Genomic DNA, 56211 nt, shown 5'->3' with positions numbered 1-56211 from the left:
CAACATCAAACCATAACATTTTTGATTATCATTTTTCCAGTATTTTTTTCAATACTGGAAAAGCCAGGAATGCTTCTATTTTGTGTAATAGTAAAAATTTTTTAAAAATATTTGAAAAATTTCATTCTAAGTTGTGTATATTCCTTTTTTTGTATTATAAGTTAATAAAGTTCTTTCCTTTATTTCTAAACTAAAACCTATTTTACTTCTAACCACAACAAACATTTAAAAAATATTTTTTCATAAAAACACTAACATTACACCAACATCAAACCATAACATTTTTGGTTATTAATTTTCCAGTATTTTTTCCAATACTGGAAAAGCCAGGAATGCTTCTATTTTGTGTAATAGTAAATTTTTTTTAATATTTTAAAAATTTCATTCTAAGTTGTGTATATTCCTTTTTTCGTATTATAAGTTAATAAAGTTCTTTCCTTTATTTCTAAACTAAAACCTATTTTACTTCTAACCACAACAAACATTAAAAAAATATTTTTTCATAAAAACACTAACATTACACCAACATCAAACCATAACATTTTTGGCTATTAATTTTCCAGTATTTTTTTCCAATACTGGAAAAGCCAGGAATGCCCCTTGCTGCCACTCTTGCTCACACAGCCCTGCTTCACTCTGCGGTTTTGTGCTTCACTCTGGGGTTTTGTGCTTCTTCCCCTGCTGTGTACACATCCACATCCCCTGGAAAGCCAGCAGGGTCCCAGGAGTGCACCAAGAGCTCCAATCCCACTGAGCTTGCAGAGCTCTGGCACAGGGGGAAGGATTCCAGCCCTGCAGCACCAAGCCCCTCCCTGCAGGCTCCTCACCCAAAAACCCCAGCGAGATGCTCCAGTTGTGCACCAGGCAAGGACCTGGTCACATCTGCAGATGCAAAGTTGCTGGGGCATTGCAGGATTTCTTATGTGTGCCTGTGAGTTGGTTCAGTAAAGGAGCTTAAAATATTTATAATGCAGCAAAATCCCATTGACTCAGGCCACTCGTGACTGCCGAGTGGGAAGGTGCCTGTCAAGTGCTTTGCCATATTTACCATATGCTGCTGGGAAGGTCGGTCTGGGGCTTTTGTTTTGTTTTTTTAATAGAATTTCCTGAAATCGATTGCACAACTTTTCCCATTCTCACCCAACATGCCATTTCCTGGTTATTTTCCCTGAGGATTAGTAAGTTTTGTAATTGTTTGGCCATGAACAAGTGTCAAGTGCTGCTCTTGGTAGAATAATCACCTTCTGACTAGAAAGGAAGAGCTGGTTTTAAGAGCTGTGTTCCTGGAAACACTGCACTCAGTTCTGCCAGATCATTATCTTTATGAATCAAAGCAAAAGGTCCATTAGCAAAACAGAGAGGAAATTTTTAACTTGACCAGGTCAGACAGATGTCACCAACTCTGTGTTTTCATAAGCACTGCAATTCTCAGGCTTGCACTGAGCAGTCACTGGAGGCTCATTCCTGCTTGAAAGGAAAATGTAAAGTGTTTCTGGCATTTGCTGATCCATGGAAGAGCTTTGAAGTGCAACTTCATCACAACTGAAAACCTCAAGCAAGATACAGGTGTTCCCAAGGGCTTTGGGGAGTTGGGAGGGATTAAGCTCAACTTTGCAGTCCAGGGATTTTGTAACAAAACACTCGGCACAAAACCAGCTGTATCCACCTCCATTTGTACCAGGGATGCAAAAACTCTGCCCTTGGAGTGTCCTTGTGCTGAAAGCAGCGTGGTGCTCAGCTCCCACACACACTTGGTACAATGCTGGTGTCTCCTCCTCGGTTCTGTAAAATTCCTTCACGGCTGCATCCCTCTCCTCACCCTCAATGAGCTTCTTGCTGCCTTACACCCTCAGCTGCAGCACAGCACGAGGCTGAACTTTGCTGTGTTTATTGTTTTTTCTCTAAGCAGCTCCCCTGTAAGAATCCCCCCTACACACACAGTGACAGCTGGGCACAGAGGGAATTTGAGCCTGCTGACAAATCTCACTTTGCAGAAAAACAAAGCATGACTTCAGGTGATGGGATAGCTCAGCTGCTTTTAATCTGTGTATCAGCTTTTCCAAAGATGCTTTACTGCTTACACTGGCAGATTAGTGAATAAAAGCACCCATGTCATGCTGAGGCTATGGAAATATCAAGCACAGCTCTACAGAAACCATCTGCTCCCAGGAAGGGGTGGATAGAGAACAGGGATGGGATCACACCACAGGTACACAAGGCTTGCAGAAAGAAGCACAGAGGTTTCATAAAGAACAAACCCACAGCCATCACTGCCCCTTTCCAGCCCTTGGAGAATTTCTGGGGCAGGGGAAGGTGCAGTGGGGGGGACACAGCTGCATGGAGCAGGAATCTGGGTGCCAGCGTGGCCATTGCAACACAAGCTTTGTTTTAATATTAATAGTTATTCAAGAGAACTGAAGATTAACCAAGCTTAAAACTATTTCCTGCACTGTTCATTTTATGGCAAACAGTGGTAAAAATAGCTGATTTCTTGACACACCACTTCCTTGTTCACACATACCAGCAGGGCTACTCATTTGCTATTTTTTCCATTCTCTGCCATATATGACAGTGCTGCATTATAGCACCATCATTCTATTTCTTTATTAACTAAAAGTGTACAGTTAAGCTGGAGTCAATCAGAATTCCTTCAGGGCACAGGTTTGGGTGTCTAGAGGCAGGAAGGCATCAGGCCAGGGACAGGGATGAAACTCTCACCATGAAGCCTGGAGCAGCACAGCCTCACCAAGGCCCAGCTTCCAGCCAGGTGTCCCCCCAGAGCCACTGACACTCACTTATTCTGCCTTGGTTTGCATTGCCCATGACAAGGGCTGAGATCTGCAGAGACCTCCCTCCTTCCTTGGAGGACACAGCAGGGAGGAGATGGTTCCATTGCTCTGTCACCAGGGAAAGTTTCTGAGTTGCATGCTAGTGACAAACACAGAGGTTGGCATTGCTGCAGGGCAGGTCTGCCCAGAGCCCCCCACCTCACCCCAGTGTCCCAGCAGTGACAAGTCCATCCAGCAATGACTGTGTGGGCTCAGTTTAGGCAAACATATCCACTTTAGGGCTCTTCTTTTGCATCCCTCACCAGTAGGGCAGTCAGATGGCAGAGTGCAAAGCACCACTGCCAGCTACAGCTGTGTCACCTCCATCTGGGGGTGGAATGGCCCAGAGCAGGAGGCCCTGTGCCCACCCTGGGACACCTCAGACCTCCACACAAGATCAGCAGAGAAGCTCAGAGGCACCAGCTCAGCTGTGGGGTGAGCTCAAAGACAGCTCAGGCTCTCTCAGAGAGCTCAGCCCTCAAAGCCAGCTCAGCAAGGCTGCAGTGGTTTGGACATGATGGGGCATTTACAGCACCTCCAGAACCCAGCTGGACACAGGAGCTCAGGCTGCTGCCAGGATACACAACTTACCCACACATTTACCCTGTGCCAAAGCCAAATCTGCATCTCATAGTCTCAGTCACTCACCAATCTCCCTACACAAACAAGGTCTAGAACTGGAAGCAGGAAAGAAAAACAAATAAGAGACTGCATATCTTATTTATGCAAATTATAACTCTTATTAAAAATAAGAAAAGAGTTTATCTAACCTATGGGTCACAACTAACTTGGTCAGAGTCAAATTATCTGCCATGACAGTTCAACAAGATTAAATTGCTTCTTGTCAAAACTGCTTTGAGCATCTCAGTTTTAACAAAACAATTTTTTTGTTGTTTCTCATAAATTCTTTGGCTTCAGTCCTGGTTCACACATCCCGTAAAAACAGCCTTAAATTGGCACCTGGGACAAGACAGCATCTTCCAAATTCCCTATAAAACCCTGTTCCCCTAGCAAGAAACTGCTCTGCACTTTGTCCCAGGCACTGGAGGTCCAGCCTTAACCATTTGCTCAGCCTTTTTCCTAAATTCCAGTGCAACCCCCCTCTCACACACTTACTTAAGGACTGTGTGCCTTTAATGTATCTTTGGTAAATCAAAAAATAATCAAGTAGGATAATGTCTGTGAAGATACCCATGGATAAAACAGGCAGCTGAGAGGGGAGACAGATTCTCAATTCATGAAAATGATTTATAGCTTCCTTGATGGGAGGACACTTCAGTGCCTTATCCCAGTTAAAGATCAGCTTCCGTTTTTTGGGAGTATTTTATGTGGTAATGCAGCCATCTGGCTTTTCTGAATGGGTGTGGAACACTCAGCTGAGCAGGAGAAAACTAAGGAAGTTCCCTCTCTGTATACTTGTTAAAATTAGTGTTTATGTAATACTTCAGGCACCAGAAATAACAGTGATTTTGTAATATACAAACTACACACTGAGCCTGCAATTCTGTTTTCCTATTTTAATGCTGCTGGATATACCTGAAACTGGCTTTTAATGAAATACAGCCTACTTTCACACATATTAGTCATTTTTATTTTCTTTTGGGAAATGAAATGAGTGCTGCAAATGCTGGTATCACTTCCACCATAATTCCACCTGCCTTTCATTTGTCTTTAACTCCCAGAGAAAGCCTCAGCCATTCCCCATTTTGACAAGTCATATTTCTAGACCTGAAACGACCCAGGGCATTTCAGTGTGGCATTCACATTCTCTGATAAAATCCCTTCACCCAGGATTTCTCTCCTGGGAAGCTGAGAGGCCTCAGAGAAAAGGAAAACAATTCTGATCTCATTTGCTTCCCATGCTGTGCTGATGTGGAATGTGCTTGGAGATTGGTTACCCACAGGTGATTGTTCCATTGGATTCTGCTGGGAGTTGTTTTCACTCTTTGCCCAATCAGGGCCAAGCTGTGCTGGGGCTCTGGAAAGAGTCAGGAGTTTTCATTATTATCTTTTTAGCATTCTGTAAGTGTCCTTCCTCTATTCTTTAGTATAATGTAAAATTCTTTAATATAATATAGTATCATAAAATAATAAATGAGCCTTCTGAGAACATAGAGTCAGTCAGCTGCATCATTCCTGCCTTCGTTGGGACATTCCCAGCAAATACAATAATTCAGCATCACCAGAGTGGTACAAGGCAAGCACCCATGGAGGGCTCTGTGTGAACTGCTGGGGGTTGGAACAGGAGATAACCCCAGCAGAGCTGTCCTGGAGCAGGATTAGCAAAGTTTGGCAGATTTAATCCCCTTGTTACAAGGACCCTTTTGTTTGTCACAGGTTAGAACCAGTGCTGGCCATGGAAGCACCTCGCTGTTGTTTTTGTAAAGGATGCCAGGGCCAGGCAGGAAAAGTGCCGTGAGGTATTTGCAGGAATGGAAATAAAGACATTCCAAGTTGGTTTTGTTCCCATAGGCACAGCTTTCCATGCACACTGACATCCAAAACCAGCAGCACACTCAGACCTGGATGGAAACAGCAAGCCAAGCTCACTGGGGTTTGGGAAGTGTCTGTTTCTGCTCCAAGAGATCCAACTTCTGCCAGAAGTCACTCACTCCAAACCACTTTCAGTCCACTCCCTCTGCTCCTGCCCTTCTCTGGCTTTAAGAGACTTCTTTGGAACAAACTGCATTAAACAAACACTTTTTCAAACTATCTCTCATGCCTGATTTTCCCTGCTCATCTTCCATTCTGCTTTTGCAAACATCCATGTATCTTCCTAAAACATATCTTGAACTGAGGAGTTTTTCATTTTTTCAAATACTCATTGCTTAATTTTTCTCCCTAATTTTTTCTCCCTAAATCAGTCTTCTTCATTGTACACCAAACACAAGTTAGTGGTAGAGCACTAAGCTTCACATCCAGCTGGCTGTCAAAAGATGCAATTTAAATTAACTGCTCCCTTTAGCACACATGAAGCTACAAGCTAACTGTAACCAAATGAACACACAGATGCAAACCCTTGCAAAACTTGGAGACAAATCCCTGCAGAGGTGACATCCTGGAGGATGAGGAGCAGCAGGAGCCACCTACCTACAGAGGGAAGGATTTCCCTACAGAGGGAAGGATTTCCCTACAGAGGGAAGGATTTCACAGGACCCGGGTGGAAGATGAGAGGTGCCAAGGCTGGCCCCTGGAAGGGCTCCTTCCCCTCTCAGTGGAAGGGAGGAGGGTGCTATGTTAGCAACCTTCTAGAACAATCCCCTGAAGGAAGCCTTGCACACCACTGCCACAACAGCCCAGAAGTTGTGCATGACAGGATCTGAGCATTAGACAGCAGATCCCCTCCAGTGCTCCTGTGCATTGAGGCCACTTTCCAGAGCTTTCACAAGGCAAGGCTGTTTAGCAGCTCACTGAGCTTAGGTCCAAAGGAGAAGCAGCAGTTTGCTTAGAGCTGAGAGAGACACACTTTCACCTTCATCTGCACTTCCAAAACCAAGCTAGAATTAAGCACATCCTCTTCCTTTCAAGTTCTGTCTTCAGAAAGGATCTGTAGCTCCTTCTGGAGTGGGGCACAGTAACAGTTGCCTCCTCAAGCCAGGTCTCATAAACTCTTGGAGGTCCATTACTCACCCAAGATAGCTACCTTTGGAGGCATAAAATCAGCAGGATGGCTTCTACTGCAGTGTTGGAAACAAAAAGGTTTAATAAAAGGCAGAATAACAAACTCTTTGCAGGCAAAAACTAATCCAGGTGTAAGAGGTTCTTTCTCCTGGTAATACACCTCACAAAAGCCATTAGTTTCTTTGTTCTCTTCTTTTCTAGTAAATTGCTTAGGCAGGACTTTTTGGCTCCTGTCCAATTGACCATCCTTAAGTTTGAGGTGAAGTCCCCCAGGTCCTATGAGGTGTCTTTTTACCCTTGAGAGAGAAACTTCTGGGCTTCTCTCCTTTTTAAGGGGACAAAGGCCAATTTTATCACTCCCTCCACAGGGGCCGCATTCCTATAGGGCACAAACTCAGCTGGGTCTCAGCATTTCCCAGGGAGCTCAGAAGCTGCAGGGGATGCCCTGCTGAACCAGGTAACCCCACAAACTCCAACTTTCACCTCTCCTATCAATGCACAGGGAGAGGAACAAGGTATGCACACCAATTATCTGCTCCAAAGTGAAGCCTGATGCTTCCATACCGTGCTTTGTGTCATCACCTGCTGCAAGTGCTGCAGATTCCCTACCAGGCTGGTACAATTCACAAGTGAAATCAGACACCCACAGCTCTGGGCAGGAGTGCCAGACTTCACAGAGAGGAGGAGGATGAGCCATCGTGCCTGTGCCCACACCTTCAGCTGCCTGCAAGCACAGGAACAAAGGCTGGGGCAGCTCCTGTTTCTTTTCAGGGAGTGCCACCATGTATCTCTTTAACCATCACTGCTGATTTACTGTGGGTTGTCAGATTTTCCCACTCACCCACTCCATTCTTCTCAGGGCACCTAGGATGGGTGTGTTGACTCAGGTGCATACAGTTTGAATTTCTGGGACTTTTCTCCTCTTTTCTTCAGTGAAAGCAAACCACAAAAACCCACAGGCAGCTTTGTCAGCCCAGACAATGAAAAATCTTCAATGACAACCAAGTCCAGTGTTCCCCTGCCAGTAACATCCTGTCATTCCTTCCACATCACCCAAACACTTCCTCCATGTCCAGCCATGAACTGCTGACAGTGGCACTCACCTCCTCTGGCCAGATAATCTCTTCCCACCCATGTCCCTGGCTCTCTAAAAAAGCAAAGCCAAAGAGGAGTAAATGGAAATGTTTTCCAGCTTTCCCATACAGTTACAGAGCATCCTTCCCAGTCCTTAGTCCTTCAGTGGCTAACAGTGTTGCCCTTTCCCCCTTTCTACATGGACAGAAAGCTGTTCACTCTGGAAGTGGTGAAGACTGCAGGAGGACAAGACTTTTGTTACCATCTAGCTGTTACTGCCCACTAAACTATAACTGGCTCTTTTAAATACCAGATTTGTCATCACTTGCACTTTATACTAGATTTCAATCTAGGCAAACAAAAAAAAAGGGAAAAAAGAGGGTTATCACTGGCTTATTTTATGCTCTGTCATAATTCCTGTAAAACTCTGTTTAGACTGTAAATGAATCAAATGGAATGTTGGATGTAGCTAAAACTGTTAGCATAACATTTGAAATTCCATGCTCAGTGCAAGACTATTGGCCCTAAGTAACTGAGGGTTGTGAGAGATCTGGGGAATCTGTTGGACATTTTGTCTCCTTGCAGGAGCCCTGCAGGGGAGCAGGTGGGTTTGGGAGCCCAGGTGAGCAGCAGGCAGACTGTGCTTCCATCCATCCATTACACAGCCTGAGCCAGGGAGGGTGCCTGGGCTGGTCTGCACAGTGGGGGAGTTGGGGGAAAATAATATTGTGAGAATTAACAGATGAAACAGCCTAGGAAAAAAGTCAGAAGCTATTTGAATCTCAACTAAACACACAGTAAGAAGGCAAATTGTTGTGGCAGATACCTCCTTGATGTAAGGAACAGAGAGGTAGGGCTGTCAAAACCCAAGAGTGGAGATGGGAGAGGATTACTGTGGCTCTCCCAAGCAACCCCTCAGGGCTTTTCCTCTGTAAGCTCCCTCTGCCCCTGGCAGTGCAAAGGAATGGTTTCCAAGCTGCCTTCCTTGCATTCCATAGTGGAATGTGGTGCTCCTGAGCAGTGGTGCAAGGACCTGGACCTTTGTACCTGTATGAAGTTTGTGAACACTGCCAAGAGATGGGTGTGCAGAAAGGCAGCCCCGAGCTGGAGGAGCAGCAGGGCTGAATGGGCAGGGAGGAGCTGTGCCTGCACTGGCACAAATCCCCAGGACCATGGGACATTTAACACTCACCAAAACCAGGCCAATGACTTCACAGGATTTATTCAAAACAGGAGAAAGCTTTCTTGACAGACCTGATGAAACACACGAGTACAGAAGACAGGAAGGTGTTCTCACCAACACCCTGAGATTGCAGAGCTTTCCCTTCCACCTTGCTCCACAGGAGTCCCTGGAGCAGAAGCAGCTGCCCTTCTCAGCTCTGCCTGTGTTTCAGCATGAGAAGCAGAGCATGCTCTCCCTCCCCACCACTCCCAGAAGCATGGAAGTGGCAAACCTGCTCCCCACCTATGCAGAAAAGCACACAGCAGTCAAGACATCCCCTGTGTTGGCCTGCAGAGGGCTGGAACTCATCTAGCAGCAGCTCTGTGGTGTTTGTATTAATGGGTACAGCAAGTAATTCAACAATTGCAAAGGTAGAGAGCAGAGAGCTGGAAAAAGGCACCGACTTCCAGTGTGTTCTCCCATTTGTGCCTTGGAGCATCTTCCCAAAACCTTTCTGATCATAAGGGTTCTTCTGTACCAAGCCCAGCACTGTACTGGAAAAGTAAATGATTACTAAAATTTATTTTAAATTATTAAAAAAGAAGAATAAAAAGTCTTGCAAGATTCACTGAATTATGAATTGCTTTCCTCTTCCTTTGCCAAAAATGTCACCTGAGTGGTTTCAGAAGTCTTACAATTTGCAAGGAAGTTCACAGACTGTTTATAAAATCAAATATTTTAGATTAGAAGTGTCACTTATCATTACACAGCTTGACAGCATTTCCATAAATCATCCCTAATCTGAAGAGCCCCTGACTATGGGAACAAATATTAAACAATTTTTCATGTTTCCCAATGGCCCAGGTTTTTGGCTGTCACAATCCCTTTGAAGCAAACCGAACTATGTTCACTGTATGATCCTGACTTGTGCAATCTCTGCTTAGAAAGCCTCTCCTGTGCCTCCCCTACCCTGTCATCAGCTGAGATGAAGCCAGAGGTGTCCACGTGCTGCAAGAGCCTGGCTCCACTGAGAGTCCATTTATTGCAGTGACTCATGCAGCTCAGTGGCTGTACCACAAAGAGCCTTACAGCTCAGAGCTGGTCAACAAAGTCCTAAGAGCAAGCCTTGCTACGTGGAAGAGCTGTCAAAACACACCAGTGCTTAGACCTAACAAATCTGACAACCCTGATTTAAAAAGTGCTTTGAAAGTCAAGGAAAACTAAACCCAGTAAAACCAATCTGTCAGCACTGCACTTTGCGGAAGCCAGGCAGGGTGACTTTGCCATGAGTGTAGATGTCCTCATCCGTGCCCTGGTTCATGTGCTTCACCAGGTTCTTCTCAAACAGGAGGGGGTGGTAGGCTCCCATGGTGCAGGCGTGGTCGTGGAACTTCTGGTAGTAGTGGCAGATGTCTGTCTGCCGCTTGGAAGGGAGGAACTCGTACACGTCCACCTGGTCACACAGCGTCATCATGAGCACAATGCCTGGGGGGACAGAGAGCAGCACCCCATCACACCTGAGACAGCAAGAAACACTCCAGAGGGACAGGCAGCTCCAAGGGGAAGGGTGTCTGTTATTAACCCCAGTCACACCAGAGACAGCATGAAACACTCCAGAGGGACAGGCAGCTCCAAGGGGAAGGGTTTCTGTTATTAACCCCAGTTACACCAGAGACAGCATGAAACACACCAGAGGGACAGGCAGCTCCAAGGGGAAGGGTGTCTGTTATTAACCCCAGTCACCCAAGCAGGGAGCAGGCAGCTCCAAGGGGAAGGGTGTCTGTTATTAACCCCAGTCACACCAGAGACAGCATGAAACACTCCAGAGGGACAGGCAGCTCCAAGAGTGTCCTAGGTTGACTATATGATGATTTTATCCCCAGTTGTCTGTTCTGTTTATGCTGAATAATAAGTTTTGCACCTTTAGGACTTGCTCCAGAGAGTGAAGAGAGGAGAGAAGCAGAAGTTTGTTTTCAGACACTGCACTCACTCCTCCACACTCCTGCTCCTGGACTGTGCTGTCTGTGGATGGACAGACAGCGGGACAGAGCTGTCCTTTGCTTTAGTTAGTTGTAGCTAGCTGAGGCAAAGAAGTTCCCTGGACTGTGGGGTTTTTTTCCCTTTTCTTTGGAGCTGTTCAAACCTGCTCTGGACTGAACACCCAGCAGAGCACAGGCAGCTCCACCTGTGGCCACCGGGCTGGGCCTGGCCTGTGACATTTCCAGCACTGAGGGACTGATCAGAGACTGAGTGAGCTCAGCTGCAACCTGGGGAGGGACTTCCTCAGTTTGTCATCTCTTTTGGAGCAACAAGGGGTTTTATTGTTTGATATTGTTTAGGTTTTATTGTTTAATAAACAGGTTTTTTCCACTTTTCTCCAAGGAGGTATTTTCTCCCAAACTGGTTGGTGGGAAGGGCCAATTGAATCTGCTTTCCTAGAGGAGCCCCTTTGGGGGTTCTCTGCAAAATTTGTTCTGAACCAGGACGAAGGGGAAGGGTTTCCATTATTAACATTCAGAGCACAGGGGCAGGGAACAAGTCTGGCCAGACAGGGCTCTTTTCTGAAGCCCTCCCTTGCCAAGTGTATGATCAAGATGATTTCAGCTGATTGTTTACACTGACAGCCATGCCAAAAGGACAATTTTTAAGAGTGCTACCATTATCTGTGACCTTCATGGAAACCTGGGTGTCTGCCAAGCGTGCACTGCAATTAGCTGATCCGAACAGCCCATCTCAAACCTGCCTGGATAAGCAGAGATGAGACCTTCACATTTGTCCCAGCTGCCTCTCGTGAGTGCAGGGAACATGGAAGGGCCTGTGCTGGGAGATGCTCAGAGACTGAGCAGCCTCTGCTCTTCAGGCTCCTGGAGCAGAGCAGTGCTGCCCTCCTGTGTCTTGTCACCCGAGGACATCACACCAGGCAGTGCTGGGCACAGCCAGATCGGATGGAAGCCACAGTTACCAGCTACTTTTCTTCTAAGTGCAAGAAATAGCAAGAATACAGCAGAGAAACTGAATCAGTGTGTAACATCACAGAAAATTCATGCAGTATCTGAGACAGCAGGGACCGTGAGGAACTGTAAGACATTAAAAGAACCTAAAGTAGATTTTGAACGTGTCTTCATCCACCTTTTCAAATGAAAAATTTCCATCACACTCAGGACTTCCAGGGAACACAGAGGTGGAAACTGGAACTCATCTATGCCCTTGAATTTGGCAAGGTGATTTGCTTTACAAAGCAAAAAGCAAGAGGATTTGGCCCAAAGCTAAGCCCTGGAGGAACTGCTGTTTACATATGTGTCTTCAAGCCCATAACTCCAGTTAACAATTCTGCTGCTGAAGTCACTGACTGTGCTGTTACACAGCTGCTCTACACACATCCAAGCCATGATGCAGTGATTTAATAGGTGCTGGGCCTGGCAAAATCATGAAGCAGCTCTGTTTACACAGAGACAGAAAATGCCTCTGCCCCAGCAGTGATGAACAGAGGTGGGAGCAGACAAAGGGTGGAAAGCACAGCAGTTGGACAGTCTGTGGCAAACAAGACTCTACATCTATGCTGTGATTTCAAATACATGGCAGCTTCCCCAGAGGTTCACTCCTTTTCATTCAGCTGGTCATGAGAGCTGCTCTCCACCAAGCAGGAAAATGTTTGCAACAGCAGAATGTAAAAAGGAGTTGCTTTGCTGAGGAGAGCATATCACTGACCTTTTCAGGGCAACTATTCAGTCTGACCTTCCACAGACCCCCAGTAAGTCTTTATACACATACACACATGTATATTTATATATAAATAATATATGGAAAAGAAACAGGCACACCCTTAGAATTAATTTACAGTAATCAGATTTATTTGCCTGAGCAGATCTGAGCCTGCAGGAAACACATCCTTCCTCTTGCACCCTGTGGGAAGTGCTCTGGCACTAGAAGCTACAAATCCTAGAGACTGTCCCAGTGTTGCAGCCTGCTCTCCTGTTTCCACCTGGAACTGGGCCATGTTTGTGACTGCTGTTTCAGAGGGGTGCTGAAACCACTTACTTTAACACAACTGAGCTGCTGCTCTCAAGACAGGAAGCTTAAATTTTGGCACAGGACAAATACTGTAAAAACAACTCTGATAAGCACCATAAATTTGCAGGCAGGAACTCTCCAAGAAGGCATCTTGGAGAGTTCCTGCCTGCAAACTGAACCAGAAGTTTAGAGGGCAATTATCTTACCAAGCATTCCTGATGATGGTGGATTAGGCTGAATATGCTCCAGGGAATTCTCCTGCAGGATGTCCCAGAGTTGCCACTGCATTTTGGGATTCAGGATGTAGAAGGGCTGCTCTGGATGTGCTCTACGATACGCCTTATAGCTTTCAAAAAAGTTGTAATCTGGTTTTCTGTACCACTGCAAAACAGAAACAGGAGGTCAGATTCTTTATTTCTGGCCCACTCTACTGTAAGCAACAGGAAACAAGGATGAGTGAACCTGCTGCTGCTGGGGAAGAAGATCCTGCCACACCCTCAACTCACTGTCCCCCTGGGTCACTGTGGTGAGCTGACTCAGTAAACAGAGCAGGGAAACCCCAAATCTCAATGAATGGTAATTCAATTTTGTAATTTCATTTTGCACTCCCCAACAGCAGACAATGTTGAAAACTCTGCCTTAAATGTTCCAGACCCAGACCCTTCTCCACATTGCAATACCAAGCAGCATATTCTGCAGGTAAGTGCTCCCAGCTCAGCTTCTTGAACCAGGCTGAGCTGATTTGCACCCTTAAATTTCCCCTTTCAGTAAAAACTAGGAATGGTTTACATTTTCCTAAAGTCATTCTGAGATTTTTTTTTCCCAATGTTAGAAATAGCCCATCCTGGTTTTACTGACTCTTAAACATGCTGTCCATAGCCCCTTATGCCTCCTGGAGCTGTGGGACCAGGCACAGAAATAAATATCAGTAAGGAAATATGAAATGGAGACCAAAGAAAGAATGCAAAGACCTCTCAGTTACAGCCAGAATTTAAAATAAAAGTAAAGAATGGACTATTCACTCCTACCTGCTTTCACTGTGAGCCTCCAGAGCTCATCACATATCAAACAATGCTTTTTTGTACTCAAAATCAAAAGTGAATTGCCAAGGGGATTGCACACCCACAGGTGAAAGCTGACACAGACCTTCAGAGGGTTTCCCAATCCATTCATAATGCATCAAGTATATCCCATGGCTGACTGCTGCTTGAAATATCCAAGCATCAACCACCAGCAAATCTTAGATTAACTGTCAGAGAGAGGAAATCATCCTGTAATGAGACACCTGCTGCAGCCAGCAGTGACCTCCTCCCTGTGCCATCAGCCCATGGGAAAGTAAAGGTGGTGACCCATTATTCTTGGCCTGAGGCCCTTCACAGGGATCAGAAGCAGGCAAGAGTTTTCTTAGGAGCACTCAGCCATGGGGTGCTCACAAAAGTACACACAGATATATCCATAAAACAAAAAGGCAAACAAGAAAGGCCTTGGAATGAGTGATTGCACATTAGGAGGAAGTGGTTTAACAGAAGCACTTCAAAGCATGTGAATCTGATTTTATTTACAAAAAACCTCAGCCTTACCTCATGAATTTCTGCATGATATGGTGCTGGATCCCAGACAATTAAGATTCCAGTGTTATATAATGGTTCTCTCAGGAACTGCTGTTCTTCAACAGTTACAAGCTTGGAAAACAACAACAGATACAATGATATGCAGTATACTATCAGAATTAGCAGGCAGCCAAGCAATAAAACACCTGAAAATGGCCAGAGCCACCCCACTGCTGGTCACTGAGCATGGCTCCCTGTGTGCAGCAAGGACACAGCCCCAGCAATGCCCTTCCAACACCCAAGCCAGTCCTGCCTAGCAGCAAAGGACTTGGTGGAGAGTCACAGGAGAAGCTGCCATAATGCTTCCCAAGGTTTCCCATCCATCCATCCATCCATCCATCCATCCATCCATCCATCCATCCATCCATCCATCCATCCATCCATCCATCCATCCATCCATCCATCCATCCATCCATCTCCAGTAACACACCAAGGACAGGAGCTGCAGAGTGACCCAGGCTGTGTGAGGATCCCAGCACAACAGCAGCTGCTGCCAGTCCAGGCAGAGCCTAATGCAAATCCACTGTTGGATCCATCAAGAGCCTTCATTTCACCCAAAAAAGGCCTGCAGGTGGGTGGTTTCCCCCAGCAACAGGAACCCTGGCAGCCAGTGCTCAGCCTGCTGAGACCATCAGTGCAAGAGATGAGAGACTACAGCATCCCCAGCCAATCCTGCCTCATGCCAAGCCCTTCATTGCCTCTGTAGAGCAGGGAGGGGATGGCTCAGGCAGGGGAGGTTGGAATCTCTTGAGAGCAGCAATGAGAAGGAAAGCTTCAAACAGAGTTCTCTCTATACATAGAGAGACATAACCACCACTGCTTGGGACACCCAAGGGCAACCCAGGTTTGCAGCAGAAAGAAAACAATCCTAATCAAACAATTCATCTCCTGTCCTCCCCCACCCACCCAAAGCCATAACCTGTATGGGCACAGCTCATAAACACTGAAATCATAAATCATACAAATGAGCTTCCATTTGTCCTGATTTTCTCCACAGATCTAATTATGAGCTAGCCAATTAGTCCTTGAGCATCCTGGCTGCCTCAGCAGCTGGCTGCCTGCATGGCTGTCCCCAATAACCAGAGTACAAGGATGCTGCAGCCAGCCCAGATGGGAATTATTCCAAAAGCAAAAAGTTTCCTCACATCTGTTTTTAACTCTATAGGATTAGGCCTTGGCCTTGACCACATGCACTGCCTGGTTTAATTTCCTTACAGTAGCTAAGCTATCTAGGTCACTGACAGCTGGAGTGTGCAGTGCTGCAGGTGTGGACACCAGGGGCAAAAAGGGGCACAGCAGCTGGCACCAGCCATCCCCTCAGCTGGCCACAGGTGGGATGGAGCACGTGCACTTTATTTTCATTGTTTCCTTAGCCATGCGTGTTGGCAAAGGTACTCGAACCCTGAGAGAGCTGTGACAGGCACAAAAGCAAAGGGACAAGAAACCAGGTGGGCAGCACCTCCACAGCCACTGTTGGCTGTGTGCTCCCACACACTGGAGCTGGCTCTGGGCACTCCCTGCTAGCTATCAGTCACTGAACCTGTCTGCTGAAGGGATCTGGCTCCCCCTTTACCCTCAGTGTCCATTTGGTGTTGAATAGTGATTCTTTCTAAGTAGTAAAATTCATTTAAATTACTACATGTCTTGCCCAGATTTTTGATCCTAATTAATCAAGTGATCTACTGGTTTTCTGGTTCCTTCTTTAGCCAGCTCCCTGTGTAACAGGATCTTGGTAATACAGTCCCTATCCTCTTAGTACATTTACTGGCCACATCACAATGATTTCCTTCTTTCCTGCTAGCAGCAGTCAACGTCCTGCAATGTAAACATGCTCTCCTTTCCCACCACAGCCTTCCTCCATTCCACTGATGTGCTATCTCCTTTCTCTTCCTCCCTGCAGACTGTCAGTGCCAATAACAGCAAAGGCAGCCAAAGCAGAGAGTGCTCTCTGTGACAGCAAGAAGCCAGCCCAGGAGAACTAGAAACAAGGGCTGGGAAGAACAAGGTGCTGTGGCCCTTGGTCAGCTCTGCAGAAAGGAGCTGTGTCCTCCAGCATGACATTGGCACCCCCTCACATGTACTTCTGCCCTTGTTTTTGCAAGATGTGACTGCTTTCCCAGGGCAAATCAATGCTTTGTGTCAGACTGCAGGAAAACATGCCATTCAAAAAGCAGCAGTACTGATGAACCAGTCAAGGCCTGAGAAAATAAATGAGGCAATATTAAATAAATTCTTTATTTAGAACAACTATGAAGCTTGTGGGCCTGCAAGCATATTCTCAGATCTGGAGTTCCCAAATTTCTTGCCTTCCTGTCAGTACCAATCCATTAATCTTTCCCTGTGCACACAGATGTACAAGATACTCCACTCTACTCTTAAAACACTGCCCCCATGTATGCCCTAGAGACTGGCCAGAAAATTAGAGAAAATTATCTTAAAATAATTATTAAGAAACTCAGGGCCATTGGCTATGGGTGCCAAAGGGATATTACTCAATACAGACCAGCTTTGACAGATCAGATTTAGGAGATCCCATTTCCTTCACTTTGGCAGCAGACTGAGGTTGATCAGCAGTGAGAGCCAAAATAAAAGCAGCCAAGCCCCAAACCCATCCCTTTTCTCAGTTACAACACAAGAAAAGCCAGCCCAGAACAAGAACAAATTAGAGCTTGTCCAGTACCTGATGTTTGTAAGAGCTCTGGGCAAGGCAAGATAAGGCACAGCTCCTGCAGAAAGCTAAAAGGATAATGTGATCAGGCCACCCCACTAACAAGAAGGTTTAACTGATGTCACCAAGACTGAAAACAGCACTGAACCATTCAAAGTGCAAATAAAAACATGTAAAAACCCAGGCTTCCAATCCAATGGTGTCTGAAGTTAAAGTGCAGTCAGAGCTGCTCATTTCAGAAACCCCAGATGAGAGACTCCTGCACTACACACATGGAAAACATCTTTTTCCCTGGTCAGCAGCCAGATCAATGCTGCCTTTTGAGTCAACTTCAGCCTCTAAAAACTGCAGCAATATTGTTCTCCCTGCAAGTGAAGTTCCCTGAGCTGGGGTCTCCACTCAGAGGGAACATCAGCCATGACTGCAGGCTGATCTCATGGAGAACAGAAGCACTGGAATGACATGGCTGTAACTCCACTTGGTCCAAAGCAGGAGAATCCACATGGAGAGTCCTATCATAGCTGTACAAGCACACAGTTACCCTCCTCCCTGAGCAGATAACACTGACAGCACATAGGTCATGCACTGTAAGCTTGGCCATGAGCACATCCTCCAAAGAAAGTTTACTTAAGTGATAACACCTATCTGACATCAGAAAAATACACAGAGACAGGAAAGATAAAAAAAAAAAAAAGAAAAATGTCAAACAGGGCACAGGATTCAGCAGCCAGATCTGTCTGCTCAAACCAGACTGGTTCAGAAAGGACAAACTGTCACCCTTCTGACTGGGGGTTTAATGCACAGGAACTGAGATTCAGCAAGCAACAGCAAGAGCACAGCAGCAAGTGAAGAGTGGCCCAAGAGCTGAAAGAGGTAGCAAAAACATTCACACAAGAAGCAAGAATATCTTTTAAAAGACACACAAAATGAAGGAGGCAAGCTGGTTACACATTAGCTCTGTCTTCTTGCCTTTGAAGAGGATGGACAACCTCCTGCTGCTGTTTTGAGAAACTTCAAACCTTGTTACACAGCAGCATCCATGCACTCCTCACACAGAGGCAGGTGAGAAAACTCCAGGCCTACAAATCTTACCTTTGGGGTAAGGAAAAGGAACTGCCTTTTTGGTTCAGGCTTACAAAAGCTACACTTCAGCCACTCATCTCTCCCTCACTCAGTTCCCTCAGCCTTCATGTGCCTACAACCTCCTCCTCCTCTTCCTCTCGTGGGGTGAGGAGATGCTTGTACTCAGTGCTGCACCAGGTCCTTTAACCAAGTGACTCCTGGCCTGTTCAGTCCTCCTCCATTCTCTCACCAGCACATCCTACTGTGATTTCCTCTTTTCTCTGCATGTCTACACTTGAAGATTCCTCCCCTCAGAAAGGACAACCATGAAGGGTGACAGGTCTGTGGAGGAAAGGTGCAAACACTCTGAGATGTGCCTACAAGAGCAAGGTCTCACTCTGTTGCTGGACAAGTGGCAGACTGACTCTGCTAATGCACTGTGGCACAGGGCTCTAACCCTAGAGAGTTTGGCCAAAGAAAATCAGCAAAGGGACACCTTGGTACCTACATGGAGCTCTCAAAGGCAGGGAAGATGTACCTCTGTGAGCAAGGCCTTGCATTAAAGGCACTTTTTGCCATGCTCTGCAATGAGGTCCTGGACCCACCAGAGCCCATCCCTCTCCTGGCTGTACACAGGCTACAGATTTACAGGTGGGTCTTTTGTAAAGTGCCTTCAGCCATGTAGCAACCCTGGTTAATGTGTTACCTACAGAGTCTGCAGCCTTTCTGGGCAGTGAAGAAACACTGTTCTTTTATTCAAAGCCACATCAACGTTCTTCATACCCATCTCTGGGGCAGGCACACCTCTCCTTGCTGACCTGCATTGGCAGAGCTGTTCCTGCCTCTCAATCCAAAGACACAGCAACAGCATGGAGCTGGCCTTCTTGTGCCTACACAGAGCCTTTGAGCAAAGACAAAACACAGATTACCTTGGGCCTGCTGGAAATCACAAGTGCCAGTAGCCAGTGCCACTGCAGTCACCTCAGATTTACCAACTGTCCCCATTCCAAGGAGAGCCATCCCCATCCTACAGCCATGTGCTAGAATCAGATGGACAGCCCTGTTCTTCCCAGCTCCCAGACAGTGCAGCTACACAGCTCTGCCATGCTTGGCCTGCTTGGGGCGCCCTCCTCAGACCTACCTGGGAATTGACAAGTCGAATTGTTGTCTTCTGGCCAACATCATCCTGGAAGCCCCGGACAGGAGCCCCGTTGAAGCGCAGGACGGCGTCGTGGCTGTCTGAAAGCCAAACACAGGGAAAAGCTGGGAGCCAGCAACTGGCTTAGAGTGATAGCACAAACAAGTGCCATTATTCACCTGCACTTCTAATACAGGCTGGTTAATCCCTGGCTTTCAACCTAACATCCAGAAGTAGCAAGTCAGACTCTTTGGAGGAAGGTGGGGTCAAAGTTTATGATCAATACACTTTTAAAAATCTACTTTTTTAAACTACAACCAACTGCCAGGTTGAGAGCACAACCCTAGCATTTGTTCTCCCTCTTCCTCCTTCCAAACACTTTACCAGGAGATAGACCAACACACAATTAGTTTACCACATGGCTGACTGCAAACCAAGAAACTAGGAAGCAGTAGCAAGCCAGCATCCTCTCTTTCAGCCTGGAGCTTGACCAGCCCCAGAAACATGTACAGCAACCACAGTGGAAAGCCAAGCTGTCCTCAGCCTGCCAGCATGCCTCCCACTGCTGTGCCTTCAAGAGACACAGCTTCTTACATGCCTTGGGATTCACTGCATTTTCCTCTGCTGGCATCATCTCTTAAGATAGCACAGCACTCCTCCAGCACCCTCCTCTGCCTTGGCACAGCCAGCCAGGCCACTGTAACATCCTGGAGTCAGGCTGCTGCTGTGACACCAAGGGAGGCTGTGCTTGTCAGCCTGGCTCCTCTCTGCCTTGTGGCTGCATTTGGGTAGGAAAGGTTCCCTATGATCAGAGGGGCTGAGGTAAGGAAGCAGGATGAACTTTCCTGCATTCACACTGAGCCCACATGACTGCAACACACAGCACCTGCAGCAGGGTCTGCAAGTGGGAACTGCCAAGCTCCAGGGCAGAAGGACCCACCTGGTCCAAACTGGGTCTTTTTGAGATCATTTTCTTGAAAATGGGAGTGTTCTAACAGGCAATGCTGGAGGATCAGTAATCCCTGGCAGCAAAGACTGATTTCTCAATTTTATTCTCCTGGACAAGTGGGACTTCTTAAGAGCCCTTCCAAAGCACCATCCAAAAACCAAGGAAGGTGATGTTTCTGGAAAAAAGTGTCTCCATGCTGAGAAGTGGCTCTGTGGTTTCCACTACAGACCCTTAGCTCCATATCCTGCCTTGCACTAAGGCAATCCAGGGTTATGATTGCCCCATCTATAACTTCAGCCAGACACCAAGCATTCCTATGCCCCAAGTTTGAACATTAAAGGGTGTTTAGTGACTGCTCAGGCAGAGTAGCTGGCTCTCTGTCCCCAGGTGCTTGTGCTATACTCAGTATCTCTCACATCAGATTTTTCAGTGGCAATTTATATCCTTCAGTAATACCAAGAGCCCAGTAAAAGGTGGTTGTTTACAACCCTGTGCTGCTCTGCCAACCTCCTTTGCTTTACCTAATTGCTCATTTGCTATCTTAACATGATTAGACAGAACAAATATTTCATGGAGTTATTACTCAGCAATCAGTTGTGCTCATTTACACAAATACTTCATTTGAAGCTTCATTTAGTACCTTTTAGACAACTTCCTCCAACACCACCATAACATTTCCTACATGGAAAAAGCAGGGAAAACTGTACAGAAGTACACTGAATGCTCCTAAATTCTTAATACTCCCCCTGCCTAGCTCAAGGCTGCAAGTGCTCAAACTTGGCAGAGGCACCAGCAGAGTTAACTGCTTGAGCAGAAGGGTGAAAGTTTGTGACCCAGACACAAGAAACACAGGGCAGGGACAGCAGCAGGGGTTAATGGCATTTGCCTCGGGCACACTACACAGTGACCTGCCCAGCATCCATCCCTTGTGATCTGGAACAAACCAGTGCTTCAGTGTGGGGAGGGCTCAGAGAGTGGCTGTGGGAACAATGACAGGGCTTTGCCTGTCTGACATCTGTGCCAAAGCACATCCCACTTGGCTGCTCCCATACCCAATGCAGAGGTGCAGGGACTGCATTCCATCCCTCCAGAACATCAGCTCCCAGTCCTGTGAGGGTCTCCTTCCAGAGGAACAAGCACTGGCAGCAATGCTGGAGCCCAACACAGGCAGCCCTGGGCACAAGGCCCCTGAGCTGGGGAGGCTGTTCAACAGAAGGTCGCTTCTGTGCAAACCTGCAGCTCTGAGCTCCAAGAGGCCCCCAAACAACCTAGACAGGTGCTTGGAGGAAAAGGAAGAACTGCTTTCCCAAGTCTAGACCCAGCTCACTTCAAACACTCCTAAGAGGCAGAAACAATTACACCAACCAACTCCTACCTGCAATTTGTACCAGGAGGCAATGCTGTTCTTCACTGCTTATTTCATAGCCTTTTAAGACACTTCCAACTGCTAAACCTCACTCTAGCTCCTGCTCATCTGCCTGTGGACACAGAGGAGGCTGGGGGAGAACTTCTGAGCAAGTACTCAACACTGTCTCCCATGAGGGACTATGATTCTGACAGCTTTGCCAAAGTTGTCCATGAATGATGCATTAAAATCTATCCATCTACCTGTTTCAGAAGATGAAGGCTACTTACAGCTTAGTGCAGGCCAAAGGGATCTGAGCCAACAAACAACTTATGAATACACCAAAGCCTGCAAACAATTTCCACTTGAGAGAAAACTCCCAGACCTTCAAAGTTCTCCTTCAGTGAAGCTACAGTTCAGCAAAGTGTGAACCTTAACTGAGCTCCAAACACCAAAAAATGAAGCAAGCTGAGGGAGCTGCAGGCTCTGGAGAATTTTCTGCCTGGTACAAAATCCTGAGTTAACTGAAGAGTTTCCCAAGCAGGCTGCTTTTGTAAAGACACAAAACACTTTAGCATCAAAACATGTTTCTTTATAATTCACAGTAAAAGATCAAAGCTTCAGCAGTTATTAATAATGCTTTAATTCAGGTAAGTATGGTCAGATGAGACTGCAAAGCATCACCAAACTTTGTCCTAAGAGATAAATCCCTGTAAAGCCTTTTCATGGTCTTCTGGGTCACTCAAATTCAGCCAGCTGCCTTATGGCTCAGAATGAAGCAGTACCACTTTTGGAAAGCCCTGAGCAAGAACTACAGAATCACTGAGGCTGGAAGGGACCTCTGAAGATTGTCTGTGCCCAGCCCTCAGCTCAACACACACTGCTCAAGGCTATGTCCAAAGGGTTTTTCCCCTTTACCATTTTCTTCTCTGAAAATATCTTCCAATGTGAATTTTTTCTAACTGTGCCATAAGCATTACACAACCCACCCCAAGCCCTCTCAAGAAACAAACACCTGAGAAACCAAGACTGCTCTCTGGTATTCAATATTCATGTGACCCTCCAGTGATGCCAACGGGATCACAAAAATCAAAAGGACTTGCTAGAATAGAGCTACCTATTACTCCCATCTCCAGCTAGGCTGAAATATTCACTGACTTTAGAAGTTTAACATTTCCACTTGTTTTAAACACCCTTTGTTTTAAACACCTATTCCATTCTAGGTTTTCTAAAAAAGAGATTTATCAGTAAGAGCATGACAGCAGGTTACTTCTACTCAGCCCAAGTTATAAACAATGCTATTTGCCTTCATGCAAACTGGAAGATACCAACCTATCTCTTGTCCCAAGCGAGATGATTTCAGAGAGCCTGCTGAGGACACCACAGCACAGCGACCCAGCTGTCCCACTGCTTCACTGAGGCTCTTCCCTGGCAGGTACTGCAGCCACTCAGAGGTACCAAAAGGCCCATCTGACCTCTGGATCATGGTCACATTGACTCTGTCCCGCAGCTGGCACAGCAGCTTCTCTGGGCTGAGCTTAGCATTCCTCTTCCCACTGTAAGTCACATTGTACTTGTTCATGGCCAGGTAGTTTTTCCTGACCTTCTGCAGCCTGGGTATGAGATTTCTGGATGAGCTGTCCTTATCCCATACCTTCCCAAAGGCTGCTTTCTTGGACTTTTCAGCTGTTTCAGAGGTGCTGCCTTTTGCTTTGTTTTGGGTACCAAGCCACATTTTGGATACCTGCCCCAGTTCACTGGCTGCTTCATGGAAAAGGCCTTGTGATTTAACAGTGTTCCATTTCTCCAAGCTCCTGTGCCCCTGCAAATCATCATTCCTGGTCTTCAAAGGATCATAGTAGCTTCTTCTGGTTTCTCTCCACAGGCAAACTGTCAGTGCTACCAGGACCACCACAAGGACACACATGAACTTTTTCAACACATTGATGTGAACCATAGTGCACGGTGCATCCCCAGATGGGACACTGGAAGCTGGCCCTGGGAAAAGGAAACAGCTCAGTCAGGGCTGCAGGCACAGGTAAAATCATGGAGATCTGTATGCAGTGGAGGGGAGAGAGACAACATCAGGGTAATGCTAAAATTTCAGGCTGTTCAAAGATCTCATTTCAAAGTCTACCACCTCAAACACCAAAAAAAAGACCTGAGCTGGCAATCAGCCATCACATGCTATGTAATGGTGACCTGAGGCCACTGCCACTCAAACCTTTTTTCTACTCCCTTCCACAAGGGACAGCCAAATTTAACACTGCCAGTATCATACCAGCAAGCAGGGTAAGTCTCTGCATTGCTTTGCTTCATCTCCCATCCCTGACAGTCAACATCCAAATGCCAACAAATGCACTTCCAGAAGTGAGTTTTTGCTTGACCACAGGCTTTACCACTAATGAAGAACATGATAAAGCATAGAACTGGAAAGAAAAAAAAAAAAAAAAAAAGCTCTGAGTTCATGAGCACCAGGAGCTTCCCCAGCCTGGTACTTTGGAGACTTTGCAGGGAACTGCTGCAAGTCTGCAGTGGGCTGAGTGCACTGTCAACATCAAACCTCACTGAATACCTGTGGGAAGCCAATTAAGCCCCAGTACTTTTGGGACATATAATTTGGGACATGTTTGGGCTCATAAATGCACTTGGATGAACATTACTCCGGGTAAGTTACCTCTGGAGAAAGCAAAGCCAGATGCAGTTGTACAGCACTGCCTGTCCTCCTCTGCACTGCCTCACACTAGCAGATACCTCCAGCTCCCATCATGTCAGAAAAGTGGGAATCCAATAGGATGACTGCCCAAAAAGCAGCTCAAACTAGGCTGATTTATTGGAGGAGGAGGGGGCTGGTGTATAAAATATACCCTGATGCATAAACCCCTCACAAGCAGCACACAGGACAGCAGCTGCTCATTTCCCTACATGGCTGCTCCAGACATGTCCAAAAGCACAGGAATAGTAAGGAGGCTGCAGCTGTCCTCAGGAGACAAACACATGCAGGTCACAGCTGTTCCCAGAGAGGCACAAGCAGCAACTTCCTCCCTGAGTAACCTGCAGAAAGCAAACCCTGCAATGCTGGGCTGCTGAGAGGTTACTGAGCTGCAAACACTACCTGGGGATAAAGCAGCAGCTCTCCAACTCAAGTCATTTTTGGCTGTTGGCAGATTTTCCTCCGAGGGCTTAAGCAGGATATCCCAAAACAACAGTTCTGTGATGTGCTGAAGAGTTCAAGAAATACCTGCAAAAAAGAAGGGGAAAAAAAGAAAAATATATTAAGGAAAACCTGAAAGTTCTAGAGATGAGCAAGTATTGCCTCAGATAAACCCTATGGTCCCAAAGAAGCTGTTACCAAGGGCTGGAAGGACAGCAGCAAACACATCAAACACCTCATAAGCATTTTAAATGTCTACATGCCCACCCAAAATAGACATCTTTGTCTGAAATCTGCTCCCAGCCAGAGCAGACTCACAGGCTGCCTGCTCTCTGGTCCCAACAGAGCAACCAGATCCACCCTGAGCACTGGATACACCCAAAATACAGCGAGGAAATGCCCTGATGCTGGTAGTTCACACAACCAACAGGGGAAAAGAAAAAGCTGCTTTTCCCAGGGAACTATCTCACTGCCTATCCTTGAGTAATTCAGGCACTCCTGCAGAGAAGACTCCCTGCTCTTTTGGAACAAGATACGTGGAAAGCTGATTTAAAAAACATATCTTAATCCATAAGTCTTCAGAAAATAGATAAATGTGGTTTAGACTTTACAGTTTCACTCTGCCAAGGAAATGCAGCAAGAGAAAGGGAGATTTGACAGTAGTAGCTGAGAAATCAAGAAAGCAGCTTGCTTTTACAGGAAGTCTAATACAATGACACATGACTTAATTACAAATGCTTTCCTTTACAAGACTAAATACTAAATTATTAAAGCATCCTAATGCTGAAAACTTAGATTTTAACTTTATTAAGGAACAAAATTATTTTTCATAGAGCACTCCACAATGAAAAAGCAAATATTGCTGTGTTCCAGTTCTTAAACAACAGCAACAAAAAGATCTAAGAAACACAAGTAGTTCCAGCTTTTCTTGAAGTCATTTGCTCTGCCTTGACAGACTGTATAAATTTTCCTTTCCTTAAGTACAAATGCACTAGAAGGGCACACTGAAGTGTTTTTGACCCAGCAGAAGTCCAGCAGTCTGTAGAGGTGGGGCAGCAGGAGGGGATGCAGAGCACCCCATGCTCTGTTCTGTGAGGAGTAAAGCTCCCCATGCTGTTCACGGCCCCTGTCCTGCTGTGGCCTCTCAGCCTCTCCCTGCTGCCTCCTGCCACCCCCTCTGCAGCTGGGACCACACAGGGACAGCGCACCCGGGGCCTGTCACAGAGAGCAAAGGCACCATGTGGAGGCAGCTGCCTGCACAGCCATGTGTGATGGGGAAAGCAGGGCTGAGTGCCTCCACACCGCCAGGCTCTGCTGGCAGGGCACACACAGCGAACTTCACTCGGGAGAGCACGGCCCTGTTCGGCACAGCCCAGCAGCTCCCAGCCACAGCTCGTGAGAGATTTCAGCTCTAGTGATTAGCAGCTCATTAGGTGATTTCAGCTCTTGGCTCGCTAAGTGCCTTTGGCAGACGCAGGGGGAGAGAGGAGAAGCCTGTGTGAGGTTCCACAGAGGTGTCCTTGACTGGTCTTCTGCGAAGGTCTCAGGGACAGCATCTTCTAACAAACTGGGCAAAAGTAGCTCGTTACACAGGGCACAGGGGTTTTAGGGACTGTCCTATAGTAAGGGTCAAAGGAAAGGGACCTATAGTCTTACAGAGAGATAAGCAAGGGTCCAATGGCAGGGAGAGGGGCTTCTAAGGTCCAGTCATCATGACTTGGCATTTCCTATCTTAAGCTGCTGAGCGCCATGGTGGCCTTGCAGGCCCTCTGTGCCTGCTAACACACACAGCAAAGCTTTCCCAACCCAGAGGAACACCAAAGCAGAGCTCTCCAGTGTCAGCTTAGTGCCAAACTGAGACACCTCCCTGTGAGCTTCACACAGCCCCAGCCTGACTTTATCCACGCTGGATCCCTTTACAAGCGGCAAGGATCTGACTTCCAGAAACTTCTTCCCCCTTTCTGTGCAGGGGGGACAGAGGCTCAGCACTGCTGGGAGTGCCCAGCAGCCTTCCAGCTCTGCAGAGCAGAGCTCCTTGCTCCAGGCCTGAAGGACTCTGCCCTGCTTTTGACTTGAAAAACATCTCCTGAGGAGCTCCCAGGTGGAGGTGACAGCAGGCACATCTCAGTAACCATCAGCTTTTGCTTCTCACACTTGAATCATCTAGAAGGGTGGCAGGTTCATTACAGTGGAACAACTTTACAGCTCTCTGCAAGCTCCTGCTGAGACACTCCCTGTGGTGGTGCACAGCTCAGGATGCCCAGCAAGTCACAACAACTCCTCTCCTTCCCAGGCCACTCAAGGGCACCTGGAGAGCTCATCTTCTGCACAAATGATCCCCACCTCTGACTGCACACGCCACTGCAATGTGAACAGTTAGTTTGCTTTGATTTTATAGCTGGCAAAATAGGCTCTGCAAACATGTTTTAGCAGAGCCGCAACATTTCAAGATACCTTCTGTTCCCCATGGATACTTTGCAATTCAGCTTAATCATTACTACAACTTCACATGATAGGATTTTATTTTATTTGTGCAAGCAGTGGCCTAAGAAGGGGTCCCTCTCAAGCATTCTGATACCAAACCTCTGTTGTGGAGAAGAGAAGAATCTGCTCTTCCTGGCAAAGTAGGATAGCCCACAAGTGGCTGCTTGTGTGCACTTCTGTCTGGCAGTGGTCAGTACAAAGGTACTTTTCCAAAGGTGTTGGAAGCTTGCCACATACACAAAACACAAGGTATGAGGAAAGAAAGGTCAAAAACAAAATAAATCCCCCAAACCTAGAAAAATACAAATAAAACTAATTAAACAAATAGCTGCCTCCTTGAAACCCAGAACCTGACACAGCTGAGACTTAAACAAATAGCTGCCACCCTGAAATCCAGAACCTGTGACAGCTGTAGTGTACAGCACTGGCTGGCATGTTAAGCCCACACAGCAAGTCCTCTGAGGATAAATTAATCCTGTGCAGAGAACAAGTGAGGGACGTGATATCTTCAAGGCAGTCACATTCTGTCCACACACTCTTAAACTTTATTGTCCAATTATCTCACTGCTCTCAGGCCTTAAACCAGCAAAGTACACAAGGGTGTGAAAATCCTGCTTCTCTGGTGTCCCAGAGGCTGCTGTCTGCCTAGGGAGCGACAGCCAACAATGGCACAGCAGAGAACATCCAGCAATCCTGATTTCCACATCCCACAGCAGATTTACCCTAAAAATGAGGTGAGGATACTTGTTAGCAAACAGCCCATACCTGTTTCCTATTGCGCCCAACAGCCGGTACACAGACAAACCACACGAGTATGGACAAAGGTATGAATATGTTTCTTCCAGGAAATGCACACAGCTTCCCCAAAGTTGTGTCATCAGCTGTACCGATGCCCATCCTCTGCACATTTGTTAAATTGGCTCTTGAAACCGCTCACATTTCCCTAAGAGCCTGAGGCAATGAACTCTGCATGCAGCTGCACACAGGCACAGACAACCCCGCCTCTCTCGCTTTTCCAGCCTCTGTCCCACTCGTTCCAGCTCCTCCTTGCTCAGCACCTTTTCCACCCCTCAGATGCTCTTGGTCAGGCTCCCAGCGCCATCAGCAGGGCGTGACCGTCCCTCGGGGCAGGCACCCCCGCTGAACACGCTCCCGCCACATGGCCCAGCAGCAACACAACAATGGGGCTGATTTGTTCTCCTTGTGAAACTTCCTTCCTTTATTTCCCCTCCTGACCACTTCTGAGCCCTGATCTCTACGCAATCTGCAATGCCCTTCAGGTTATTTTGCAAGCTGCTCCTGGAGCAGGAATAAACCCACCTGAAAGAGCATTCTCTTCCCACTGCTAGCAGAAGCTTCCCTTGCCCCTGTGCTGCCCCAGGGTCAGCAGAGCCCTCTGCAGCTGCTCAGGGCTTCCCCTGCTTCCAGCAGCCCCTCTGGTGACAAAGGCAGCCAAGCTCAGAACTCAGCCCCTTCCTCCTCTCCTCTGCAGATCCCTTATCAGATTCACCAGTAGGGATCCCAGAAAATCCCTGAGAGCCTTCTGTGATGCTGTGAAACCTGACCTCTTGCTTTCCTACCTCCTAGGCAGCACTAACCCAGGACAGGAACCCTCTCAGCCCACGACAGCTTAGGGTGGCCTTTTCTGAGGTTTGGTGAGCAATCTCACCAAAACCTTGAAAATTCAAGGTTTCCCTCTCTCCATGTTCACAACCTTCTGAAAATGACAGAAGAGTGTAACCATGTTCACAGGGGTGTGAGGATGAGGGAAGAGACGAGGATCTGACTCCATGTTTCAGAAGGCTGATTTATTATTTTATGATATATATTACATTAAAACTATACTAAAAGAATAGAAGAAAGGATTTCATCGGAAGGCTGGCTAAGAATAGCAAAAGAAGGAATGATAACAAAAGCTTGTGTCTGGACAGAGTCTGAGCCAGCTGACTGTGACTGGCCATTAATTAGAAACAACCCCATGAGCCCAATCCCAGCTGCACCTGTTGCATTCCACAGCAGCAGATAACCATTGGTTACATTTTGTTCCTGAGGCCTTTCAGCTTCTCAGGAGGAAACATCCTAAGGAAAGGATTTTTCATAAAAGATGCCTGTGACAGAAGAGGAAATATGTAGATAGATTTGAAATGTGACCCTTCTGCAAAAACATGATGATCATTAGGTCTTACATATTCTACAGGTGTCATTTTAATTACATTTACTGGTCTGAAGCAATGGATCCTACCACAGTCCCTCAAACATAACCATGGTAAATAAAACCTCTAATTTAATTTCAATCCCTTGGGGATTATAGGATATGCAGGAATCACATCCACCTGGTCTACCACGCTTCTCCTTGATCCTGCCATTCATACATCAACATAATTCAGCTGCAGTTTTCTTCTCTCTGATGGATGCACAAAAGCTTTTCACTTTGGCAAGTTGTTCCTCAATCTTTTTTTTTAGATAATGTGATAAGTATTTCAAATTTAAACTCAGAGCATTTACATTTCTTTCCAGATTTCCTTCATTTTGGCATATCCATCTGCAGCCACAATTGTGCTGTGCCTGCCCATAAAGTAGGAAAGCTTTGTTACCAACTTTTGCTGAGGTATTCTTGAATGTTTTTATGCTGCCCTATATGAAGGTTTTATATTTAACTTCACCTTCCTATTCTTTTTTTGATACATTCTCAGTGTTAACCCTTTCCTCCACCCAACACCCACTGTAAAGCATCTCTGAAAACAGCAGTGGCTGGTACCAGAGGGTGAATGAGTTCCCATGTGTGTAGAAAAGAAGAAAGACATGGAAATGTATGGCTTGAATTCTTCTGTTCAAAACAGCATACTTAAGGAAGCCTAAGATGAGAAAAAAATGTGGATTCAAAAAGTAACCTCAAAACTGTATCTGCTCTTAAAATCCCCTATTCCTGTCCTGAGGAAAAAAGTATTTATCAGGACCCTAAATAGTAATAAACAAACTATGCTCATGCCATTTTGCAAATGAAGAAGCTACACTTTCCACGTGCTGGATACAGCAGGGGAAAGGTGATAAAACACTTTCCAAGCTCAAGGTCTGTCCCTCTGGAGCCAAGTATAGTCCAGCCTGGTAATTCAACTGTGTGTATCATGATTTTGTAAATACATAAACAGGGAAGGTTTGCTTCTAGCAATTCTTGGTTTTTTTCCAAAATATCACTGTGCTGTGAAAATAAAACATCTGTTGAGCCATACATTTAGGCGTTTCCAATGCCACCAAACAGAACAAAACAGAAAGGAAAATGAGGAAACTTTACATAGAGATGTGAAGGAAAAAAAAGCATTTTACATGAGAAACAAGGTTAAATTTTAGGTGACACATTGAGGAGCTATACAGGTCACTTGTAATGAAATAAATCATTTAGTTAGCCCTGCCTGCATTAAAAACCTCTGTGTGTGCCACTGAAAATATGCTGCTGTCACAGCTGAAAAAAAATCCTCCCAAGAGAACAGGAGAGGCAGATTCTGGGGGGAGGCACAGGGGTAAGTTCAAGTATGTGCTTCATTTCAGTTTTACATGTCAACAAACATTGGGATTTAATAGTAGTCAGAAGCCTTTATTTCTGACTGTGTCAGCCCTTTATTCTTGCTCTTTTCTACATGCCATGTTGGTTTTGGAGGGTGCTGTGCCTAGCACTCTGCCTCCCCTTCAGCCCTCATTAAAAGGCAGCAGCTTTTTTAGATATAATAATTATATACTAAGTATTTTATATCGCTCTAGTACCTTAACCATGGTATACATATATTCGAGTTTTACCATAAAAGTATTTTAAATAATAATAATAATAAATAATAAAAATTAATAAAAAATAATAAAAATTAATAAAAATTAATAAAAATAATAAAAATATTAGTATTAAATAATAATAATAATAATAATAATAATAATAATAATAATAATAATAATAATAATAATAATAATAATAATAATAATAATAATAATAATAATAATAATAATAATAATAATAAAAACTGCTTTCTGAGCCACAGGACACCACTTAAATCCAGGATACCAGATTTACAGCACTTCATCTAATTAAAGGTTTATGTTTTAGTCTTGCTATAGAGGGTGCTTTTAGTGGCTAATAAATGGATTCCAGTTATGAAATATACTGAGCCAAATAAAGAGTGAATGTAGTGGACCATGCTTAGCATCCTCTTTGCTGGGTTACTCACCCATGCCCATGGGGGTCTCACTCAGCAAGATACCTGGAGACCTCTCTTAGCAACAAACCTTTTCCATTTCTAAAACTGCAATTTCACCTTCAGTTGGAGAGAAAAGTACATGCATGAACAGCACCAACTCCTGAAAATGCTGCTTTTTCTTCTGCACCCAGAGCCCCAGTGTCAGGGCTTTACAAGTGAGGATTTCATCAGTAGGCAGCTTTATCACAGCCATTCCCATATTGAAGCTAACAGCAAAAATCCCTCTACCCTGCCCAGCTTTAAAGAGCAGGATGCAATTGCTGATTTGTGGCTATTTACTTTACATGGAACATTACACCTTCAATCCTTCCCCCCAAGCACGTGTTCCTCTATGACATTCATCCTTCAGAATGAACAGGGATGCTCTTTTATTTGAAATTAATAGTGTGTGGCAGGTCAGCACTAACACCTCTGCAAACATCACTGCGTGCCAAGACATGAAACTGCTGTTCCATGGCACCAGGACAATAAACTCCCTGTGTGCCAGCTGCAGACACTACCCCTGAGGATAACACATCTGACACCAGCCCTTTGCAGGTGGGGACATCTTTATGAGTCAAGGACAATGCAGGAACTCTTTACAACTTGCTCAAAGAAGTCTAATTCAATCTAACTTCAGACCCAGGCTTTTCACTAAGTGAAATCAACTTGCTCAAGTCTGGCTCTACCAATGCTGGTTTTCAGTCCAATAGCACTACCAAGATTTATTCTTCTCTACACATCCAGAGTTCATTCCTGCTGGGGAAGGCAGGGCTGGCACTTAACAAACAGCAGTGTTCTACCACACCAACTTCACTGGAAGAAGGAAGCAGTGTGAGTTCTCACCATTGACTTCAGAAAGCCCTAGTCAAACTATTTTATGTGAAGCAAAACACTTCCTGTGTTACATTTAAAATAAATTGGTTTTCACTAAGAAATCTGCATTTTAGAATGCAAAGACACCTACAGCTGTGAAGACTGTTTATCAAAAAGTATCAGGTGGTAAAAAAAAAAAGGCAGGACCTGAGAGAGGCAACTAGAGGCAATTAAAAGAGCATTTGAAAGGACACCTACTAGAACCTAGTAAAGGAAATAACTACCAGAGAATTTGTAAAAACAAACATGTAACAAGCAGGTCAATTATTTATCCAGCAAAAATCAAAGCAGCTACTTTCCATGCAAGGAACTTGAGGCATGGGGGGACAAATGGAAACTTCAAAATTAGAGGTAATTATTTGTCTCTGATAAGAAAAGAGGCAGGAAAAAAACCCATGTTTTTCCACAAATCAAAATCTATTTGTTTTAGTCTCCATAACCACAGCAATTGGAAAGCTTAATTGATACCACTTCTGCCTCACATCACCATTTCCACTGGTTCAAGTGAGACTGAAAGAACCAGAGGAAAGCCAGGTGTAACTCCACTCAAGTTGTTGAGCAAGCCCAGGTCCAAGCTCAGAGTCAGGCTGCAGCAGAGCAGCCAAGGCAGCAGACACACAGCAATCAGTGTACCCCACGATCCTGGGAGCCATTTGTTGTTGAAGCAGCAGCCAGGCTCTCAAAAGTCAGAGAACCTGCAGCAGCAGATGTCAAATATCTCCTGCCAAAGCACATCAAGTCATCCTCCTCACACAGGAGCTCTTGGCGTGGCTGAACTTCAGTAATACCAGCAAGTGCTGCCCTGTTTTTCAAACACATTTGTCTGGGAACACTGTGCCCCTGTATCAGCTTTTCAAATATATCTACTGTCATTAAGCCCACAAAAATATTGCCAGGGAAGCAACCTTGCCTAAATACAATTCAATTTTATAAATCATAGGCAATACAAATGCATAGCACAAAATTAGATGCCTAGACATATTCAAAGACATTTAAAGAGTTTAAGACACTCCTCCACCCTCAAAGTTTCATGTACCTATTTAGAAGAACAGGAAACATTAATGCAACCTTCCTGAGAAAGCCTGCATTTGAAACCTCTTTGCTATTTTCTTCCCGCAGCATCCTCCCAGATGCTTAGGAAAGAAAAGCAGGTTCAGCAGTACCTCCTACCCAAACCCAAGATTATGGCCTCCACTTAAGGATCCAGCATGGAGAACACTTAGCAGGAACAAACAGGTGCCTCTCTGATGTGCAATCCCCACTCTTTGGTGGGATGGAGGACTGGCAAAGCCTAGCACCACCTGCAGCTGTAAGCACCCAAAAAGAGCATGCCACCCATCTGGCAGCTCCATGGTGCACACACATCACAGCCAAAGAATTCCCTTTTTTCTTCCCCACTTACATACCCTGACAGCATCCCAGTGACAGATCAGTGCTGCTATGGGCATGGCATGAATTGGTCTGAAACATAACAAGTCTACACAGTTGCTGGAGGGAGGCAAACACCATGCTTGAAACACATGTAAAGCTTACTGGGGTTCTGAGAGGCCAGGAAGGCAATGAAGGCCATTTTAATGTCTTTTATCACCTCCTCCCAGTGTTTCTAGCCTGCTTTCTTCTCCACCAGAAAACCAGGTGTGAAGCCTGGAAAGCACTACCCAGCTCCTGCTCCCAAACACATCACCCACTTCCTACAGTCAGCACTTCAGAACCAAGTCTGGCAGCAGAGCTTGCAGATGACAAGTGGATGGATGGACCCACCAAGGATCTGAACCACTCCCCCAGTCCCCTGAAGGAGGCAGCTTTCTGCCCTCTGGTATTTAAGTCATTTTATGTACGTGGGACTCAGAGATCCAGACAGATAACTCCAACAAAAACAGAAGTTACTCCCGAAAGCAGTAAAGGAGGCAGCAGATAACTGGCTCTCATACTGCCTTTAGTACAACACATTTCTGTGGTCTCAGCAATAGGCTGCAAGACTTAAAAAAGCCCTCTGAGCCTCCCAGAGCAATGAAAGGCCCTGATCTTCTCCTACAACCAGGCAGCCCTTTGCTGGAAGGATGGATGTGATATGCAAGGAAGGAGGGATGGGAGGAGGATGTTGCTGCCAAGGGCTGGACTCCTGCCCACCAGCCAGTTCCTTCTGGCCACCCAGTGCCACCTGGCCACAGAGACACCAGACTTCCTCCTTGAGAAAGGGAACTCTCTCCAGACACAGAAGTCAGGCATCTGTCATGCCTGGAATGGATGCACCCCAGTGCAGACCAGGAGGCTGCAGAAACCCAGCAGAGGTTTTCCACGTGCTGGTGGCGGCTGCCAGCTGCTGGGGTGACTCCCAGGACGCTCTGGGGAGACACCATGCCTAACAGCTTTAGAGCAGGAGCTGCTGGGTGTTTCCAACAGCAGTGATCTCACTCAGGGCCACAACATCCCACAGTGTTCCAGACCGGGAGAGGATCTGATGGCATCTCTTGCACAAGGCCATTTCTCCTTGCTGCTGAACATCCAATCCAAGCTCAAACTGGAAAAGTACTGGGCATAAAGTTCACTGAACATTAAACAGTTTGATCTGGCTCAACCAAGTTTCGGGTTAGAAGTTATTCATTAATTTTATTTAAACAAATCCTGCTAAGAGACAAGTTTTTAGGCACTTCAGATGGGAAGCTCATGGGAGCTGATCTCAGGTAACCCTTCATCTTCCCTTTCCTTCCTCTTCCTGCCAAAAGGATCCTTCAGAGCAAAGTACCTCACTCTCCTCTCCACAAACTCCCCTCCAGGTTAACAGGATGGGAACTTGCCTGCTACCATACTGCGTTTTAAGCTTACACAGGTATCTGAAGTCCTGGATGAAAAAATCCTGGATATCTCCTGACAAGAGGCATACAATTTTTTCCCCCTCCTCATGCTGTCATGCTGTATCCCCTGAGGCTAAACTGACAGAGAATCCTCAAGCCCTGGGTATGCTGGTTAGAATAACTCCTCGTGTAAGGAGAACCACAGCACTTTAATATTAAAGCAAAGAAAAACAGCAGAGCAGCCTGGCAAAGTTGTCATAAACTATTTTAGGACTTTTAATTTGCATTTCACTGGTCTTCTTATGGTTTTGGTTTTTTTTTTTTTTTTTTGGTTTGGGGCTTTTTTCTAATTATTTTTGAAGAATCAGGCCAATTCAGCTAAAGTGGTTCTATGCCAGTGAAACATATACTCTCTCTTGGATTTGGAATGAATATATGTTATACTTATATATTTATATATTTACATATATAGCCTTCTCTATTTTTGAGTTAAGAAATAATGCATTCATAATACAGTGACATTTCAGAAATAAAAGCTTTTCCATAAGCTGTCCAACACACATATAGGCCAGAGTTGTGTGTTGTCAAGGGAAATTACTTTCACATGGCATTAGCTCTGAATTTTTCTTCCTCACTCTGAAGTAACAAATATAGAAATCACTAGTTAAAATGCATCAGCCTGATGAATATTTTCTGAAGTCTGCTAGAAGAGCAATTTAAGGGTATTTTCTCCAAAGTACAAGGCTAAAAATTGTAAACCAGCCCTAGTTCATAGGTTCTTTATCTTGTCTGGATCTCTGTACAGCATTATCTGGAGGCATCTCAAACAGGGGAAGCATCAGTGCTTGCAGCAAACCTCCCATGCTATTTTTGGGACGTCTTTAAAAGCTGACTGAACATCAGAGCTCTTTCAGAGATCTCGGCAGATTACGGTCTAAAGAGGTGAAAAATCATTTGCGTGAGAGCGGGGGAGCAGAGCAGAAATTCCCCACACACTCATCTGGAGGCGCCGGCTCCTCCAGAGCCTTGGACGTGGCCACGGCGCTGCTGCTGCTGCTGCCGGGGCAGATGAAAGCCCCGGGCTCTGCTCGGCCCCGGGCCCCGCTCCCCGCCCGGCCCCCGGCCCCGCTCCCCGCCCGGCCCCCGGCCCCGGGCCCCGCTCCCCGCCCGGCCCCGGGCCCCGCTCCCCGCTCCCCGCCCGGCCCCGGGCCCCGCTCCCCGCTCCCCGCCCGGCCCCGGGCCCCGCTCCCCGCCCGGCCCCGGGCCCCGCTCCCCGGAGGCGCTAGCCACGAGAAACTGGGTGCTTTCCTACTGTCTGCATCTCCAGGACTCTCTTCTTCCTCCTGGGAAATCTTCTCCTAAGGCCCCCTCACATCCCTTCCAGCATCCACACAGCACAAGGGGATGCCCTAATTTCTGTGCCTTTCCCCACAGTGCAGCCAGAATCTGCCTTCCTGCCTTGGTGAGATCCTATCTCCACCCTCCACTAACCTTCCTTCTTGGAAGTCCCTCTCCCTTTTCTTCAGTTTTGGTCAGTTTTTCTCCCACCTCTCCCAGATCCACTGCATGCAGTGCCTGTTCTGGGCTCACAGCCTCTGCTCACCAATGCATTTCAGAGCTCGTGCACAAGTCCCACACAATGCTTCAAGTGCAGAGTGTCTGAGATGAGTGTCACCTGCCACAGCACTGACCTCAGAGACAGGACAGGTCATGAGTACACAGAAAGAGAGTGAACACCAGTGTGGAGAGAGGTCCCAGAGCCACATACACCAACACCCAGCTCCTGACAGAGCTGCCCAAAACTGGAGGGACTCCTCTAAAGCACACATGAAACTGCAGTCAAACCAAGCAGATGGGCTCTCAGTGCACTTCAGCACAAGTGGAATTAACTGTGCTGTTAATCTTACCCAATACCATTCCATGTGCATCATCCCATTATCCTGAAGGGAAACTATTTCAGTGCTTGGTCAAATGCTTTGTTGCTGGTGTCCACTTGCCTGGAACCCACCTTGGAAAGCCACTCCTAAAGCTGGACACAACACACCAAAGCACATCCCATCCTCTCCTCTGCCCATCTGTGTCCAACACACAACAAACCCTCTGCTCCAACAGGCAGGCTCTGCCCCTTTCTAAAGCAGGAGGGGGTCAGAGGCTCCCACACAGCCACAGGGAGCACTGGGACATGAAGGGGGGTGTGTGCCTATTTTTCGTTTTACTTCCCTATTTCAAAGGAAAGTCCCTTTTCCACTTCAGATATTAACATATAAAACAATGTAACTGCTGAGAAGAGGCTGGACAGAGACACAGATTATTACAGACCAAATATATCAATTTGCTGGTTTTCAAATATCCATCTCCTCCAGCAGCCTTGCCATCTTGCAAGCCAGGCCTAACCAGGCCTCTCTAGTCTGAAATCAGACTTAGTAACAGCTGGGTTTGACTGTTTGACAAGGAAGACTTTTGAGCATTTCAAAAGGGGCTCAAGATTTAGTTCTGGCCCAAACAGAAGGTGACTCCTGAGTGCTACCAGTGCTCATTAAGAGAAGGAATATCTCCACACAAAAAGTGTGCCTGAGCTTGAAAAGTCAGCATGGCCTTGGGTTTCAGCCATCCCAACAGCAGGCACCCAATCCAGGCCAGCAGTCCCAGTCCCTGCTCCCTCTATCTGAGCATGCAAACGCACATGGAACGTGCCCTGTGCTGCCACAGGCTCACAGAGGATTGCTGCCATGCTCCCATGAGACCCAACCACCTCACCAGCTCACCTGGCACCACATCTCAAGTCATATCTTTCCAGCGAGCAGACTTCCACAGAGGAACAAGGAACAAAACCAGAACTAAAGAACTCTCTGTTTCTGTACAACAACCAAAACGAGAAGTTTTGCAGTGGAGGATTGGCTGACCTACTTCTTTAATCCTGTATTGTCCACCCAAATCCCACCTAACCAGAAATCAAGCTGTCTCCAGCTTAGTTTTCTTCTTTCCCCATGAAAAGAACAGCTGCCAGAGATACCCAAGACAAAGGGCTATGCTTTTTCTTTTCTACTCACCTACCTCCAGCAGAGCATTCCCACTCCTGCCAATGCTCCCCAGGCTCCACACTGCTCTGTCTTGACCTCTGTGCAGATTTTGGCTGCTCTCTGCCCTCTTTGGGATGAGAAGTCCAGCAGGCCCTAGGCAAGCAGCCTGCTGGAACTCCACCACCCTTGCCCAAGTGTTACGGTTTGCAATGCTAAAGGTAACACAACACTGGGACAGAAAAGTGTTGCTCAGCCAGAAAGTAAGAAAGGGTGGTGCATTTTCCATATTGAAGATCAGGTTTTAAGTGGAGGAGAGGGCATTAGCATGTTTCCAGCAGAGGAGGAGGTAAGGAGGAACAGCTGGCACTCTTGATGCCAGCAAGTTAAATATTTAGAGAAGCAGCTATACAATGAGGTCCTCCCAAACCTTCTTCACATATGAAAAGAGCCATAAACCCAATACTTACATTTGCAGCTGCTTCTAAAAGTGTTTCCTATCAAGTTAGTTTTTCCATGCACGAGAGAAAAAGGGAGGTCCCAGCATCAGCAACAGTCACTGCAATGGCTCACATGATGCTCATCATCCTCGAGGGCAGGAGCCAAAGGACTGCAGTGCTGTGATAAGGAGCAGGCCAGTGGGGTACAGTGATAGGAGAACTACTGGCACCACCAGCAGCAGCACTTCAGGCACGATCAGCAGAGGTCAGCTGTGTAAGTAGGCAGCTAATTACTCTACCCTAGAGCCAAAGGCCAAAATGTCAATGTCCCCAAAGGGCTTCCAGGGAAAGCTTTACCAAAATGAGCCCCAGTACACATCTCATTCATTTTATGCAAGTCAGAATAAACACTGGCTATCAGACTCCTATCTCTCTGGCACGCTACCAATACGTGGCAGCTTCTACAAGGGCTCCCACAAGAAGCAGAATAAATGTCTTATTTTGCTTTAAAAGAGAGATATAGGATAGTTGCTAAGGGAGTATCAGGGAACCCTCCCTGTTTTCTTTATCTATCTTTCTTTTACTATCCCTCCAGATAGTTACATGAGATAGCCCCAGTGCAAACAGCTGTGCCTCAATGTATGTGGCCTTGTCACGCTGACAGCAGCCCTGCTCTTGCTGCAGACATGTGGAAATGATAAAAGGGGTAGGGAAAAAAAGATTGGTCATCACCTTCATCTCCAGGTTGCTTTGCTATCCACAGAGGTTCCTGTCAACCCCTTCCAGGCAGCAGCAGATTGCCAGGTAAGAGCTCTAGGAGATGCCACCACGGGCAGCACATCTGTGCTCTCCGTGCAACTCTTCATGCTCCCATGTCCCTTTTCATTGAGTTCTCTAGCCTAGGAAAGAAATTAGGGTGAAGATGTTAGACAACCACATCAGACTGATCAGAAACCACTGGACAGGAGACTACAACTACCAGCCAAGACCACACAGCAAATCAGCAGTGGCACAGAAACACCCAGAGCATGCAGATAGTGCTGTGTCCACACCATGTGTCCTGGATAAGGCCAACAGTCGAGCTGCTGACACCTTGGAACATTACTTGAGTAAAACACCCAGAGCCTTGTTTTGAAGGCAAAATCTTCTGGTGAACACCTGCTGGCTGCAGAACTCACCAGAATCTAATGGCAGGAGCCAGGGCAAGCTGGTAATGCTGACATCAGGGAAGAAGAACTCGCCCTTAGTGCTGGAGCTACAGGTCCCTAAGGAGATCTTAAGAATGCAGCCTGTACAAAAACATGGGCAAAGCTCTTCAAGGATCCCTCTCCCATTGAACCCTCCACAGCAAAACCTACTGCTACTCTGACACAACAGAGCAGGGATGCACTGCAATTACCTGGTGACCCTTGCTGAAAACACAAAAGAGCCTTTACAGAGTTTATATTCCTAACCTCTCCCCTACTTCTGAAAGAAACTCTGTGTAACTGCAGCACATGTCCTAAAATCCTCTTAACTAAGATATTAATCACAAGACTGTTTAGCAAGCAAGAGCACACGGTCCACTTGATGAAACACTGCCTCCCATAATTATCCTGCCCTGGGCATGTTTCCAGTGTATGGGCATGGCCTGGCATATGCTCCACTGAGAGTCCAGCAGCTCAGCTTTCTGCTCTCAGTAGGGACCCCAAGCACTCACAGCTTAGTAAGAGGTTCCAATATGTCCATATCCCAAATTCCTGCCAGCTGGAACCATCCAAGGGACCCTAACCCACAGCAGCACACCATGGCAGGGAAAGCAAAGCAGTGGGGAAAAGGCAAGCTTAGGCTTTACACATTTTGCGTGGTGAAGAAAAGGAGGAAGATGGGGAAAAGAGAGGTAAAAAGCAAGAAAGGAGGAATATATTAAAAAGAGGGGTGCTGCCCATGCAAAGAGACATTGGCACACAATGCCTCACCTCAAACACTGAGGTCCCACCAGCACAGGCTGGTGAAGTTTCCCACCAAGTGAGAGAGAGTGAAGCGAGAATGATACTTGAGGGTCAAGTCAAAAGGGAAAAACCAGAAACAGCTACGTGCTAGACTGAAAAATAACATTCTAACCTTCTTGGTGTCTGCCAGCCTGCAGCTGGTGGGACCTGAGCAGTACCTCAGCATAGCTGCATCTTGGAGAAGCACTTCACTGAGCAAGAAGTGAGGGAATTTGCACAGGCAGACCCCCAGGACAGCTGTGAGGCAGCCCAGGAAGGCTGGATGAGTAATGGTGAGCCAGAGCCCCAGCACTTTCACATGCCAGGCTAGGGAGTCCCCAGTCTGCAAGCTCAGCAGGACCCCCTTGCTGCAGGCTGTGTTCACACCAGCCTTTGTGGCCGGCAGAAAGGGTGCATTTAAGTGAGGAAAATGATGCAAAGGGGAGATAAAAGGGATGGAGAGAAGCACAGACAACTGAACAAGGCCAGCACACTGGTTATCCAGCCAGGCAGCAGTTCTTCAGGGGCAGCAGTTTTCAAAATACAACAATCAACCCTGGCTACCTGCTCCCTGCTGAAGTTCTGCCTTTATAGATGAATGGAAAGTGAGCCCAGAGATGCCACCAGAGGCAATGCAACTTCTGCTGTGGCAGAGTCTGGGCAGCCACAGAGCTGTAAGAGGAAGCACAGCAGCCAGGCTGGGGCCACGGGAGCTTCCCAGCCATCCACCCACTCCTTCCTGCTAACAGGGCAAAATGCTCAAAAATATTCACCAGCATCTCTGGGAGGCAAAAGGATCAAGGGGACACGTGCCCCTGAGCAAAGCAGGACAGCCAGAGTGCCAGCTCAGGAGCACCTCTGAGAGCCCAGCACCTGCCAGATGTGCACAGAGCCTGTGCTGGGTGCTGAGAGCCACCAGCTGCAGCGTGGGCAGTGTCCCTTGGCAGAGCTTGAGTTCTCAGCACGAGTTCTGAAAGCCATGAGCACGAGAGGGATCAGATCTCCTTGCCTTCTGGTCAAAAGAGAATTTGAGGAATTCATCAACGCAACATTTCTATGTGGCAAGTTTAACCATCATGAATACAAGCAGATAATTACTAAAAGAGGCAAAAGCTTGAAAGATTACAAGGTAAAGTAGGGGCCTAAAATTACCCCCAGATTCAGAACAATGTAAAAGTCTTCATTAATTAATCATTAATTCTTCTTCCCTCCTAAGACAGAGGATCTATATGGAATGATCCTGGAGAGTGCTGTAAATTAAGTACCAGCCCAGAGTTTGTCTGCCTGAAGGCATTTCATACACTCTAGTAACATCCAGGCTCCAATGTGACAGGTCTGTGCACTAACAGCCAGTAATCACCAGACTGTGGGACCAGGAGGAGGAGGAGGCAACAGCCTCCTCTGTCATTCAGCATCCCTCCCACTGGCAGTCAACAGAGACTTATGACTTATCTTTTTTCTAGGAGTGAGGAATTATTCCTCCTTCCCACCTTCCCAGCTACAGCTTAAGCAATAGCCTGATGGATGCTTTGGCAGAGGAAAACATCCTGCTGTCTGTCGTCTTGTAAAAGAAATTGTGTTTGTTTACTGCTCCTTGTTAATGCTGATTCATCCAAAGCTAGGAAAAAAAAAAGAGTTGCCACCACAACTCTTGCAGAATGCAATAAGCAAAGCCCTGCCTGTCAGGTTAATCACAGTCAAATGGAAAATCATTAAAGCCTCTGCAGAGCAGAGCACCAGCCAGGAATGCCCCCAAGCCCCACAGCACAGAGGCTCAGATGGGGGCCAGCATGGCTGGGGGGGACACAAACAATGCCACCACTGGCAGGGACAGCAGTACCCTCTGGTCACATCGGTCAGAGGAGAAAACGTGAGGAGCCAGGACGGAGCAGGGCTACCAGATACAGGGGAGCAGGATGTGAAACCAGACAACATCACAGAGCAGAGGTGGAATGGGATGCTGAGGAGCTTCACACCAGGACTGGTCCATGAAGACCACCAAGGCAAGGACTGGAAGGCAGGCTGGGAACAAGCCTGAAGCACTGACTGGAGCAAATAAATACCTAAATACCTGCTCTCAGGTCACTGACAGAGCCCATGGCTCCTTGCCCTGGTGGCTGGTGTCTGACACCCAGCCAACAAATCCTGTCTGCAATCCCTAGCCTCCCACCAAGGCTCCACAGGGAGGAGGACAATGTTCCATTGTCCATGTTTCATCCCTATGTCTGGGATGATTCAGGCAGGATAAGCCTGTGTGGTGGACAGCCCAGCTCCCTCCCCTCTCCATAAAATACACAAAAAAGACCTAATCCTGCCCCTCATTTTGTCACAGTATACTCCTCTCACTCAGCAGAAGCACTCACTGAATGACAGTGCTGAAATAATGTTTTACCTGGGTGGCTTTTTCCAGCAGATTTTTTTAAGGTGTAGTAAATAAGGTACAAAAGCCAGATAAAGTCTCAGGAAAGGCAAACCATAGTTGACACAAAGTGATTCCTGCTTTGCTTCTTTTACAGCTGCTATGAAATGAAACAAACCTTAAAATAAATTTCTCACATCCTTAGTTGCCAGACCCTGGCAGAAGGACAGAGCCATGATCAGCTCTGCACATGGGCTGAGCTCTCAGCCACAGAACTGCACTTCATGGACATCAGAAATTGAGGGAATTCCTGACAGCTTCCCCAAAGAGCACCCAGAACTGGCTGAGCACCCTGTGCGTGCCTCAGCGCCCCTTTTACAGAGCTGCTTTGCCACAAGCACACCGTGAACTGCAGCTGCTCACAGATTTATTGGACAGCTCATGTTTCTGTTCCTGGGGCAGGGCTGAAGCACACAAGTAAAGCACAACCTCAGAGCTGCAAAAAGGAAAATGAAACCCCACCTAACAAGTACAAATACAGATCAATGATGCTTGGTGAGCAAGGCAGCCTCAAGCCAAGCAGCAGCTGTGGAACCATGCAATCAGAACCTGCAGTGCACAGAGGTCAGATTTGGGCTCTGTAACTTCAATAGTGTCCTGCCTTCTGAGAGCCTGCCTTTGCAACCCCTTCTGTATGTCCAGAGAAAACACAGAAGTCCTTCCACTTTCATTAAAGACCTATTCTCTTTTATTAAAGCAAGTTCTAGGACAAGTCAAGGGCTACTGCACAGCACTGGCAGTTAATTCTGTAAGTTGGCAGTTTGTGCTTAAACAGAAGAATGATTATCATCTCAGAGGAATTGGCTCTGTGCAAACACTGTCACTTCAGCAGCACCACAGAAGAGCAAGACACCCCAAACCATCCCTTCTGCAGAAGAGAGGCTTGGGAACCAAGAACACAGAGAGCAGCAAAGGCACTCGGGCAGCGCCTTAGTCAGGGATCTGAGACTGATGTGATCACTGCTGCCAGACCTCAGCCTCTGCTACCCAGAACAGGGGCAGGAATTGAAAACCCAGTTACTGATTGCTAGGCTGGCCACAGGCCTGGGGAAACACAGAGCCAATTACCAGGACATTACTGGGATACCCTAGAGAGGAAATCCCTCGCAGCTGCACTTTGCTCCCAGGAACAGAGAACCTCACCTGCTGCCAGGCAAGCTGAAGCAGGACTTGGTGTTCCCCATGCCTCCAGGACAAGATGCAGCACAAGGGACACTGCCAAGCCCCACAGCCACAGCTGAAGCAGGAGCCATGCCATGGCCATGGAGAAAGATGACCTGTGCAAGTTATGGCTGAGCCAAGCTCTCACCCAGCCACAGCCTCATGCCAGCAATGCCCCAGCAGGATCCTTTCCCCACACCTACCAACCCTCTCACTGCTTTCCCCAGGTACTGCAGTACCAACATTTCCATTTCAAACCCATCTTGCTCAAGATGAACTGGACTTCCTTGAGCCTCCTCCCCAAACCAGAGACAAAGAATCTCTTTCTCCAGTGAGCAACACCAACTTAGCTTCTCCACAGGCCTTTTCTAAGGGGGTAGTTTTTGCAGCTCATTTGCTCTGAACCATTACACCTACTTTTTGACACAAACACACAGCTTGTAGTCTCCTGGTAACTGGCTATAAAAAAAATTCATTAGAGCTACTGATAACACCAACAGCTAAATTCAGTTTTGTGAAAAATAATACGTGCAACTACAGAGAAAAGAGGCAGAATGTATTTGGACATTTGGAGAGTGGGTAGGGGTTTTCACAGTGGTATTTTTGGTTTTGGCTTGGGATTTTTTTTTTTTTTTAGAAGAGTTTGTTTTCATGAAACCTAAGAGAAAAAACCAAGGATGTGGGAGAGCTAAAAGATGCTCAAGAACCAGAGAGACCAAAAGCTAAGAGATGGCTGCTTAGGAATCTGGCAGGAGCTGAAGGGGGCTACAAGGAGCAATACCAGAAGGATAAGAAGGCTTCTAGGAGCATGTGGTTAGCCAGGAATTTGGCCACAGGAAATGCTCCAAAACTACTTCAAGATTGTAAGACACAGCATTAAAACACTCCTCTGGGGCAATCTCAGAGGAGGGGAAGCAGGATATGAACACCTTCTCACACAGCCTGAGTTCTTCACTTCAGAAAAACAGCCAGTGCTGGAAAAAGCAAGCCACAAACACAGCCTGTGGTTACTGAAACCCTGGCAGGTGGGCTTAGGGCAGCCACGGTGGTTCACACTCTCCAAAAGTCACCACCACCATCCTGCAGTCTCCAGCACCGGCTGGCCGAGAACAGCACAAGCACTCGGGGGAACGTGGGGGGGCTGGCAACACACCCACAGCTGCTCCCCCCACTTACTGGGAGCCCTGCCTGGCGTTTGTTTTCCTCCCGATGAGGGAGCTGCAGCAACCAGGGGAAATCCACGCGGGTAGAATGCGGGAAGGAAGAGCAGAGATGTTCTGGTTCTGCCAGCAGCGAGGCTGGAGGAGCTCAGCCCCGATCCGCTCCCGGCCGAGGTGCTGAGCTGGGCTCTCCCACACGGGCGGCCGGAGGCTCGGCTGAGCAGGGACACGCAGCGGGGACACGCAGCCGGGGACACGCAGCCGGGGACACGCAGCCGGGGACACGCAGCCGGGGACACGCAGCCGGGGACACGCAGCCGGGGACACGCAGCCGGGACACGCAGCCGGGACACGCAGCGGGGACACGCAGCCGGGACACGCAGCCGGGGACACGCAGCCGGGACACGCAGCCGGGACACGCAGCGGGGACACGCAGCCGGGACACGCAGCCGGGGACACGCAGCCGGGACACGCAGCCGGGACACGCAGCCGGGACACGCAGCGGGGACACGCAGCCGGGACACGCAGCCGGGGACACGCAGCCGGGGACACGCAGCCGGGACACGCAGCCGGGACACGCAGCCGGGACACGCAGCCGGGACACGCAGCGGGGACACGCAGCCGGGACACGCAGCGGGGACACGCAGCGGGGACACGCAGCCGGGGACACGCAGCCGGGACACGCAGCCGGGACACGCAGCCGGGGACACGCAGCCGGGGACACGCAGCCGGGGACACGCAGCCGGGACACGCAGCCGGGGACACGCAGCCGGGACACGCAGCCGGGACACGCAGCCGGGACACGCAGCCGGGACACGCAGCCCGGACACGCAGCCCGGACACGCAGCCGGCCCCCTCCTGCCCCCAGCCCCGGAGGCAGACTCCCCACTCGGGAGGGTGTTTCTGCCCTTGGTTCCCACCCACGTGCGGCAGGACACGACCTTCACGTCTCAGGCCTCACAGATGTGAGGGTGCACAGATGTTTAGGTGCCCCATTAAGCATCTGCAGCATCACCTGCAGGGTTTGACTTGCCGAGCTCACCCAGCATAAAACCTCAGCTCAGCGGTCACAAAGGAGAAGCAGGGGGGAAAAAAGGCATTTCTGCAATACCTCAAATAAGCAAGGCTACCAGAGTGTTGTATGCATGAAGACAGATGGGAAAAATCAAACCAAACTAGTGCCAGAAATTAATTTTAAAAGTAGGAGTTAATATGCATTGCTGACCTTGGTACACTCCCACATCTGTAGCCATGGTAAGGAAAAATCAAACCAAATTAGTGCCAGAAATTAATTTTAAAAGTAGGAGTTAATATGCATTGCTGACCTTGGTACACTCCCACATCTGTAGCCATGGTAAGGTTAAATTTCCTTCATTTCCATTCACTCCCAGCATGAACTAAGCTAATTTTAATTAAGAGGGTCCAGGCTGAAACTTAGCACCATTTCTGACATCAAATTTTCTAACCATTCCTTAATTAACCTCTCTGAATTTTTCTCCTTAGATTGCAAGCATATGATTATCTGTCTAATTAAACAATTCATCCATGAATAGCTAATAAATAGTTACCCAACTGCACTCCCCTAATAACAAGGCAAGCTTCTTAACCTTGGAACATGTAGCTCATTTGAAAGAGAGATCTTTTGCAAAGTGATTTGCAAAGTGGTAAGAAGTTTTCAAAATTGGCAGTGGAAAGGGAGAGGGGAGTGATATCACATTTGAAAACTAATTTTACTGTTACCCCAGGTGCAGACTTTAAGGAGTTCACGTCAATTTTTTTAAAAACACACTTCAAACCACTTTTGAAATTGCTGAGCCACATCCACAGAACCTAAAATAATTGCCACTGCACACCCACACTATGTTATAAAAAAAATAAAATACAAGTAACAACTGCTCTGAAAATCATCAGATAAATCTCCAGAAAGCTCCATGGCATCCACAGGGTTCCCCCAGCTTTGTGCTCTGCCCAGCCCCCTGGTAAAGCAGCAGCCTGGCAGCGGTCCCTGCTCACAGCACCTGGAGCGCTGCCAGCTCAAGGCTCCATCACCTTTTCGTAGCACTCAATCCACGGGCAGCTGCTCAGCCTGCAGCAGTCACAACAGTTGTTCTTTAAACAAGCATTAAATTAAATCTAAAGAGCCCAAAACTGCCAGCGATCCCTCACTTTGTCCCATCAGCAGAAAGTCTGACTGACCCATCACACAGGGCATTCCAGCCACTGCTCTTCCTTCCCGTCTGCCTGGGGACTCCCGTGTCTCTAAAAATACCCCTTCATGTCACAGGCACTAGCAACACTTATTTCTACCAATTCCATTTTTGCCTTTGGCAATCCCCCGTCCAACTGCAGCCTGCCCCTGCAGCATTTGTTGGAAGCAAGTCATAACACATCCCTTCCTGGGCAGGAGGTGTCCCTCCACAATGGGTTCTGTTCAGAAAAGTGCAAGGCAGCTCCCCAGGCAGCCACAGACTTTACAAAATAAACATTATCAAGCTCTGGAACGAATTTGTTAACCAGCCACTCTGATGATCTTCCCAAGAAAGCAGCACTCTCATGGACATAAGCATTTGTGAAAAGTGGATTGCTGTTAATAAGAAACAAGCTTCATATTCACACACCATCATCTGGATGACAGCTAAACCCATCCAGCACCTTCCAGACTCTCATAAAACATAAAGTATTCATCAGACCTGCCTGTGAAATACCAGCCCAGAGGAGCCAGAACACAACTTTTCCATCTTTGCTACATTTCTGCTAATGGACCTCACTCAAAGTGTCCAACTCCCTGACAATTATTTACACTGAAGCTCTGCTGGAGAAGGACAAATATAAATCTATATAAAAATGTAAGCAACCCAAAAATATAAAGTAACATAGAATCATCATAGCAGGTTTTGGGTTGGAAGAGACCTTAAAGATCATCTTGTCCCACCCCCTGCCATGGGCAGGGACACCTTGCACTATCCCAGGTTGCTCCAAGCCCCATCCAGCCTGGCCTGGGACACTTCAGGGATGGGGCACCCACAGCTTCTCTGGGGACCCTGTGCCAGGGCCTCACCACCCTCACAGGGAGGAAATTTTCCTAATACCTAATCTGAAGTTACTCTCTGGCAGTTTGAAGCTATTCCTCCTTGTCCTGTCCCTCCAGGCTCTTGGAAAAAGTCCCTCTCCCCCTTTCCTGCAGGCTCCCTCCAGGCACTGGAAGGGCACAGTGAGCTCACCCTGATCCCTTCTCCAGGCTCAACAATCCCAATTCTCTCAGCCTTCCCTCACAGGAGAGGTTCTCCATCCCTCTGACAATCCTGGTGGCCTCTTCTGGACTTGCTCCAAGAGGCCAATGTCCTTCCTGTGCTGGGGACCCCCGACCAGGCGGGTGCAGCCCTCCAGATGGGGTCTCATGAGAGCAACAGTGAGATTTTATCCAAACGATTACAATCTTGTACATCTAAATTTTTAATTTCTTTAAGACCCCTTGCAAGCACAGAGAATAGCAGGAAAACAGGGCACAAAGATAACCAAGAAATAACACAGTGATAATCTATCCCTGGACAAAAGTAAAATCTTGTATTTAGGAAGAACTAAACTGTGAGCAAAGGAGATAAGAACAAAAATCAACCAAATAAATAAACTTTCACTCAACTTAGTTAACAAAGGATCACACCCAAATTTTCAGTCTTGCAAGGCAATGCAGCTCACAGCATGAAGGTATTTTCTCTGAGAAGTTTTTATTAATTTATTCATTTAAGATATAAACTAATTGCTTCTGAAATGCTCTGTGCCTTCAGAAGAGAGCAGCTCAGACAACAGAGCTCTGCTTGCAGCCTCTCCTAAAGATTCTGCCTTACAAACAAATTTAGAACAAAAAAGTCATTACTCTGATGCTGTACATTAAATGTTATTTCAAGGTAAAAGCAGGTCCTTGAGATAACCAGGGGAAAACCAGGACCAGATGTCTTGTAGCCCACAGGAGATCCATTTGAGAAAGCTGTCATTGCTGCACAACTGCCATGGCATTTTCTATTGTCATTCCATCCCAGTGAGGGTTATCATCCCACTGTCCCCATACCTTTGGGACTCTGCTGGCACACACTGGGCATTTGCAGAAAATCCAGTGAACACAGTCAGGTTGATTGGAACCCCTCTGATTTCCTAATCAGCACACACTGTACCACAAAGACACAAAGGGCAAGCTGCAATGCATATTAAAAAATTAATCACTGCTGTCAACAACTCTTCTTTTTCTGTAAAATTTTACAGCTGAAAGTCCAAACTGCTGCAGCCACTGTAAGCAGAGTGGATGCAATATTAAAGAAGGGAGCATTAGCTTGTTTCCAGCTCCCACCAGCCCCAGCAGTCCCGGGCACAAGCTGGGCTCTGTGACAAACATGCCTGTGAGTGCCCAGGGATCAGTGTGGGGTGTACAGACAGACAGACAGACAGGCAGGCATCCTGTGCTGGGGGCATTGGGGTTCTCCACAGCCTCAGCACTGAGGTACCAGGAGCAGCTTTGCTCAGCTCATTTTCAGTAGCTGCCAGCTCCCAGAGCTAACACACATCAGGAGCACACAGAAACAGCACAGGCCGGCACAGAGCTCCCTTCTGCCTGTACAGACAAACCATCCCCAGGCACAGGAGTCTGGGGCACGAGGCACAAAAGCAGAGGCCTCCCTGAAGTTCAGCATACTGCTGTAAGAAATTGAGCTACTATGTGCAATGTTTCCAATCTCACAAACAGACCTTTTTATTTTAGCTATTTATAGAAAGAGAAACTGCAAGATGCTGTGCTGCAGCTTTCCACACCAACCTCTGCTTGAGAACAGAGGTTGTGGTAACTTGTGAATAACACACCACAAGCAAAGCCTGAAGACCACCAGATGACTTAGTGGCAGAGCTCTTCATTTCAGAGACACTCCAAGCCAAGCATCCCAGGAAAATGCATGACCTTCCAAATGCTGCAGAGGGACCAGCAAACATCAGCTAAGCAAAGGCACCTCTTGGAACCTGCTGGGACAAAAAATTACAAGGCAGGCTTCCTCTATTCTGTTTTCACAGAAGAGCTCCTGGACACCTAGAGAGTGAAATTCTGCTCCATACCCAAGATGTGCATGTGAACATGCTGCAGTACACACACTCCACCCAGAAGGGCCCTCACCATAGCCCATGCTACTGGTACGTGCTGGGAAGCACACACACACACCAGTACATGGATTTCTCATTGCTTCCCAGCATCCTTCAAAGCAAAGACTCTGCCCTGCAGAGCTGGAATCATAATGACAGGTAGAAATGGGCTTAAGTGCTGCCTTAAATCAGCCAAGTCACTGCTCTGCAGACACTGTTCTGGACTCTCCTTTTCATCATCCTTCACCTCGTTGCTCTGGGAATCGGCAGGAAAACTCATCTGCAAGTGGAGCCAGCAGATGTGCATTCATATTCAGTGCCACCAGTGACCCACAGGGAGGGACTTTACAGAAGCTTTGGGTTCACAGCTCACCAAAGGCTGAGCTACAGCACACATTCAGAAAGGCAATAAACCTTCATTTTTACTTACAACATGTAAGTTTTTCCAAGGTTTTTAATCACACAAGTGATTAGAGGATCTGATAACAATGATCCCTGCTGGCTCGACATCTAAGAGCACTTTATACAGAAAGCATCTCATTTCATCTTCTAGTTTTTTTTGGGGTTTTTTTATCAGCACAATTATAATTAAAAGAACATTGAAAGGAACCACTTGTATTTCACACTTCATTGACAAGTTATCCAGTCAAGCAGCACAGACTTGAAGCAGATCTGAAGCCACCAGGAATGTCCTTCAAACACAAACATGTCTGGCCACTGGGCCACCTCACACTGGGAAGCAAAGCCTGTCCTTGGTGAAGCAGTTACAGTGAAAGCTGTAATATGTAGGTCAGCCTTCTAAGAAGGGCTGTGACTAAGACAAAGTATCAGATTGATTCATAATGCTCTCTGATTGCTAATCCTGTGCAGAATTGTGATTTACATCCCTCTTCCAAAATCTGAGGGCTACAGAAAGGTCTGGATACTTTGAAAAAGATCATCAAAACAATTCTGTCAGACCTATTACAGTGATCTTTACAAATGTTGAGTAGAGCACAGGAAAATGACATTTTCACTGGTGGCTGTGCACACCACTGAAGCTCTCCTGTGGAAAGGGCTGAGGATCACGACTGCAGCAGCACTTCTGCCCTTCCACAAACTGCCAGTGCAACAGGGTAAGGTGCGAGGAGAAGCCCTGGCGGTCAAAGAACTCGAGTTCAATCATGTCCTTGAGTTCAGTCATGTCCTTGAGTTCAATCATGTCCTTGAGCTCAGTCATGTCCTCCACATCAGTCAGCCTGGGAGCAAAGGCCAACACAACCTGGCCCATGACCATCCGTGGCTGGCTTCCCCAGCCCAGAGCAGGACAGCAGCTGGGTGAGACTGTGCTGTGGCTGAGGCGTTGGGGACACACCCCTGGGTGCAGGGCTGCCTGTCCCCTGCCAGAGGACATGAACCTCTGAGTGCACAGCAATCAGCCCCTCTGAGCACTGTCTCAAGGACAGCTAAGACACAGAGCATTACTGCATCTGCTCTGCCCTTTGTTAGAGCACCCCTGCCCGCCTCATACTGGCACCTCTAATGCCTCTCATGTATTCCCAGCTCTGCAGGAGAGGACTCTGCCAGCAGTCACTGCAAAACAAGGTTTAAGTACTCACCTATTTTGTCCCTAGAAAACTAGGTCTCCATGAACAATGAAACACCTGCATTTCCACTCTTTGGGTTTAACCAAGGTACAGAGCACACTAACAGCAGCCACCAGAGTGAGCAGCCTGCTCAAAGCCACATCTACAAACATTTTTGTGTCCAGGAATTAGGTAGATATGATCAGATATCCCTCTTTTCTGAAACCTAACCTCACGTTTGCTGCCTGCAGAAGACACATACACACTCAGCTGAGTGCTGCAGCTCCGGTGATAATGGGGCAGCTCACTGATGTGAGCATCTCCATTTTCAGGCCATGCACCACTTTTGCCAGAGGACCCCACAGTGTTCCCACTACAGCCACAAAACACAGCTCCTTCCACTGTATTTAGCTTAGCTAAGAGAAGCACCCATGAAATGAGAGAAGAAAAGCAGAGGATAGAGTTCTCTGGAGCCAAGCTGCAGCCTTGCACAGCTGCCCTGTCCCCAGCACCAACAGAGCACACACCTTGGCACTACAGAGCTGCTCATCCCTGCAGCACCATCACCAAACCCATTTGCTGAACCAGAAGAAAACAGATGATTTGTCTCGACTCAGCACCTGCATCACCTCCAGAGCAGTGGGTGAGGATGCCCAGGTGAGGTGAGCAGGTGCCCAGAGCAGACCTGGGGATGGGCTGCCTGCCCCCTGACATCCATCCCCACGTGGGCTCACGCCAAGCCCCCAGGCCCTCACAAGAACTGCAGCTAACAGGAAAAGTCTGCCTCATTAGACACTCTTGGCCTCTGTCCCAGGGGCCTTTTGGGGAAGATTTTTCCTGCTAATATTCTTCCTCCTGGGGAAGATTTAGCATCACTCATATCTCTATGAGTGCCTCAGGCATTTGGAGCTCCACCTAAATCTTCCCTGATGCAGTGACCCAGGGCACTATGATGAAACAGGAGGGATGAGTGTTTGAGTGTTTGTATTTTGCCCTGGACACCAGGAGATGAGAAGGACTTTCCAAGATGCACTACCAAGGTCAGCACAATACTCAGTTTTTGCAGCAAAAGCCGAGGACAGAAAGCTGTCCCTCTCCCCCTCAGTAACCCACCTTATGCACACTTACCCCATTCTGCTGGGGTCTCCTTCCACTGACTCCCCTCTGAAAGCAGGAGGATGCAAGGAGCAGCCTTGCATCACAGCATTCCCATTTATTTAAAGCTATCCCAGCTCAGAAAAAGTATTCCAGGTTAGCTAGCAGTGTTTAGGCAAGTGCAGTCCTAAAGTGAGTGTGCCACTAAAGGAGGAGTCACACAGAGAGAGTTAGACTCATTCCTCACACATTAATAGGCAGCTCTGGTTTCTCACTCCCTCACAGCCAAGAAAATCTCCTGCTACATCCAGCTGCTCTGCCATGGCACCTTTCCCCTTGCAGATATTTCTGTTTTGACACTGTCAGTGATTAGATCCAGTTGCAGCAAGCAGATATGGAAACAGGATAAAGCAGCAGCAGCTCCCACCCCTTCAGCCCCTGGTCTCCATTCATTGCCCTGATTTACCGGGGGCTCATAAATGCAGGAACAGAGATTTGCCCTGAAAGACTAGTACACGGCAGCACAAAAAAAAACACGCTACACATTATTTATTCTCTCTGCAGCCTGACCTGCTGTGCGCTAGTAGAGACGAATGCAGCTACTTCTAAAATTACTCACAGATTAAATCCCTTGCTAGGACTGGCGGGTTCCTGCGGGCTGACCCAGGCCAGCAGGGATCTGTCAAATTCAGCAAGGGTGAGCACAAGCCGGAGGCAGGCAGGGGCCGGGGTCTGTCCGCCTCATCCCCCGCCCACCCTCTCTGCTCGGAGCCGCCACCGGGCGGGCTCCGCAGCCACCGGGGACTTCTGTGCTGCCAAAGGGCCGGCGAGCGCCGAGAGCAGGGGGGACAGGCAGCCCGGGCAGCCGCCGCCATACACATCTGCCGCTCTTAGAAGTTTATACTGATGGGTTATAAGCACAAATAATAAGAAATAACAAAAGTTACTCCTCAGCGGAGCTGGCGCTTGTCCGCCCCACGCTGCCCGCCGGAGCCCACTCACACCCGGCAGCCGCCTCACGCCACAGCCGGGACCCCCGAGGGCGGCGGGACCGGCCAGGCGGGGCACGGCCCTTCCCGTCCTCCCGCGGCACCTGCGACCTCAGCCTCACCCACCGCCGACCCTCGGTGGCTCCTTCACCGCCAGCCCGGTCCCGCTGCCCCGCAGTCGCTCACCGCTAGCCCAGCCCGGTCCCGCTGCCCCGCAGTCGCTCACCGCTAGCCCAGCCCGGTCCCGCTGCCCCGCAGTCGCTCACCGCCAGCCCAGCCCCGCTGGCACCATGGATCCTCAGGCACTCACCGCCAGCCCCGCCTCGCCGACCCGCGGCCGGCCCCTCACTCACAGCCGCCGCCCGCCTTTGTTGCCGCCGCGGCCGAGGCATTTAAGGCGCTGAGGCGGGGGGAGGCGGGGGCCGCCGCGCGGGGGAGGCGCCGCCGCCAGCCCGGCGGGCACGGGGCATCCTCCTCGCCCTCCTCATCCTCCGCCCCTCACGGCACAGCTGCGGGGAGGAGGAGGAGCGGCTGCCCGGGAGCGACAGCCCCGAGCCCAGCCCGGCCCGGGGAGCGGCGGGTGGCAGCCCCAGCCGAGGGGGTGGCTCGGTGCCGCACACGGCGGGACAAAGTGCCGCACACCCTGCAGCACCCTCGGTGCGAGCCCCGCGCCGGCCCTGCCCGCCTGCCTGGAGAGCTCTGTGTGGAAAGGCACAAAAAACGATCGTGCCCCGTCACGGACACGGCAGAGCCCCGCGCTGGCAGAGCTGCCATCTAACTCCATCACTGTGGGCTCGTTTCGAGTTTGCACTGCAGATACATCAATAGTTCATTAGCGAGCCGCCGGCAGCTGCCCCCAGCACCTATTTCAGTGCTGCCCAGGAGAGCCCTCGGGGCCATGGCTCCTTCAGGGCACCCCTGCACCCCCAGGGATGCCCAAAGCGTGGAAAATGGGGCACATGGCTACTGCCTGCCTGCCTGCAGCTGGCTACTGCCTTAAACTGCTTCTGGCCTCTTCTCTGCCAAGCAAAAGCACAAGCAGGGAACACTGCGTGCAATTCGTTTTGCCAAACTATGTACTAATCAGGGTCCAGGCAAGGCAACCTGATTATTGTGATCATAAAAGCTCAGACTCTGAGCCATACAAGCCAGAACAAATGCCCTGCTTAAATCAGTGCCAGTCCCCATTGGGGCTGTAGGACACGCTACCACTGTGCCTATCCCGGCTGCTGTGCTTCCAGTGCTAACTGGAAAGAGCAAGCAAACTGTTTCTGGGGTTCACCCACGTTTTTCCAACTTGAAAGGAGTCAGTATCTGGTGTGGGGTTATATCCTAAAAGTTTGTGTCCAAAATCAGCATCTCACTGTGCATTACTCCCACCTTGGCTGCAGATGATGTTCTCTCACACAATGTACCTCTCTGCTCTGACTGGACAGAGCGAGGTCTTCACAGGGGCTTTCCATCAGAGAACATGAAATACCTGCAAGGATACATAAAGAATTACAAAATAAACCCTCAGAAAATAAATAGCCCCCAGAGCTGTTGCAGCATTCAGGTTCACATTGCAACGCCATGCACTGCCCAGGTACTCCCCTTACGGCTGGTACCTGTCTGAGCCAGGTGCTGGAGGGAGAGCTGACAGGGGAGAATTGTGGCTTTCATGTCTCCTGGTGCCTCTCCCTGGCTGCTGAGGGGCTGGATGGGATCTTCCCTGCAAGCTGTTTGATGCACTGCCCGGGAGAATCAGGGAGGCAGAGCCTGCTTGCCTGGACAAGGTGCAGGACTCAGGTCTTGGGTGGGTTTGCACACCCTGTGCCCTTCAGAACCCTTGGCTGAGAGTGCTGCTCTTGGAGCATGAGCGCTGAGGCTGGGGGTTCACAGAAGGCAGACACTTTCCTGGACAGGCAAAGTGGTTTAGGGCATTTCCTGGCCTTTAAAAGCTAGTTAAGCTTTACATATGTGCTGAACCCAAAGGCAGATGAGTTCCTGTGGCTCTCTTGAGTAGGGACATAAGTGAGATGGGCAGCTGGCCAGCCCACACTTACCACTAATTGGGGTATGTTTATGTGGATGTTTACTCAGAAAGGTCTTAGCCTGGGCTAAGAACCTTCACTCAGCATCTTCTCAGTTCTTTTGTACTTAAACCGTGTGGAGGCAGGTACCTGCTGTCAGTGCAAGGGGCTGCACAAAAGCCCCCTGCTCTCCCCTTCAGGTCAGCAACACACAGGGCCTGCTTTCTGTCTCTTCCCTCTACCCCCTCTCCTCTTGCACAAGTCCCCT

General features: G+C 47.8%; 1 protein-coding gene across 6 annotated transcripts; it reads right to left on the bottom strand.

The window, feature by feature from the left end:
- Positions 1-8729: 8729 nt before the first annotated feature.
- ST6GAL1 (ST6 beta-galactoside alpha-2,6-sialyltransferase 1) lies at positions 8730-54404 on the bottom strand. 6 transcript variants are annotated; one of them, XM_036389056.2, is made up of 8 exons: positions 54198-54404; positions 39187-39353; positions 24584-24709; positions 22801-23466; positions 19178-19275; positions 14277-14378; positions 12903-13077; positions 8730-10170 (listed from the first exon to the last, which is right to left on the bottom strand). In XM_036389056.2, exons 4-8 carry the CDS (start codon positions 23423-23425, stop codon positions 9929-9931), a joined length of 1242 nt encoding a protein of 413 aa, XP_036244949.1. In that variant the 5' UTR covers positions 23426-23466; positions 24584-24709; positions 39187-39353; positions 54198-54404; the 3' UTR covers positions 8730-9928. The 6 variants fall into 6 exon arrangements, with proteins under 6 accessions (XP_036244949.1, XP_036244950.1, XP_036244951.1 ...); XM_036389057.2 differs by having other exon boundaries at positions 54242-54404; XM_036389058.2 differs by having other exon boundaries at positions 54158-54238.
- Positions 54405-56211: the final 1807 nt, after the last annotated feature.

Source organism: Molothrus ater, chromosome 10, assembly GCF_012460135.2.
Source record: "Molothrus ater isolate BHLD 08-10-18 breed brown headed cowbird chromosome 10, BPBGC_Mater_1.1, whole genome shotgun sequence".
NCBI classification, from domain to species: domain Eukaryota; kingdom Metazoa; phylum Chordata; class Aves; order Passeriformes; family Icteridae; genus Molothrus; species Molothrus ater.
This window is presented reverse-complemented; position numbering and strand designations above follow the sequence as displayed.

What these genes read in the sequence shown, in the direction of transcription:
- ST6GAL1 (XM_036389056.2), bottom strand. Translation starts at nt 23,425, where the DNA reads ATGGTTCACATCAATGTGTTGAAAAAGTTCATGTGTGTCCTTGTGGTG. An exon ending in TCGCTTGGGACAAGAGATAG is followed by an intron (nt 19,276 to 22,800) that starts GTTGGTATCTTC and finishes TTTGGCTTTCAG; the next exon opens with ACAGCCACGACGCCGTCCTG. An exon ending in ACCATCATCAGGAATGCTTG is followed by an intron (nt 10,171 to 12,902) that starts GTAAGATAATTG and finishes CTGTCCCCCCAG; the next exon opens with GCATTGTGCTCATGATGACG.